The 71,424-nt window shown below is 47.3% G+C and overlaps 1 protein-coding gene across 1 annotated transcript; it reads left to right on the plus strand.

Moving 5' to 3' along the window:
* Positions 1 to 14,449: 14,449 nt before the first annotated feature.
* Positions 14,450 to 49,637, plus strand: LOC106575936 (TSC22 domain family protein 1-like). The gene is made up of 5 exons (XM_045713512.1): positions 14,450 to 14,491; positions 17,708 to 19,063; positions 19,096 to 19,460; positions 41,855 to 41,906; positions 48,807 to 49,637. Exons 1-5 carry the CDS (start codon positions 14,450 to 14,452, stop codon positions 49,056 to 49,058), a joined length of 2,067 nt encoding a protein of 688 aa, XP_045569468.1. The 3' UTR covers positions 49,059 to 49,637.
* Positions 49,638 to 71,424: the final 21,787 nt, after the last annotated feature.

Below are 71,424 nucleotides of genomic sequence, written 5' to 3' on the forward strand. Positions count from 1 at the left end.
TTAAATTGCCTCGTCTGAGAGGGTAGACTACCTGTTCAGGTGTGTTAAATTGCCCGTCTGAGAGGGTAGACTACCTGTTCAGGTGTGTTCAGGTGTGTTAAATTGCCTCGGCTGAGAGGGTAGACTACCTGTTCAGGTGTGTTAAATTGCCCGTCTGAGAGGGTAGACTACCTGTTCAGGTGTGTTCAGGTGTGTTAAATTGCCTCGGCTGAGAGGGTAGGCTACCTGTTCAGGTGTGTTAAATTGCCCCGTCTGAGAGGGTAGACTGTGTGTTCAGGTGTGTTAAATTGCCTCGGCTGAGAGGGTAGACTACCTGTTCAGGTGTGTTAAATTGCCTCGGCTGAGAGGGTAGGCTACCTGTTCAGGTGTGTTAAATTGCCCCGTCTGAGAGGGTAGACTACCTGTTCAGGTGTGTTCAGGTGTGTTAAATTGCCTCGGCTGAGAGGGTAGGCTACCTGTTCAGGTGTGTTAAATTGCCCCGTCTGAGAGGGTAGACTACCTGTTCAGGTGTGTTCAGGTGTGTTAAATTGCCTCGGCTGAGAGGGTAGACTACCTGTTCAGGTGTGTTAAATTGCCTCGGCTGAGAGGGTAGGCTACCTGTTCAGGTGTGTTAAATTGCCCCGTCTGAGAGGGTAGGCTACCAGGTGTGTTCAGGTGTGTTAAATTGCCCCGTCTGAGAGGGTAGACTACCTGTTCAGGTGTGTTAAATTGCCTCGGCTGAGAGGGTAGACTACCTGTTCAGGTGTGTTAAATTGCCTCGGCTGAGAGGGTAGGCTACCTGTTCAGGTGTGTTAAATTGCCCCGGCTGAGAGGGTAGGCTACCTGTTCTGTGTGTGTTAAATTGCCCCGGCTGAGAGGGTAGGCTACCTGTTCAGGTGTGTTAAATTGCCCCGTCTGAGAGGGTAGACTACCTGTTCAGGTGTGTTCAGGTGTGTTAAATTGCCTCGGCTGAGAGGGTAGGCTACCTGTTCAGGTGTGTTAAATTGCCCCGTCTGAGAGGGTAGACTACCTGTTCAGGTGTGTTCAGGTGTGTTAAATTGCCTCGGCTGAGAGGGTAGGCTACCTGTTCAGGTGTGTTAAATTGCCCCGGCTGAGAGGGTAGGCTACCTGTTCTGTGTGTGTTAAATTGCCCCGGCTGAGAGGGTAGGCTACCTGTTCTGTGTGTGTTAAATTGCCCGGCTGAGAGGGTAGGCTACCTGTTCAGTGTGTGTTAAATTGCCCGGCTGAGAGGGTAGGCTACCTGTTCTGTGTGTGTTAAATTGCCCCGGCTGAGAGGGTAGGCTAACCTGTTCTGTGTGTGTTAAATTGCCCCGGCTGAGAGGGTAGGCTAACCTGTTCAGGTGTGTTAAATTGCCCCGGCTGAGAGGGTAGGCTACCTGTTCAGGTGTGTTAAATTGCCCCGTCTGAGAGGGTTGGCTACCTGTTCAGGTGTGTTAAATTGCCCCGTCTGAGAGGGTAGACTACCTGTTCAGGTGTGTTAAATTGCCCCGGCTGAGAGGGTAGACTACCTGTTCAGGTGTGTTAAATTGGCTGAGAGGGTAGGCTACCGGCAGTGGTGTAGTCCTAGTGGGGGGCAAACGCCGTTTACTCACCTTTTTTCAGAAAAAATGCTTTTAAAGTAAAGTATTGGGAGCATCGCTTTTTGACCGGCAGTCAGTTTACCCACCAATGTTTATTACCGCTGCATCAGTGGCTACTAGTAGGCTTATTTACAGGTCATGGTAATGCACATTATAGCCCAGTCTAATAAACTGGTAATGCACATTATAGCCCAGTCTAATGAACTGGTAATGCACATTATAGCCCAGTCTAATAAACTGGTAATGCACATTATAGCCCAGTCTAATAAACTGGTAATGCACATTATAGCCCAGTCTAATAAACTGGTAATGCACATTATAGCCCAGTCTAATGAACTGGTAATGCACATTATAGCCCAGTCTAATAAACTGGTAATGCACATTATAGCCCAGTCTAATAAACTGGTAATGCACATTATAGCCCAGTCTAATAAACTGGTAATGCACATTGTAGCCCAGTCTAATGAACTGGTAATGCACATTGTAGCCCAGTCTAATGAACTGGTAATGCACATTGTAGCCCAGTCTAATGAACTGGTAATGCACATTGTAGCCCAGTCTAATGAACTGGTAATGCACATTGTAGCCCAGTCTAATGAACTGGTAATGCACATTGTAGCCCAGTCTAATGAACTGGTAATGCACATTGTAGCCCAGTCTAATAAACTGGTAATGCACATTATAGCCCAGTCTAATAAACTGGTAATGCACATTATAGCCCAGTCTAATAAACTGGTAATGCACATTATAGCCCAGTCTAATGAACTGGTAATGCACATTGTAGCCCAGTCTAATGAACTGGTAATGCACATTGTAGCCCAGTCTAATGAACTGGTAATGCACATTGTAGCCCAGTCTAATGAACTGGTAATGCACATTGTAGCCCAGTCTAATGAACTGGTAATGCACATTGTAGCCCAGTCTAATGAACTGGTAATGCACATTGTAGCCCAGTCTAATGAACTGGTAATGCACATTGTAGCCCAGTCTAATGAACTGGTAATGCACATTGTAGCCCAGTCTAATGAACTGGTAATGCACATTGTAGCCCAGTCTAATGAACTGGTAATGCACATTGTAGCCCAGTCTAATGAACTGGTAATGCACATTGTAGCCCAGTCTAATGAACTGGTAATGCACATTGTAGCCCAGTCTAATGAACTGGTAATGCACATTGTAGCCCAGTCTAATGAACTGGTAATGCACATTGTAGCCCAGTCTAATGAACTGGTAATGCACATTGTAGCCCAGTCTAATGAACTGGTAATGCACATTGTAGCCCAGTCTAATGAACTGGTAATGCACATTGTAGCCCAGTCTAATGAACTGGTAATGCACATTGTAGCCCAGTCTAATGAACTGGTAATGCACATTGTAGCCCAGTCTAATGAACTGGTAATGCACATTGTAGCCCAGTCTAATGAACTGGTAATGCACATTGTAGCCCAGTCTAATAAATTGACCTTGTGTTAGGGTGACCATCCTGTTTTTCCCAGGACACTTTCAGCGACCTGTACGCTCTCGTTGGTTGGCCCTCGCTTCATACTCGTCACCAAACCCACTGGCTCCAGGTCATCTACAAGTCTCTGCTAGGTAAAGCCCCGCCTTATCTCAGCTCACTGGTCACCATAGCAGCACCCACCTGTAGCACGCGCTCCAGCAGGTATATCTCACTGGTCACCACCAAAGCCAATTCCTCCTTTGGCCGCCTTGCCTTCCAGTTCAGTTCTCTGCTGCTGATGACTGGAACGAACTGCAAAAATCACTGAAGCTGGAGACTCATATCTCCCTCACTAGCTTTAAGCACCAGCTGTCAGAGCAGATCACTGCACCTGAACATAGATGGGCTGTTTACAGATGGGCTATCTACCTACCGCATCCCCATACTGTATTTATTTATCTTGCTCCTTTGCACCCCAGTATCTCTACTTGCACATTAATCTTCTGCACATCTACCATTCCAGTGTTTAATTGCTATATTGTAATTACTTCGCCACCATGGCCTATTTATTGCCTTACCTCCCTTATCTTACCTCATTTGCACATGCTGTATATAGACTTTTTTATACTGTATTATTGACTGTATGTTTTGTTTATTCCAAGTGTAACTCTGTTGTTGTATGTTGTCGAACTGCTTTGCTTTATCTTGGCCAGGTTGCAGTTGTAAATGAGAACTTGTTCTCAACTAGCCTACCTGGTTAAATAAAGGACTTGTTCTCAACTAGTCTACCTGGTTAAATAAAGGACTTGTTCTCAACTGGCCTACCTGGTTAAATAAAGGACTTGTTCTCAACTAGCCTACCTGGTTAAATAAAGGACTTGTTCTCAACTGGCCTACCTGGTTAAATAAAGGACTTGTTCTCAACTAGCCTAACCTGGTTAAATAAAGGACTTGTTCTCAACTGGCCACCCGGTTAAATAAAGGACTTGTTCTCAACTAGCCTAACCTGGTTAAATAAAGGACTTGTTCTCAACTGGCCACCTGGTTAAATAAAGGACTTGTTCTCAACTAGCCTAACCTGGTTAAATAAAGGACTTGTTCTCAACTGGCCACCTGGTTAAATAAAGGACTTGTTCTCCACTAGCCACCTGGTTAAATAAAGGACTTGTTCTCAACTGGCCACCCGGTTAAATAAAGGTGGAATGAAAAGGTAGGCTAAATTTGTCATCAGGATGCATCAATGATTGTAGGCCTAACCAATGGCAATCGCTGAACGTAATTAGGCACACTGGTGATTTGTAACAGGTCTTTTTCCATTCATCAAATGGCACGAGTATTCATGCAGTTTGGATGAACACGGGAGCCGTGGCCGACTTTTTCAAGTGATTGGTTTGAAATCAGATGAAAGTATCATGCCAGATTAAAAGCAAATATATTTTTACAGTTTAGATGATGCCTTTATTAGTTCCATTTAATAATGCTTACGTAAGCACTCAATAGAGACCCTGAATGTCATGGTGGAATTGGCACTGTGAGGGCTACAGGGCAGTAGTCAATAGACCCTGAATGTCATGGTGGAATTGGCACTGTGAGGGCTACAGGGCAGTAGTCAATAGACCCTGAATGTCATGGTGGAATTGGTACTGTGAGGGCTACAGGGCAGTAGTCAATAGACCCTGAATGTCATGGTGGAATTGGTACTGTGAGGGATACAGGGCAGTAGTCAATAGACCCTGAATGTCATGGTGGAATTGGTACTGTGAGGGATACAGGGCAGTAGTCAATAGACCCTGAATGTCATGGGGGAATTGGTACTGTGAGGGCTACAGGGCAGTAGTCAATAGACCCTGAATGTCATGGTGGAATTGGTACTGTGAGGGCTACAGGGCAGTAGTCAATAGACCCTGAATGTCATGGTGGAATTGGTACTGTGAGGGATACAGGGCAGTAGTCAATAGACCCTGAATGTCATGGTGGAATTGGTACTGTGAGGGCTACAGGGCAGTAGTCAATAGACCCTGAATGTCATGGTGGAATTGGCACTGTGAGGGATACAGGGCAGTAGTCAATAGACCCTGAATGTCATGGTGGAATTGGCACTGTGAGGGCTACAGGGCAGTAGTCAATAGACCCTGAATGTCATGGTGGAATTGGTACTGTGAGGGCTACAGGGCAGTAGTCAATAGACCCTGAATGTCATGGTGGAATTGGCACTGTGAGGGATACAGGGCAGTAGTCAATAGACCCTGAATGTCATGGTGGAATTGGCACTGTGAGGGCTACAGGGCAGTAGTCAATAGACCCTGAAAGTCATGGTGGAATTGGTACTGTGAGGGCTACAGGGCAGTAGTCAATAGACCCTGAATGTCATGGTGGAATTGGTACTGTGAGGGCTACAGGGCAGTAGTCAATAGACCCTGAATGTCATGGTGGAATTGGTACTGTGAGGGCTACAGGGCAGTAGTCAATAGACCCTGAATGTCATGGTGGAATTGGTACTGTGAGGGATACAGGGCAGTAGTCAATAGACCCTGAATGTCATGGTGGAATTGGTACTGTGAGGGCTACAGGGCAGTAGTCAATAGACCCTGAATGTCATGGTGGAATTGGTACTGTGAGGGCTACAGGGCAGTAGTCAATAGACCCTGAATGTCATGGTGGAATTGGTACTGTGAGGGCTACAGGGCAGTAGTCAATAGACCCTGAATGTCATGGTGGAATTGGTACTGTGAGGGCTACAGGGCAGTAGTCAATAGACCCTGAATGTCATGGTGGAATTGGTACTGTGAGGGCTACAGGGCAGTAGTCAATAGACCCTGAATGTCATGGTGGAATTGGTACTGTGAGGGCTACAGGGCAGTAGTCAATAGACCCTGAATGTCATGGTGGAATTGGTACTGTGAGGGCTACAGGGCAGTAGTCAATAGACCCTGAATGTCATGGTGGAATTGGTACTGTGAGGGCTACAGGGCAGTAGTCAATAGACCCTGAATGTCATGGTGGAATTGGTACTGTGAGGGCTACAGGGCAGTAGTCAATAGACCCTGAATGTCATGGTGGAATTGGTACTGTGAGGGCTACAGGGCAGTAGTCAATAGACCCTGAATGTCATGGTGGAATTGGTACTGTGAGGGCTACAGGGCAGTAGTCAATAGACCCTGAATGTCATGGTGGAATTGGTACTGTGAGGGCTACAGGGCAGTAGTCAATAGACCCTGAATGTCATGGTGGAATTGGTACTGTGAGGGCTACAGGGCAGTAGTCAATAGACCCTGAATGTCATGGTGGAATTGGTACTGTGAGGGCTACAGGGCAGTAGTCAATAGACCCTGAATGTCATGGTGGAATTGGTACTGTGAGGGATACAGGGCAGTAGTCAATAGACCCTGAATGTCATGGTGGAATTGGTACTGTGAGGGCTACAGGGCAGTAGTCAATAGACCCTGAATGTCATGGTGGAATTGGTACTGTGAGGGCTACAGGGCCGTAGTCAATGTGGCTTGAACCCTTAAGAGTTTTTGGGAACAGGAATGATGGTGGTCTTCTTAAAACATTTCAAACAGGAACAAGGAGAGTTTGACCTCATTAAAGACTGGTGTTATTCAACCTCCATTGGCTTCTTATTCAATACAGATCAAATGTAAGATTCTGCTGCTCACCTTTAATGCCCTCAAGGGTGTTACACCTAAATACATATGCCAACTTCTTGCCAACGATTCCCCAGCACGCACACTACGGCCATCAGACTCAAATAGCCTGGCCACAAACCTGTGCTGCATGGCTGAAGGGGGTTGGAACCGGTTCAGGGAACAAAACTGGAAAATTTGACATTTTTAGAGAAACGGAATCAGAACCGGGAACAAAATTGATCTATACTGTTCTGGAACAGAACCGCTCTTTTAAAGCATGGGGACTAGTTAATAACTTTATTTTACATTCCGGGCATTTTTTTCCCAGTCCCACAAAAATGCAACAAAGCGCCTATGTAAAGCCCCCTCGGTCACAAAACGTATTCCAGTGTTGCCTGGCAGCTGAACGTCTTGGCCAGTGTTTGTGGGCGTGTAGACTACCCGCCCCTCCCCCTTTCCAGTGTTGCCTGGCAGCTGAACGTCTTGGCCAGTGTTTGTGGGCGTGTAGACTACCCGCCCTCCCCTTCTCTGCCTGGCAGCTGAACATCTTGGCTAGTGTTTGTGGGCGCAGACTGCCCGCCCCTCCAGTGTCTGCCTGGCAGTTGAACATTCCTATTAGTTTGTGGGCGGTAGACTACCCGCTCCCCCCCTTTCTCTGCCTGGTAGCTGAACATCTTGGCTGAGGGTTTGTATGTAGAATATCCGCCTCCCCTCTTTAGCCTGAGAGACACCTCACAGAGCGGGCGTGTAGACTACTCCGCCTCCCCTCTCCGCCTGGCAGCTGAACACATTGGCCAGCGTGTTTGCCAGCGGGTACACCACCCTCCTTTCCAGTGTTGCCTGGCAGCTGAACGTCTTGGCCAGTGTTTGTGGGCGTGTAGACTACCCGCCCCTCCCCCTTTCCAGTGTTGCCTGGCAGCTGAACGTCTTGGCCAGTGTTTGTGGGCGTGTAGACTACCCGCCCCTCCCCCTTTCCAGTGTTGCCTGGCAGCTGAACATCTTGGCCAGTGTTTGTGGGCGTGTAGACTACCCGCCCCTCCCCCTTTCCGCCTGGCAGCTGAACACCTTGGCCAGTGTTTGTGGGCGTGTACACTACCCGCCCCTCCCCTTTCCAGTGTTGCCTGGCAGCTGAACATCTTGGCCAGTGTTTGTGGGCGTGTAGACTACCCGCCCCTCCCCCTTTCCGCCTGGCAGCTGAACACCTTGGCCAGTGTTTGTGGGCGTGTACACTACCCGCCCCTCCCCCTTTCCAGTGTTGCCTGGCAGCTGAATGTCTTGGCCAGTGTTTGTGGGCGTGTAGACTACCCGCCCCTCCCCCTTTCCAGTGTTGCCTGGCAGCTGAACGTCTTGGCCAGTGTTTGTGGGCGTGTAGACTACCAGCCCCTCCCCCTTTCCAGTGTTGCCTGGCAGCTGAACGTCTTGGCCAGTGTTTGTGGGCGTGTAGACTACCCGCCCCTCCCCCTTTCCGAAGGCTACTGTAGCCTACTGACATTACAAGCCTGATTCAGAAATTATGGAGTTTTTAAAATGTTATTACAGAAGAATGGATTCACTTTCAATACTAATTTAACGATACTCTAGTTATGTTTCATATTGGATTTATGAACTGCAAAAAGGTAAAACGCGCTTTATTTTAATTCTGGTGCCGGCTTTGCACACACGAGCTTGTTAGCTAGCCAACTCTGGTCGGAAGTTCAAAGATATTGAAAGTTCCTGGATAGAAGCAGCTTGTATAATTGGGCCTAATTCAGATATGACATTTCATAAGATTCCCAGTGCGCCAAGCATCCTCCTCCACGCTCTCTCCCCACCTGCAAAATGTAAGCTCTTTCTGGAGACCTTTCCAATGCTCCACAGCCAGCTGCTTAATCTGCATTGCCTGGCTACTCAAACTCCATGCTCTGGCCAAACGCTACGCCACGCCCACGACGTTAGTTTCTTCACCACAATGAGTCTGGATCTGAGTACCTCCCCAACTTGTCTTGTTTTTCCTCACACCTGGTTCTCATTTCCCTCATTATGTTGTGTATTTAACCCTCTGTTTCCCCGTGTCTTGGTGTGGGATTGTTTATTGTTAGGTCGGTATGTTTCCGGGTGCTGTTTAACCCGTGTTTTGTGAATACCGTTATTTGTTTGCACATTGGGATTGTTACTTTGTGCTTATTGCCTTAAGTAAAGTGTGTTGTTCACTCATCTCTGCTCTACTGCGCCTGACTTTATGCACCAGCTACACCCACCACCTGACAGAAGGAGAGTGATGGAAGACTGCATCAGATGACCTGGCCTCCACAATCCCCCGACCTCAACCAAATTGAGATGGTTTGGGATGAATCGGACTGCAGAGGGAAGGAAAAGCAGCCTACAAGTGCTCAGCATAGGTGGGAACTCCTTCAAGACTGTTGGAAAAGCATTCCAGGTGAAGCTGGTTGAGAGAATGCCAAGAGTGTGCAAAGCTGTCATCAAGGCAAAGGGCGCTATTTGAAGAATCTCAAATTCAAATTTTGATTTGTTTAACACTTTTTTGGTTACTACATGATTCCATATGTGTTATTTATTCGTTTTGATGTCTTCACTATTATTCTACAATGTAGAAAATAGTAAAAATAAAGAAAAACCCTTGAATGAGTCGGTGTTATAAAACTTTTGACCGGTACTGTAAAAGTTTTTAAAAAAGATATTCATTTGAAAAAATGATTTTGGAGGTTTAGAAAGGAACGATATCAACCTAAACTTTTTGGGGGTTTGAACCAGTTCAGAACTTTATTTTGCTGGTTGGCACAGTGAAACTGAACAGACAAAATAATGCTTCTGTTCAGAACAAAACGATTGCAAAGTAATTTGGGTTCCAACCCCTGTTTCTCTCATGGCCCCTCATGGTTAGGGTTAGGGGTTAGGGGTTAGGGTTAGGATTTGGGGTTAGGGTTAAGGGTTAGGGGTTAGGGTTAGCCTAACCCTAACCCTCAGCTCTGGAAAACTCTACCTGCACATGTCAAGGAGGCAGCTTACATTTCATTGTTTAAAACACAACTAAAGACCTACCTTTTCAAGCTAGCGTTTAATGTTTGATCGCTTAATCTGCTTCAAGCCTATATGTTTTATTAGAAGGTTAGGGTTAGCTAGGTTATATCAGGTTAGGGTTAGCTAGGTTATATCAGGTTAGGGTTAGCTAGTTAATGAGGTTAGGGTTAGCTAGTTTATATAAGGTTAGGGTTAGCTAGTTAATGAGGTTAGGGTTAGCTAGTTTATATAAGGTTAGGGTTAGCTAGGTTATATAAGGTTAGGGTTAGCTAGGTTATATAAGGTTAGGGTTAGCTAGTTAATGAGGTTAGGGTTAGCTAGTTTATATCAGGTTAGGGTTAGCTAGTTTATATCAGGTTAGGGTTAGCTAGTTTATATAAGGTTAGGGTTAGCTAGTTAATGAGGTTAGGGTTAGCTAGGTTATATCAGGTTAGGGTTAGCTAGTTAATGAGGTTAGGGTTAGCTAGTTTATATAAGGTTAGGGTTAGCTAGTTAATGAGGTTAGGGTTAGCTAGTTTATATAAGGTTAGGGTTAGCTAGGTTATATAAGGTTAGGGTTAGCTAGTTAATGAGGTTAGGGTTAGCTAGGTTATTTAAGGTTAGGGTTAGCTAGTTTATATAAGCTTAGGGTTAGCTAGTTTATATAAGGTTAGGGTTAGCTAGTTAATGAGGTTAGGGTTAGCTAGTTTATAAGGTTAGGGTTAGCTAGTTTATATAAGGTTAGGGTTAGCTAGTTAATGAGGTTAGGGTTAGCTAGGTTATATGAGGTTAGGGTTAGCTAGTTAATGAGGTTAGGGTTAGCTAGTTTATATAAGGTTAGGGTTAGCTAGGTTATATAAGGTTAGGGTTAGCTAGGTTATATAAGGTTAGGGTTAGCTAGTTTATATAAGGTTAGGGTTAGCTAGTTAATGAGGTTAGGGTTAGCTAGTTAATGAGGTTAGGGTTAGCTAGTTTATATCAGGTTAGGGTTAGCTAGTTAATGAGGTTAGGGTTAGCTAGTTTATATAAGGTTAGGGTTAGCTAGTTAATGAGGTTAGGGTTAGCTAGTTTATATCAGGTTAGGGTTAGCTAGTTAATGAGGTTAGGGTTAGCTAGTTAATGAGGTTAGGGTTAGCTAGGTTATATAAGGTTAGGGTTAGCTAGTTAATGAGGTTAGGGTTAGCTAGGTTATATAAGGTTAGGGTTAGCTAGTTTATATAAGGTTAGGGTTAGCTAGTTAATGAGGTTAGGGTTAGCTAGGTTATATAAGGTTAGGGTTAGCTAGGTTATATAAGGTTAGGGTTAGCTAGTTTATATAAGGTTAGGGTTAGCTAGTTTATATAAGGTTAGGGTTAGCTAGTTTATATAAGGTTAGGGTTAGCTAGTTTATATAAGGTTAGGGTTAGCTAGTTTATATAAGGTTAGGGTTAGCTAGTTAATGAGGTTAGGGTTAGCTAGGTTATATAAGGTTAGGGTTAGCTAGGTTATATAAGGTTAGGGTTAGCTAGTTTATATAAGGTTAGGGTTAGCTAGTTTATATAAGGTTAGGGTTAGCTAGTTTATATAAGGTTAGGGTTAGCTAGTTTATATAAGGTTAGGGTTAGCTAGTTTATATAAGGTTAGGGTTAGCTAGTTTATATAAGGTTAGGGTTAGCTAGTTTATATAAGGTTAGGGTTAGCTAGTTTATATAAGGTTAGGGTTAGCTAGTTTATATAAGGTTAGGGTTAGCTAGTTTATATAAGGTTAGGGTTAGCTAGTTTATATGAGGTTAGGGTTAGCTAGTTAATGAGGTTAGGTTAGCTAGTTTATATGAGGTTAGGGTTAGCTAGTTTATATAAGGTTAGGGTTAGCTAGTTAATGAGGTTAGGGTTAGCTAGTTTATATGAGGTTAGGGTTAGCTAGTTTATATAAGGTTAGGGTTAGCTAGTTAATGAGGTTAGGGTTAGCTAGTTTATATAAGGTTAGGGTTAGCTAGTTTATATAAGGTTAGGGTTAGCTAGTTTATATAAGGTTAGGGTTAGCTAGTTTATATAAGGTTAGGGTTAGCTAGTTTATATAAGGTTAGGGTTAGCTAGTTATATAAGGTTAGGGTTAGCTAGTTTATATAAGGTTAGGGTTAGCTAGTTATATAAGGTTAGGGTTAGCTAGTTTATATGAGGTTAGGGTTAGCTAGTTAATGAGGTTAGGGTTAGCTAGTTAATGAGGTTAGGGTTAGCTAGTTTATATGAGGTTAGGGTTAGCTAGTTTAATGAGGTTAGGGTTAGCTAGGTTATATAAGGTTAGGGTTAGCTAGTTTATATAAGGTTAGGGTTAGCTAGCTTATATGAGGTTAGGGTTAGCTAGGTTATATAAGGTTTAATGAGGTTAGGGTTAGCTAGTTTATATAAGGTTAGGCAGGTTAGGGTTAGCTAGTTTATATAAGGTTAGGGTTAGCTAGTTTATATTTGACTGGGTACTCTGTTTTCCTGTTGGATACCCTTTGGCGTCATGCTTCAGTGTATGTTTTCCATAGCTCAGCTTTTCGTACCCAAACATCCCCCCTTCACCCTAGATAATACTGCACTGTTGGAGCTGGGAACACAAGCAAGCCTTAGTTAGATATTACTGTTGGAGCTGGAACACAAGCATTTAGTTAGATATTACTGTTGGAGCTAGGAACACAAGCATTTCATTACACGCACAATAATATCTGATAAATATGTTTGTGACCAATAACTTATTTTATTTGACCCTCTACCCTAACCACCCTCCCCTCTACCCTCTACCCTAACCACCCTCCCCTCTACCCTCTACCATAAGCCTTCCCTAACCACCCTCCCCTCTACCCTCTACCATAAGCCTTCCCTAACCACCCTCCCCTTCCTCTACCATAAGCCTTCCCTAACCACCCTACCCTCTACCCTAACCCTTCCCTAACCACCCTCCCCTCTACCCTCTACCCTAACCCTTCCAACCACCCTCCCCTCTACCCTAACCCTTACCCCACCTCCCCCTCTACCATAAGCCTCCTAACCACCCTCCCTCTACCCTCTACCCTAACCCTTCCCTAACCACCCTCCCCCTCCTCTACCCTAACCCTTCCCTAACCACCCTCCCCTCTACCCTAACCCTTCCCTAACCACCCTCCCTCTCCTCTACCATAAGCCTTCCCTAACCACCCTCCCTCCACCCTAACTTTCACCTTCCATTCCCTCCCCTCCACCCTAACCCTCCTCCACCCTAAACCTCCCCTTCCATTCCCTCCACCCTAACTCTCCTCCACCCTAACGCTCCTCCACCCTAACTCTCCTCCACCCTAACCCTTCCATTCCCTCCACCCTAACTCTCCTCCACCCTAAGCCTCACCTCCCATTCCCTCCAGCTGTATACGACATGTTTACGATATGTGGTGATGTTGATCTGCTGGGAGAGCTTTGACAGCTCCTAGCCCTCTTCTTTCCCTACCCTAGAAACCTACCCTAGAACCCTGCCCTAGAACCCTGCCCTAGAACCCTGCCCTAGAACCCTGCCCTAGAACCCTACCCTAGAAACCTACCCTAGAACCCTGCCCTAGAACCCTGCCCTAGAACCCTACCCTAGAACCCTACCCTAGAACCCTACCCTCTAGTCTAACTCTAGTCCAGTCTAGTGTACTGCATAGAACCCTGCCCTAGAACCCTGCCCTAGAACCCTGCCCTAGAACCCTACCCTAGAACCCTACCCTAGTGTACTGCATAGGGCTCTACCCTAGAACCCTACCCTAGAACCCTGCCCTAGAACCCTGCCCTAGAACCCTGCCCTAGAACCCTACCCTAGAACCCTGCCCTAGAACCCTACCCTAGAACCCTACCCTCTAGTCTAACTCTAGTCCAGTCTAGTGTACTGCATAGAACTCTACCCTAGTGTACTGCATAGAACCCTGCCCTATAACCCTGCCCTAGAACCCTGCCCTAGAACCCTACCCTAGAACCCTACCCTCTAGTCTAACTCTAGTCCAGTCTAGTGTACTGCATAGAACTCTACCCTAGTGTACTGCATAGAACCCTGCCCTAGAACCCTGCCATAGAACCCTGCCCTAGAACCCTACCCTAGTGTACTGCATAGGGCTCTACCCTAGAACCCTACCCTAGAACCCTACCCTAGAACCCTACCCTAGTGTACTGCATAGGGCTCTACTACCCTAGAACCCTACCCTAGTGCTCTAGCTCTAGTCCAGTCTAGTGTACTGCATAGGGCTCTAGTCCAGTCTAGTGTACTGCATAGGGCTCTAGTCCAGTCTAGTGTACTGCATAGGGCTCTAGCCCAGTCTAGTGTACTGCATAGGGCTCTAGTCCAGTCTAGTGTACTGCATAGGGCTCTAGTCCAGTCTAGTGTACTGCATAGGGCTCTAGTCCAGTCTAGTGTACTGCATAGGGCTCTAGTCCAGTCTAGTGTACTGCATAGAGCTCTAGTCCAGTCTAGTGTACTGCATAGGGCTCTAGTCCAGTCTAGTGTACTGCATAGGGCTCTAGTCCAGTCTAGTGTACTGCATAGGGCTCTAGTCCAGTCTAGTGTACTGCATAGGGCTCTAGTCCAGTCTAGTGTACTGCATAGGGCTCTAGTCCAGTCTAGTGTACTGCATAGGGCTCTAGTCCAGTCTAGTGTACTGCATAGGGCTCTAGTCCAGTTCTCAGCCCCGCCTCTTCTTTCCCTACCCTGATGGTTTGACTGTCCAACACCATACCTCCTGTCGTTGCTCATTTATCATTCAGCTATATTGCTATAGCTTGTTGCCTGAGGCTGGGGAGGGACAGAGATCAGGCTGGGGAGCGGCAGAGGGAACATGCCTCTAAGGTGGATCAGCGTCATGTGGGTGATCATCCAGGTATGATGCATAAGGCAAACATTTAGTTCTGTGCACGTGGGGCTGTCTTTTAGCACGCATCATACTGGTGTAGATGGCTTCGTCTCCCCGCTATCCTTTGAACCAAATGACTATACTGAACAAACATTAAAACGCAACAGGTAAAGTGTTGGTCCCATGTTTCAGGAGCTGAAATAAAAAATCCCAGAAATGTTCCATATGCACAAAAAGCTTATTTCTCTCATTTTGTGAACAAATGTATTTACATCCCTTTGCCAAGATAATCCATCCGCCTGACAGGTGTGGTATATCAAGAAGCTGATTAAACAGCCCGATCATTACACAGGTGCACCTTGTGCCGGGGACAATAAAAGGCCACTCTAAAATGTGCAGTTTTGTCACACAACATAATGCCACAGATGTCTCAAGTTCTGAGGGAGCGTGCGCATCTGCAGGAATGTCCACCAGAGCTGAATGTTCATTTCTCTACCACAAGCCACCACCAACGTTGTTTTAGAATAATTTGGCAGTAGGTCCAACCGGCCTCGCAACCGCAGGCTACATGTAACCACGCCAGCCCAGGACCTCCACATCCGGCTTCTTCGCCAGCGGGATCGTCTGAGACCAGCCACCCGGACAGCTGATGAAACTGGGTGCATCTGAGACCAGCCACCCAGACAGCTGATGAAACTGGGTTCATCTGAGACCAGCCACCCGGACAGCTGATGAAACTGGGTTCATCTGAGACCAGCCACCCGGACAGCTGATGAAACTGGGTTCATCTGAGACCAGCCACCCAGACAGCTGATGAAACTGTGGGATCGTCTGAGACCAGCCACCCGGACAGCTGATGAAACTAGGTTCATCTGAGACCAGCCACCCAGACAGCTGATGAAACTGGGTTTGCACAACCAAAGAAATTCTGCACAAACTGTCTCGGGAAGCTCAACTGCGTGCTCGTCGTCTGCACCAGGGCCTTGACCTGACTGCAGTTTGGCGTTATAACTGACTTAAGTGGGCAAATGCTCACCTTCGATGGCCACTGGCATGCTGGTGAAGTAGATCTCCAAGGATGAATCCCGGTTTCAACTGTACTGGGCAAATTGCAGACAGCGTGTGTGGCGTCGTGTGGGTGAGCGGTTTGCTGATGTCAACGCTGTGAACATGGTGGGGTTATGGTATGGGCCCCATGGTGGTGGTGGGGTTATGGTATGGGCCCCATGGTGGAGGTGGGGTTATGGTATGGGCCCCATGGTGGCGGTGGGGTTATGGTATGGGCCCCATGGTGGAGGTGGGGTTATGGTATGGGCCCCATGGTGGAGGTGGGGTTATGGTATGGGCCCCATGGTGGAGGTGGGGTTATGGTATGGGCAGGTATGCTAGGACAAAGAACACAACTGCATTTTATCTATGGCAATTCGACTGGACAGAGATACCGTGACGAGATCCTGAGGCCCATTGTCGTGCCATTCATCCACCGCCATCACCTCATTTTTCAGCATGATAATGCACGGCCCCGTGTCGCAAGGATCTGTACACAATTCCTGGAAGCTGAAAATGTCCAGTTCTTGCATGGCTTGCATACTCACCAGAAATGTCACCCATTGAGCATGTTTGGGATGCTCTGGATTGACAGAATGTTCGAGTTTTTGCCAATATCCAGCAACTTCGCACAGCCATTGAAGAGGAGTGGGACAACATTCCACAGGCCACAATCAACAGCCTGATCAACTCTATGTGAAGGAGATGTCGCGCTGCATAAGGCCACCCCAGATACTGACTGGTTTTCTATTCCATGCCCCTACCTTTTTATTTAAGGTGACCAACAGATGCATGTCTGTATTCCCAGTCATGTGAAATCCATAGATTAGGGCTTAATGAATTTATTTCAATTGACTGATTTCCTTATGAACTGTTGCAGAGTAAAATATTTGAAATTGTTGCATTTATATTTTTGTAAAGTGTATATAACGTTAACTGCTGCTGCTTACCTGCAGTCTAACACTAACCAACAAGTATTGGATTCCTTTGTAGCGCAGTTGGTAGAGCATGGTGCTTGTAAACGCCAGGGTAATGGGTTTGATTCCCAGGTCCACGTACATAAGATTTCTGCACGCATGTCAAACCTCATTTGGATAAAAGCGTCTGCTAAATGTCTTTATTATATGAACATTTGTTGTCATTTTATGTGAGTGGGAAGCACAGAGTTACATCTCGTAAAACTATTTATGTAGAGGTCATTACAGGGACCGACTGGTACCGGAACCGAGCGCCACTTCGGGCATGCGCAGTAGCTATGTTTACCTCCTCTCATCTCGTCGTCAGGGAGGGAGGGAGAGAGCTAGGGAGCGAGCTAGGGAGCGAGCTAGGAGCTAGCGTTGTCCTGCGCCTGGGTTAAAGGGGCCAAGCGAGAGAATGAGGAGGATACAACAACTCTGACTAGAAACCATCGAGATGGATTAAAACAAGTTTATGTGCTAAGAGGATGTTTATCCAGTGATGGTTGTCTGACTGAATTTCCCAACAACAAACCAGAGTCTAGGAGACGAGACGTCTGGTGTTGCCATCGATGGAGGTGATCTCTTACGACCGCTTTTGACGCTGAATTTGGCACTAACGTTATAATATTTCCGTAAAATAATTTCTTCCAGTGAGATATTCATATTATATTTAAGATATGTTTGGCGTTGTTTAAACGTTTGTATAAGCGCCTCTTCGTAGTTGACATTTCAGCTAGCTATAAAACAGTTAGCTTGGTTGTTCTGGCCATGTCTGAACTAACATTAGTAATTATCGTTCACTTCATTATCGACAGTTTATCAGACGCAGAGTGAAGTGCTCAACTACTGAAAACAGAAATGAACATCGTCCCAGCTTTGTTGTGATTTATTGTGGGACTGTCACCTTGCTTACGTTAGCCACCGTTGGCTAACTATTAGGTAACTATTAGCTCGCTAACCTCTGAGTACATGAACGTTACTAGATAACTTTATTTATGCCTGGCTATAACAACCATCTAACATTAGTAGCTACACAGCTAGCCACTTCTTTGCCCTGTTACTGGCTTCGTGTTGGTCACAAAATGCATCAACAGGACTTTTCAGGAGATTCCTCTGGGTCTAGGAAGATGTCTTTCCACAATAGAAGAGGCAGTAACGCAACCGGTAGTGGCGGGGCATCTGGGTCTGCTGCAGGTAGTAGTAATGTAATGCCCACTGATGATTATCAGTCAACTAGCCAGGCTGGGTCCTCCTCCCCTGGGCCGCACCACCACCCCTGAGCCTTAACCTCCCCCAGTCCGGGTTTCAGGTGAAGAAGAAGAGTGGCTTCCAGATAACTAGCGTGACCCCAGCCCAGGTCTCTGTTAGCACCAACAACAGCACAGCAGACGACACAGAGAGTTATGATGACATGGATGAATCCCACACAGAGGACCTGTCCTCCTCTGAAATGCAGGAAGCGTCCGTATCTCGGGACACCGGCGTCCCTGAGAGGAGCTCCTCGGACGAGACCCTGAACAGCCCCCATGGGGTGGAGACCCCAGGCGCAGCGTCCCCTAATGAACCCCTGAACCCTCACTCCCTACCCCAGGACCCTCCGTGCGAACCCCTGCAGCCTCAGGACCCTCCACAGCCTGGTAACATGGAGAATGGGACTGTGCATCATCTGCAAGAGAATGTGGTGCCAGCAGCCTTTACTGTCTCAGTGGCAGGGGGGAGTTCCTCTGAAATGGCTGGGCCCAACCAGACCCAGATGGGGCAGGGTATGGTGGAGAATACCACCGCCCAGGTCTCTGTTACCATCACTGCTGGGCCAGGCATGGATGTGTCATCTATAGTCAGTGGTAGTGGTGTCCCTCCCTCTGCGGGCCCTGTAATCTTTGACAGTAGTGGAGGCCGGCAAGGGACATCCAGTGGAGTAGGGGCTCTCCCTGGAGGCACAGGGCCCACCAATAGCACTCAGATTGGGGTGTCAGTAGCAGTGGCACAGCCTGTGACCTCCAGCACCCAGACACAACAGACCCAAGCCACACCGGGGTCTCGCTTCAGAGTGGTGAAGCTGGACTCTAACTCAGAGCCGTTCCGCAAGGGAAGATGGGTATGTACAGAGTACTATGAGAAGGAGCTTCCCCCTGCCGGGCCCACTTCTGACCCTGCACCCAGCGCTGCCGGCCCAGAGAGCCAAGCAGGGAATGGAAGTGTGGTGGCCGGTGTTGTCCAATACAGAGGCACAGAGATGGGAGCAGTGGCACCCCAGACCTTTCAGCCATACCAGCACCAGGACTACACCAGCCCTGAGACTGTCCAGAACTCTCTGCAGGCCCACATGGTCCCTCAGGACCCTAACCCTCTCCTGTTGCAGCAGACCAGCATGGTCCCCCTTGGTACTCTACCAGCAGCCCCCCAGGTGAATGCCCAGGGCGCTCGGAGTCAGGCCATGCCCCAGCAGATGCCCTATGATATGGAGCATGCCCAGACAGGCTACCCCACGCCCCAGCTCCCAGCGGGGCTCGTGAGCCAGACAGGCAGCCGGCCTCCAGACTTCATTCAGCCTACGGCTCCTCTCCAGTCCCAGGTCCTCCCCCACACCCTGGCTCCCTTGGGGTGTCCATGCCTGGCCCGGCCGCTGTCCCTCAACCCCTTCTGAGTCAGCTCCAGAACCTCCCAGCTCAGCAGCTGCACCCTCATCCCCAGCACCCCTCCGCCCCTTTCGTGACCACACTCCGAGCTGACCTCCAGCCCCTCCTGACTCACGGGGTGCCCCTCAGCCACACCAGCCTGGCCCAAAGCGGGGCTCTGTACGGGGGAAGCATCCCCACCCTAACGGCATCCCAGCTGGAGGATGCCCAGAGGCTGCTGTTCAAACGCCAGTCCCTGCTGACGCTGCCCCGGCTGGGGGCTGCAGGAGGAGGCATGGCTGGAGATGCCAGTGCCTTAGTGGCCGCTGCTGCAAGCCTGAGGACACAGTCTGCAGATGGAGAGGAGGACAGGTAAGGATGGATGGATGGATGGATGGATGGATGGATGGATGGATGGATGGATGGATGGATGGATGGATGGCCTCCGTGTTGGAATTAGAACTGTTGAACATAGCTGAGTCTATATGACATCAGACTGCTTTAAAGGTCCAATGCAGCTGTTTTTCAGTATGACATCCAGACTGCTTTAAAGGTCCAATGCAGCCGTTTTTCAGTATGACGTCATAGACTGATTTAAAGGTCCATTGCAGCCGTTTCTGGGTAACACTTAAGTAGGCCTACCTTACTGTGATAGTTTTACATTTAAAATGCTAAAAAAGAAACAAATAGCTTCTTTGCAAAAGTTTCTGCAATTTCTCAAGCAAGAACTTTGCCAGGACTGACTGGTCTGAGTGGGGAGGGGAAAAGAACTGAGAACTAGCTGTTATTGGCAGAGAGGTTTGGAACTCTCTTTCTTATTGGTCTATTAACTAATATACCGCCTGGTGATGTCACCAGCCAAGCCAAAACTCCATCCCACCAAAACAGGCTGAAATTTCAGGCGATCTTTTCAAACAGCTCTTACACTAAAAGGGCATTATCATCATTTTCACAATTTCATAGTATTATTCCAACCTCATACATTTACATTTAAGTCATTTAGCAGACATACACACATATATATATATATATATATATATATATATATATATATATATATATATATATATATATATATATATATTAATATATATATACTATACACACAGTACCAGCCAAAAGTTTGGACACCTACTCATTCCAGAGTTTTTCTTTATTTTTATTATTTTCAACATTGCAGAATAATAGTGAAAACATCAAAACTATGAAATAACACATGGATTCATGTAGTAACCAAAAAAGTGTTAAACAAATCAAAATATATTTGAGGTTCTTCAAAGTAGCCACCCTTTGCCTTGATGTCAGCTTTGCACGTTCTTGGCTTTCTTTTAATCAGCTTCATGAGGTTTGCTTTTCAAACAGTCTTGAAGGAGTTCCCACATATGCTGAGCACTTGTTGGCTGCTTTTCTTTCACTCTGCGGTCCAACTCATCCCAAACCATCTCAATTGGGTTGAGATCGGTGATTGTGGAGGCCAGGTCATCTGATGCAGCATTCCATCACTCTCCTTCTTGGTCAAATAGCCCTTACACATCCTGGAGGTGTGTTGGGTCATTGTCCTGTTGAAAAACAAATGATAGTCCCAATAAGCCCAAACCAGATGGGATGGCGTATTGCTGCAGAATGCTGTGGTAGCCATGCTACCAGTGTCACCAGCAAAGCACCATCACACCACCTCCTCCATGCTTCACAGTGGGAACTGCACATGCAGAGATCATTCGTTCACCTACTCTGCATCTCACAAAGACCAACACAATTGAACCAAAAATCAAATTTGGACTCATCAGACCAAAGGACAGATTTCCACCGGTCTAATGTCCATTGTTCATGTTTCTTGGCCAAAGCAAGTCACTTCTTCTTGGTGTCCTTTAGTAGTGGTTTCTTTGCGGCAATTTGACCATGAAGGCCTGATTCACGCAGTCTCCTCTGAACAGTTGATGTTGAGATGTCTGTTACTTAAACTCTGAAGCATTTATTTGAGCTGCAATTTCTGAGGCTGGTAACTCTAATGAACTTATCCTCTGCAGTAGAGGTAACTCTGGGTCTTCCTTTCCTGTGGTGGTCCTCATGAGAGCCAGTTTCATCATAGCGCTTGATGTTTTTTGCGACTGCACTTGAAGAAACATTCAAAATTCTTGAAATTTATCTGAATTGATTAACCTTCATGTCTTAAAGTAATGATGGACTGTCGTTTCGCTTTGCTTATTTGAGCTGTTCTTGCCATAATATGGACTTAGCCCTATTTGGTTGAAAGACCATCTTCTCTATACCCCCCCAACCCACAACACAACTGATTGGATCAAATGCATTAAGAAGGAAAGAAATTCCGCGAATTAATTTTTAACAAGGCACACTGTTTAATTTAAATGCATTCCAGGTGACTACTTCATGAAGCTGGTTGAGAGAATGCCAAGTGTGTGCAAAGCTGTCATCAAGGCAAAGGGTGGCTGCTTTGAAGAATCTAAAATATAAAATATGTTTTGATTTGTTTAAAACTTTTTGGGGTATGCTACATGATTCCATATGTGTTATTTCATAGTTTTGATTTCTTCACTATTATTCTACAATGTAGAAAATAGTCAAAATAAAGAAAAACCCTTGAATGAGTAGGTGTTTCCAGACTTTTGACTGGTACTGTAGGTAAACCATTGGTATGGGTTACCGCGGTCCTGGCTACCTACCAGACGGAGCAGTTCAGTCTACCGCGGTCCTGGCTACCTACCAGACGGAGCAGTCCTGGCTACCTACCAGACGGAGCAGTCCTGGCTACCTACCAGACGGAGCAGTCCTGGCTACCTACCAGACGGAGCAGTCCTGGCTACCTACCAGACGGAGCAGTCCTGGCTACCTACCAGACGGAGCAGTTCAGTCTACCGCGGTCCTGGCTACCTACCAGACGGAGCAGTCCTGGCTACCTACCAGACGGAGCAGTCCTGGCTACCTACCAGACGGAGCAGTCCTGGCTACCTAACAAACCGTGCTCCCCTTACAGCTGTCCCTCACCCACTCAGCAACAATGGTAGTTAATGCCGTGGTTCTCTGGTGTGTCCTCCTCCATGTTGTCAGTCCATGGATCTTCCATGTCCCACTTCTCATCAATGTGACGGCTCGTTGCAGTGATGTATTACAGCGTGTTCATAGACGCCCAACAATTTGTTAACGTCAGCCTCGTATGGTGTTTGAGAGCTTGCGCTTTGTATTTGCAGAGCGATCATTGTATAATTTAGGCCCTTACGGTTTTCCCACATGGTATCTAGTAGTCTGGTTCTAGAGATGTCATATGGTTATTGAAGCGGACATCCTCTACCATTGACAGTGGCTGCATATCAACTGCAATCATTTCTGGAATCAGTACTGTGATTTTCTCACTCCGTCCCTTATTCCACTGCTGCCAGCAATGGGTTGGGTCTTATGGTGGTGCCTCTTTCAGATGGTTAAGCATTGCCTTTGTACTGCCACTGTAGCTTAATTCCACCTCACAAAATGAGTATTTATTTCACCACCTTCTCATCCAACTCAAAGTATTGCCATACAGGACTGGGCTGCTGTCTCTTCCCTGTCTCACTCTGACATCTCTCCAGCTGTTGATGATGATGGCGTGCAGAGTGCTTTATATCCATGCCAAATCATTTTGTTGTTGTTGAAAGATGCAGATCTCCTAACGTTACAGCGTTGTTGCGTTAGGTATTTGTAAAATGAAGAACGTTTGGGACCTGTTAGTGGTAGTGTTGTGATAACTGCACTGTGATTTTTGAAATGTTGTAAAAAAACAAATCTAAACTTTTCGGTTAGGGATTTTTTCCTAAACGTTAGTGATCCCAATGTCATTTAAATGTTTACACCACTATTTTGTCTTTCTAATGTGTCAAGTAATTATCTTTTTGTTTTCTCATGATTTGGTTGGGTCTAATTGTGTTGCTGTTTAGGGTTGTACATTTTGGGGAATATTCAGAGGTGGAAACTTTCCGTGGGAATGTATGGGAATTCATATTAATACCGTTTTAAATGTAGATGTTTTTTGCATTGGATATATTTACCATATCATATGGAGACAAACATAAACCTATTACCTTATCATAAGTAGACATAATTGCGAATTATTAAATCTTTCCAATAGGAAAAAAAACAAACTATTTAGTTATGAATGTAACTTTAATTAAATGAGTTGACTCTTCACATGGGATGATTTCACTGAACAACAAAATAAAGGGAATATTGAATGATCCCCAGTGATCCATCTCATCTCCCAAAAACGTTTTCAACTTACATCTGTAAAATGATAGTCTAGAAACTAAAGCTTTGGTTGTCTTCCTCTCAGGCTTCCATGTCTTCTCCCTGGACCTCCTCAATGTCCACCTCTTGAACATCAGACTGAGGCCTCATCTTCACTGTCACTTTCCAACCTTGTTGAGGATGGCTCGTTGTCAGGCTCGTTGTCAGGCTCGTTGTCAGGCTCGTTGTCAGGCTCTAAAAGCCTGAAATTTTCCCGGCTGGCCACCAATTTTTCAACCCTTGTATTGGTCAGCCTGTTGCGTGCTTTGGTGTGTGTGTGTGTGTGTGTGTGTGTGTGGTGTGTGTGTGTGTGTGTGTGTGTGTGTGTGTGTTCCCAAACAAGGACCAGTTGCGCTCTGAGGCGGCTGATGTTGGTGGGATTTGGAGGATGATGGAGGCAACAGGGGAAAGAGCCTCAGATCCACAAAGTCCCTTCTTCCACCTGGTGGCTGATGATCTGTTGGCACGACTGCCATATTGCATCTCCATCCCAAAGCCTTTGCTTGGAAGTGTACTTCGCCAGACTGCCATATTGCATCTCCATCCCAAAGCCCTTGCTTGGAAGTGTACTTCACCAGACTGCCAAGAACCTTGCCCTCATCCAGGCCAAGGTGGCGAGACACGGTAGTGATGACACCATAGGCCTTGTTGATCTCTGCACCAGACAGGATGCTCTCGCCAGCATACTTGGGGCCCAACATGTACGCTGCGGCGTGTGGAGTGTATGGACAGGACAGGATGCTCTTGCCAGCATACTTGGGGTCCAACATGTACGCTGTGGTGTGTATGGGCTTCAGGCAGAAGTCTTCACGCTTTTTGATGTATTTCAGAACTGCAGTTTCCTCTGCTTGGCGCAACAGTGAAGTGGGCAGGGCTGTATGGATTTCTTCTCTTACATCTGCAAGTCTGAACATCAGACAGGATGGCATTGTCTCCCTCAATCCGTGCAATGGCTACTGATATAGGTTTCAGGCTGCTTACCACTCTCTCCCAAAATACAAAACACACCCCAACATACCTAACCATTTATTTCGCTCTCTTACAGAGTGTTTCCATTGTTTTTAGTGTCATGATGTCCTTGAGGAGCAGATTCAATGCATGAGCAGCACAGCCAATGGGTGTGATGTGAGGATAGGACTCCTCCACTTTAGACCAAGCAGCCTTCATGTTCACAGCATTGTCTGTCACCAGTGCAAATACCTTCTGTGGTTCAAGGTTATTAATGACTGCCTTCAGCTCATCTGCAATGTAGAGACCGGTGTGGCTGTTGTCCCTTGTGTCTGTGCTCTGGTAGAATACTGGTTGAGGGGTGGAGATGATGTAGTTAATTATTCCTGGCCCACAAACATTCAACCACCCATCAGAGATGATTGCAATGCAGTCTGCTTTCTCTATGATTTGCTTGACCTTCACTTGAACTCTGTTGAACTCTGCATCCAGCAAATGAGTAGATGAAGCATGTCTGGTTGGAGGGGTGTAATGCTGGGCGAAGAACATTCAGAAATCTCTTCTAATACACATTGCCTGTGAACATCAGAGGTGAACCAGTTGCATACACAGCTCGAGCAAGACATTCATCAGCATTTCTCTGACTACATTCCTCCATTGAGTCAAAAACACTTCTGATTCCAGGAGGACCGTGAGCTGTTGCTATCGATAAGGTGTCTGATTCATCATTTTCACCTCCAATAGAAGTAGAGGGACTTTAGTCAGAGGTTGCTTGTTGTGAGCGCTGAGGGAACTTTATGCACTTGGCCAGACGATTCTGCATCTTTGTTGCATTCTTCACATATGATTTGGCACAGTATTTGCAAATGTACACAGCTTTTCCTTCTACATTAGCTGCAGTGAAATGACAAATCAGATAGTGCCCGTGGCATTTTCCTGTAAAGATTAGACGAAAAAAATGTGCAATTCCATGTACAGATGCATAGCTAAGCAGTTAGATTAAACGATACTTAAAAAAAAAATGAAACGTGTATGGAAACAGGTGAATTAACACTCCTCAGTTAGCAGGCTCAAGCAAGCGAAAACCCACATGGTAGCAAAAACTAGCTTGCAGAAATTGTTAACAATACCAACGGAGGCGGTGTTGCGGTCTATATTCAGAACCACATTCCTGTAAAGCTTAGAGACGATCTAATGTTAAATACTGTTGAAGTAATATGGCTACAGGTTCATCTGCCTCACCTAAAGCCCATTCTGCTGGGAAGCTGCTATAGACCACCAAGTCCTAACAGTCAGTATCTGGATAATATGTGTGAAATGCTTGATAATGTATGTGATATCAACAGAGATGTATATTTTCTGGGTGACTTAAATATTGACTGGCTTTCATCAAGCTGCCCACTCAGGAAAAAGCTTCTAACTGTAACCAATGCCTGTAACCTGGATATCAGTCAACCTACCAGGGTAGTTACAAACAGAACAGGAATTAAATCAACATGTATTGATCACATCTTTACTAATACTGCAGATATTTGCTTTAAAGCAGTATTTTATTTATTTTTTATTTCACCTTTATTTAACCAGGTAGGCCAGTTGAGAACAAGTTCTCATTTACACCTGCGACCTGGCCAAGATGAAGCAAAGCAGTGCGACAAAAACGACAGAGTTACACATGGAATAAACAAACGTACAGTCAATAACACAATAGGGAAATCTGTATGCAGTGTGTGCAAATGAAGTAAGGGGGTAAGGCAATAAATAGGCCAAAAGCGGCGAAGTAATTACAATTTAACAATTTACACTGGAGTGATAGATGTGCAAATGAGGATGTGCAAGTAGAAATACTGGGGTGCAACAGAGCAGAAAAACAAAACAAATATGGGGATGAGGTAGTTGGATGGGCTATTTACAGATGGGCTACGTACAGCTGCAGCAATCGGTTAGCTGCTCTGACAGCTGATGCTTAAAGCTAGTGAGGGAGAAATAAGTCTCCAGCTTCAGAGATTTTTGCAATTTGTTCCAGTCATTGGCAGCAGAGAACTGGAAGGAAAGGCGGCCAAAGAGGTTTGCTGTGTTGGCTATGGGGATGATCAGTGAAATAGGGGAAATGGGGTTAGGTATGGGGGGTTGGGTATGGGGGTTGGGTATGGGGGGTTAGGTATGGGGTTAGGTATGGGGAGATGGGGTTAGGTATGGGGGAGATGGGGTTAGGTATGGGGGGTTAGGTATGGGGGAGATGGGTTTAGGTATGGGGGGTTAGGTATGGGGGTTAGGTATGGGGGAGATGGGGTTAGGTATGGGGGGTTAGGTATGGGGGAGATGGGGTTAGGTATGGGGGAGATGGGGTTAGGTATGGGGGGTTAGGTATGGGGAGATGGGGTTAGGTATGGGGGGTTAGTTATGGGGGTTAGGTATGGGGGGTTAGGTATGGGGGAGATGGGGTTAGGTATGGGGGAGATGGGGTTAGGTATGGGGGGGAGATGGGGTTAGGTATGGGGGGTAGGTATGGGGGAGATGGGTTTAGGTATGGGGGAGATGGGTTTAGGTATGGGGGAGATGGGGTTAGGTATGGGGGGTAGGTATGGGGGAGATGGGTTTAGGTATGGGGGTTAGGTATGGGGGGGTTAGGTATGGGGAGATGGGTTTAGGTATGGGGGGTTAGGTATGGGGGTTTAGGTATGGGGGGTTAGATATGGGAGGTTTAGGTATGGGGGTTAGATATGGGAGGTTTAGGTATGGGGGTTAGGTATGGGGGAGATGGGTTTAGGTATGGGGGGGTTAGTTATGGGGAGATGGGTTTAGGTATGGGGAGATGGGTTTAGGTATGGGGGGTTAGGTATGGGGGTTAGGTATGGGGGAGATGGGTTTAGGTATGGGGGGTTAGGTATGGGGGGTTTAGGTATGGGGGGGTTAGGTATGGGGGGGTTAGGTATGGGGAGGTGGGTTTAGGTATGGGGGGTTAGATATGGGAGGTTTAGGTATGGGGGTTAGATATGGGAGGTTTAGGTATGGGGGGTTAGATATGGGAGGTTTAGGTATGGGGGTTAGGTATGGGGGGTTAGGTATGGGGAGATGGGTTTAGGTATGGGGGGTTAGTTATGGGGAGATGGGTTTAGGTATGGGGGAGATGGGTTTAGGTATGGGGGGGTTAGGTATGGGGTTTGGTATGGGGAAATGGGGTTAGGCATGGGGGGTTAGGTATGGGGGGGTTAGGTATGGGGGTATGGTATGGGGGGTTAGGTATGGGGGAGATGGGTTTAGGTATGGGGGGGTTAGGTATGGGGAGGTGGGGTAGGTATGGGGGTTTAGGTATGGGGGTTCGGTATGGGGGTAGGTATGGGGGGTTAGGTATGGGGAGATGGGTTTAGGTATGGGGGTTAGGTGTGGGGAGATGGGGTTAGGTATCGGGGAGATGGGGTTAGGTATGGGGGGAGATGGGGTTAGGTATGGGGGGGAGATGGGGTTAGGTATGGGGGTTAGGTGTGGGGGAGATGGGGTTAGGTATGGGGGGTAGGTATGGGGGTGTTAGGTATGGGGGGAGATGGGGTTAGGTATGGGGGGTTAGGTATGGGGTTTAGGTATGGGGGTTAGGTATGGGGGAGATGGGGTTAGGTATGGGGGTTAGTTATGGGGGTTAGGTATGGGGGGTTAGGTATGGGGGTTAGGTATGGGGAGATGGGGTTAGGTATGGGGGAGATGGGGTTAGGTATGGGGGTTAGGTATGGGGGAGATGGGGTTAGGTATGGGGGGTTAGGTATGGGGAGATGGGTTTAGCTATGGGGGGGTTAGTTATGGGGAGATGGGGTTAGGTATGGGGAGATGGGTTTAGGTATGGGGGAGATGGGGTTAGGTATGGGGGTAGGTATGGGGGAGATGGGTTTAGGTATGGGGGGTTAGGTATGGGGGGTTAGGTATGGGGGAGATGGGTTTAGGTATGGGGGGTTAGGTATGGGGGTTTAGGTATGGGGGTTAGATATGGGAGGTTTAGGTATGGGGGTTAGATATGGGAGGTTTAGGTATGGGGGTTAGGTATGGGGGGTTAGGTATGGGGGAGATGGGTTTAGGTATGGCGGGGTTAGTTATGGGGAGATGGGTTTAGGTATGGGGAGATGGGTTTAGGTATGGGGGTTAGGTGTGGGGAGATGGGGTTAGGTATGGGGGGAGATGGGGTTAGGTATGGGGGAGATGGGGTTAGGTATGGGGGAGATGGGGTTAGGTATGGGGGGTTAGGTGTGGGGAGATGGGGTTAGGTATGGGGGTAGGTATGGGGGTGTTAGGTATGGGGGAGATGGGGTTAGGTATGGGGGGGTTAGGTATGGGGTTTAGGTATGGGGGTTAGGTATGGGGAGATGGGGTTAGGTATGGGGGCTTAGGTATGGGGGGAGATGGGGTTAGGTATGGGGGTATGGGGGAGATGGGGTTAGGTATGGGGGTAGGTGTGGGGGTTAGGTGTGGGGAGATGGGGTTAGGTATGGGGGGGTAGGTATGGGGGAGATGGGGTTAGGTATGGGGGAGATGGGGTTAGGTATGGGGGAGATGGGGTTAGGTGGGGGGTTAGGTATGGGGGAGATGGGGTTAGGTATGGGGAGATGGGGTTAGGTATGGGGTTTAGGTATGGGGGGTTAGGTATGGGGGGATTAGGTATGGGGGGTTAGGTATGGGGGCGATGGGGTTAGGTATGGGGGTAGGTGTGGGGGGGTTAGGTGTGGGGAGATGGGGTTAGGTATGGGGGGAGATGGGGTTAGGTATGGGGAGATGGGGTTAGGTATGGGGGGTTAGGTAGGGGGTTAGGTATGGGGGGAGATGGGGTTAGGTAGGGGGTTAGGTAGGGGGGTTAGGTATGGGGGAGATGGGGTTAGGTAGGGGGGGTTAGGTATGGGGGAGATGGGGTTAGGTATGGGGAGATGGGGTTAGGTATGGGGGAGATGGGGTTAGGTATGGGGTTTAGGTATGGGGGGTTAGGTATGGGGGTTTAGGTATGGGGGGTTAGGTATGGGGAGATGGGGGTTAGGTATGGGTGGTTAGGTATGGGGGGTTAGGTATGGGGGGTAGGTATGGGGGAGATGGGGTTAGGTATGGGGAGATGGGGTTAGGTATGGGGGGATTAGGTATGGGGGTTAGGTATGGGGGAGATGGGTTTAGGTATGGGGGTTTAGGTAAGGGGGGTAGGTATGGGGAGATGGGGTTAGGTATGGGGGAGATGGGGTTAGGTATGGGGGTTAGGTATGGGGGTTAGGTATGGGGTTAGGTATGGGGGTTAGGTATGGGGGAGATGGGGTTAGGTATGGGGAGATGGGGTTAGGTATGGGGGTTAGGTAGGGGGGTTAGGTATGGGGGAGATGGGGTTAGGTAGGGGGAGATGGGGTTAGGTATGGGGGAGATGGGGTTAGGTATGGGGGAGATGGGGTTAGGTATGGGGGTTTAGGTATGGGGGTTAGGTATGGGGGTTTAGGTATGGGGGTTAGGTATGGGGGTTTAGGTATGGGGGGTTAGGTATGGGGGGGAGATGGGGGTTAGGTATGGGTGGTTAGGTATGGGGTTAGGTATGGGGGTAGGTATGGGGGGAGATGGGGTTAGGTATGGGGGAGATGGGGTTAGGTATGGGGGATTAGGTATGGGGGGATTAGGTATGGGGGTTAGGTATGGGGGAGATGGGTTTTGGTATGGGGGTTTAGGTAAGGGGGGTAGGTATGGGGAGATGGGGTTAGGTATGGGGAGATGGGGTTAGGTATGGGGGTTAGGTATGGGGGTTAGGTATGGGGTTAGGTATGGGGGGTTAGGTATGGGGTTAGGTATGGGGGGTTAGGTATGGGGGCATTAGGTATGGGGGGTTAGGTATGGGGGAGATGGGTTTAGGTATGGGGGTTTAGGTATGGGGGTTAGGTATGGGGGTTTAGGTATGGGGGTAGGTATGGGGGGTTAGGTATGGGGGTAGGTATGGGGGTTAAGGTATGGGGGTTAAGGTATGGGGAGATGGGTTTAGGTATGGGGGTTTAGGTATGGGGGTTAGGTATGGGGGTTAGGTATGGGGGAGATGGGTTTAGGTATGGGGGTTTAGGTATGGGGGTAGGTATGGGGGTTAGGTATGGGGGGTTAGGTATGGGGTTAGGTATGGGGTTAGGTGGGGGGTTAGGTATGTGGGGCGATGGGGTTAGGTATGGGGGTTTAGGTATGGGGGGTTAGGTATGGGGAGATGGATTTAGGTATGGGGGTTTAGGTATGGGGTTTTAGGTATGGGGGGTAGGTATGGGGGTTAGGTATGGGGGGTTAGGTATGGGGGAGGTGGGGTAGGTATGGGGGTTTAGGTATGGGGGTTAGGTTAGGTATGGGGGTAGGTATGGGGGTTAAGGTATGGGGGTTAAGGTTATGGGGGTTAGGTATGGAGGGGTTAGGTATGGGGGTTTAGGTATGGAGGGGTTAGGTATGGAGGGGTTAGGTATGGGGGCAGGTATGGAGGGGTTAGGTATGGGGGTAGGTATGGGGCATTGTGTGGGAGCAGTAGCATAACAGTACATTGGGGGGTAGGTATGGGGCATTGTGTGGGAGCAGTAGCATAACAGTACATTGGGGGTGGGTTTGGGTATGGGGGTAGGTATGGGGTAGGTATGGGGGTTTGGGTATGGGGGTTTGGGTATGGGGGTTAAGGTATGGGGGTTAAGGTATGGGGGTTAAGGTATGGGGGTTTAGGTATGGGGTAGGTTGGGGAGGTGGGTTAGGTATGGGGGGGTTAGGTATGGAGGGGTTAGGTATGGGGGTTTAGGTATGGGGGTAGGTATGGGGGGTTAGGTATGCCAACTCGCTGTTGGCTGGGCTCCCCTGCCTGTGCCATTAAACCCCTACAACTCATCCAGAACGCCGCAGCCCGTCTGGTGTTCAACCTTCCCAAGTTCTCTCACGTCACCCCGCTCCTCCGCTCTCTCCACTGGCTTCCAGTTGAAGCTCGCATCTGCTACAAGACCATAGTGCTTGCCTACGGAGCTGTGAGGGGAACGGCACCTCCGTACCTTCAGGCTCTGATCAGGCCCTACACCCAAACAAGGGCACTGCGTTCATCCACCTCTGGCCTGCTCGCCCCCCTACCTCTGAGGAAGCACAGTTCCCGCTCAGCCCAGTCAAAACTGTTCGCTGCTCTGGCACCCCAATGGTGGAACAAGCTCCCTCACGACGCCAGGACAGCGGAGTCAATCACCACCTTCCGGAGACACCTGAAACCCCACCTCTTTAAGGAATACCTGGGATAGGATAAAGTAATCCTTCTAACCCCCCTTAAAAGATTTAGATGCACTATTGTAAAGTGGTTGTTCCACTGGATATCATAGGGTGAATGCACTAATTTGTAAGTCGCTCTGGATAAGAGCATCTGCTAAATGACTTAAATGTAAATGTATGGAGGGGTTAAGGTATGGGGTTAAGGTATGGGGGTTAAGGTATGGGGGTTAAGGTATGGGGGTTTAGGTATGGGGGTTAAAGTATGGGGGTTTAGGTATGGGGGTTTAGGTATGGGGGTTTAGGTATGGGGGATTAGGTATGGGGGGTTAGGTATGGGGGCGATGGGGTTAGGTATGGGGGGTAGGTGTGGGGGGTTAGGTGTGGGGAGATGGGGTTAGGTATGGGGGTTAGGTATGGGGGAGATGGGGTTAGGTATGGGGAGATGGGGTTAGGTATGGGGGTTAGGTAGGGGGGTTAGGTATGGGGGAGATGGGGTTAGGTAGGGGGTTAGGTAGGGGGGTTAGGTATGGGGGAGATGGGGTTAGGTAGGGGGGTTAGGTATGGGGAGATGGGGTTAGGTATGGGGAGATGGGGTTAGGTATGGGGAGATGGGGTTAGGTATGGGGGTTTAGGTATGGGGGTTAGGTATGGGGGTTTAGGTATGGGGGGTTAGGTATGGGGGGGAGATGGGGGTTAGGTATGGGTGGTTAGGTATGGGGTTAGGTATGGGGGGTAGGTATGGGGGGAGATGGGGTTAGGTATGGGGGAGATGGGGTTAGGTATGGGGGATTAGGTATGGGGGATTAGGTATGGGGGAGATGGGTTTAGGTATGGGGGTTTAGGTAAGGGGGGTAGGTATGGGGGAGATGGGGTTAGGTATGGGGAGATGGGGTTAGGTATGGGGGTTAGGTATGGGGGTTAGGTATGGGGTTAGGTATGGGGGTTAGGTATGGGGGGAGATGGGGTTAGGTATGGGGGAGATGGGGTTAGGTATGGGGGTTAGGTAGGGGGTTAGGTATGGGGGGAGATGGGGTTAGGTAGGGGGGGTTAGGTATGGGGGAGATGGGGTTAGGTATGGGGGAGATGGGGTTAGGTATGGGGGAGATGGGGTTAGGTATGGGGGTTTAGGTATGGGGGTTAGGTATGGGGGTTTAGGTATGGGGGGTTAGGTATGGGGGAGATGGGGGTTAGGTATGGGTGGTTAGGTATGGGGTTAGGTATGGGGGGTAGGTATGGGGGAGATGGGGTTAGGTATGGGGAGATGGGGTTAGGTATGGGGGATTAGGTATGGGGGTTAGGTATGGGGGAGATGGGTTTAGGTATGGGGGTTTAGGTAAGGGGGGTAGGTATGGGGGAGATGGGGTTAGGTATGGGGAGATGGGGTTAGGTATGGGGGTTAGGTATGGGGGTTAGGTATGGGGTTAGGTATGGGGGTTAGGTATGGGGGGTTAGGTATGGGGTTAGGTATGGGGGTTAGGTATGGGGGCATTAGGTATGGGGGGTTAGGTATGGGGGAGAGATGGGTTTAGGTATGGGGGTTAGGTATGGGGGGTTTAGGTATGGGGGTAGGTATGGGGGGTTAGGTATGGGGGTAGGTATGGGGGTTAAGGTATGGGGGTTAAGGTATGGGGGAGATGGGTTTAGGTATGGGGGTTTAGGTATGGGGGTTAGGTATGGGGGTTAGGTATGGGGAGATGGGTTTAGGTATGGGGGTTTAGGTATGGGGGGTTAGGTATGGGGGGTTAGGTATGGGGGTTAGGTATGGGGTTAGGTGGGGGGGTTAGGTATGTGGGGCGATGGGGTTAGGTATGGGGGTTTAGGTATGGGGGTTAGGTATGGGGAGATGGATTTAGGTATGGGGTTTAGGTATGGGGTTTTAGGTATGGGGGGTAGGTATGGGGGTTAGGTATGGGGGGTTAGGTATGGGGGAGGTGGGGTAGGTATGGGGGTTTAGGTATGGGGGGTTAGGTTAGGTATGGGGGTAGGTATGGGGGTTAAGGTATGGGGGTTAAGTTATGGGGGGGTTAGGTATGGAGGGGTTAGGTATGGGGTTTAGGTATGGAGGGGTTAGGTATGGAGGGGTTAGGTATGGGGGCAGGTATGGAGGGGTTAGGTATGGGGGTAGGTATGGGGCATTGTGTGGGAGCAGTAGCATAACAGTACATTGGGGGTAGGTATGGGGCATTGTGTGGGAGCAGTAGCATAACAGTACATTGGGGGTGGGTTTGGGTATGGGGGTAGGTATGGGGTAGGTATGGGGGTTTGGGTATGGGGGTTAAGGTATGGGGGTTAAGGTATGGGGGTTAAGGTATGGGGGTTAAGGTATGGGGGTTTAGGTATGGGGTAGGTTGGGGAGGTGGGTTAGGTATGGGGGGTTAGGTATGGAGGGGTTAGGTATGGGGGTTTAGGTATGGGGGTAGGTATGGGGGGGTTAGGTATGCCAACTCGCTGTTGGCTGGGCTCCCTGCCTGTGCCATTAAACCCCTACAACTCATCCAGAACGCCGCAGCCCGTCTGGTGTTCAACCTTCCCAAGTTCTCTCACGTCACCCCGCTCCTCCGCTCTCTCCACTGGCTTCCAGTTGAAGCTCGCATCTGCTACAAGACCATAGTGCTTGCCTCACGGAGCTGTGAGGGGAACGGCACCTCCGTACCTTCAGGCTCTGATCAGGCCCTACACCCAAACAAGGGCACTGCGTTCATCCACCTCTGGCCTGCTCGCCCCCCTACCTCTGAGGAAGCACAGTTCCCGCTCAGCCCAGTCAAAACTGTTCGCTGCTCTGGCACCCCAATGGTGGAACAAGCTCCCTCACGACGCCAGGACAGCGGAGTCAATCACCACCTTCCGGAGACACCTGAAACCCCACCTCTTTAAGGAATACCTGGGATAGGATAAAGTAATCCTTCTAACCCCCCCCTTAAAAGATTTAGATGCACTATTGTAAAGTGGTTGTTCCACTGGATATCATAAGGTGAATGCACTAATTTGTAAGTCGCTCTGGATAAGAGCATCTGCTAAATGACTTAAATGTAAATGTATGGAGGGGTTAAGGTATGGGGGTTAAGGTATGGGGGTTAAGGTATGGGGGTTAAGGTATGGGGGTTAAGGTATGGGGGTTTAGGTATGGGGTTAAAGTATGGGGGTTTAGGTATGGGGGTTAAAGTATGGGGGTTTAGGTATGGGGGTTTAGGTATGGGGGTTTAGGTATGGGGGTTAAGGTATGGGGGTTAAGGTATGGGGGTTAAGGTATGGGGGTTTAGGTATGGGGGTTAAGGTATGGGGCATTGTGTGGGAGCAGTAGCATAACAGTACATTGGGGCTAGGTATGGGGGTTAAGGTATGGGGGTTAAGGTATGGGGGTAGGTATGGGGAGGTGGGGTAGGTATGGGGGTTTAGGTATGGGGGTAGGTATGGGGGTAGGTATGGGGCATTGTGTGGGAGCAGTAGCATAACAGTACATTGGGGCTAGGTATGGGGGTTAAGGTATGGGGGTTAAGGTATGGGGAGGTGGGGTAGGTATGGGGGGTTAGGTATGGGGGTTAAGGTATGGGGGTTTAGGTATGGGGGTTAAGGTATGGGGGTTTAGGTATGGGGGTTAAGGTATGGGGGTAGGTATGGGGCATTGTGTGGGAGCAGTAGCATAACAGTACATCAGGGTCAGTACATTGTATACGTGAGTTGAGACCGTGCTCTGTGCTGGGATTTTCTGGTGTGTGTGTCTTACTCAGGTGTGTCGTGCTCTCAGGTAGGTGTGTGTGTGTGTGTGTGTGTGTGTGTGTGTGTGTGTGTGTGTGTGTGTGTGTGTGTGTGTGTGTGTGTGTGTGTGTGTGTGTGTGTGTGTGTGTGTGTGTGTGTCGTGCTCTCAGGTAGGTGTGTGTGTGCACGCATTCGAGAGAGCTGATGAGAAGAGACAGGGTGGCTACAGGCGCAGGCGGGGATTGGTCTGACGTACCTCCACACACAGACAGAGAGAGACAGACAGAGAGACAGACCTGGTAGAACAGAGACAGACAGAGAGAATCATCACACAGTTCATCTGGATCTGATTTATCGAGTTCACAGAAGAAGAAAAAACGAAGAAATGCAATTAAAATAATTGAGCCGACGTCGGCCGATAATGACTGAAATGTTGGTTCATCGCTCAGCACGGTGTTCATATTCGCATAAGATCAAACCATGGAGGGATCCTCTTCTGATTGTACAGCTGAGTACAAAATGTTCCCATGTATTCACTCAACCAATCAGATCACCAGCTGAACCAACAGCACAGAAGCTGAACTTGAGTTACAAAGGAGCTGCCAGAGCACAGAGCTGCTAGCTCTGTAGAGCCCTGTCTATAGGATAGATCAGTCGCTGCTAGCTCTGTAGAGCCCTGTCTATAGGATAGATCAGTCGCTGCTAGCTCTGTAGAGCCCTGTCTATAGGATAGATCAGTCGCTGCTAGCTCTGTAGAGCCCTGTCTATAGGATAGATCAGTCGCTGCTAGCTCTGTAGAGCCCTGTCTATAGGATAGATCAGTCGCTGCTAGCTCTGTAGAGCCCTGTCTATAGGATAGATCAGTCGCTGCTAGCTCTGTAGAGCCCTGTCTATAGGATAGATCAGTCGCTGCTAGCTCTGTAGAGCCCTGTCTATAGGATAGATCAGTCGCTGCTAGCTCTGTAGAGCCCTGTCTATAGGATAGATCAGTCGCTGCTAGCTCTGTAGAGCCCTGTCTATAGGATAGATCAGTCGCTGCTAGCTCTGTAGAGCCCTGTCTATAGGATAGATCAGTCGCTGCTAGCTCTGTAGAGCCCTGTCTATAGGATAGATCAGTCGCTGCTAGCTCTGTAGAGCCCTGTCTATAGGATAGATCAGTCGCTGCTAGCTCTGTAGAGCCCTGTCTATAGGATAGATCAGTCGCTGCTAGCTCTGTAGAGCCCTGTCTATAGGATAGATCAGTCGCTGCTAGCTCTGTAGAGCCCTGTCTATAGGATAGATCAGTCGCTGCTAGCTCTGTAGAGCCCTGTCTATAGGATAGATCAGTCGCTGCTAGCTCTGTAGAGCCCTGTCTATAGGATAGATCAGTCGCTGCTAGCTCTGTAGAGCCCTGTCTATAGGATAGATCAGTCGCTGCTAGCTCTGTAGAGCCCTGTCTATAGGATAGATCAGTCGCTGCTAGCTCTGTAGAGCCCTGTCTATAGGATAGATCAGTCGCTGCTAGCTCTGTAGAGCCCTGTCTATAGGATAGATCAGTCGCTGCTAGCTCTGTAGAGCCCTGTCTATAGGATAGATCAGTCGCTGCTAGCTCTGTAGAGCCCTGTCTATAGGATAGATCAGTCGCTGCTAGCTCTGTAGAGCCCTGTCTATAGGATAGATCAGTCGCTGCTAGCTCTGTAGAGCCCTGTCTATAGGATAGATCAGTCGCTGCTAGCTCTGTAGAGCCCTGTCTATAGGATAGATCAGTCGCTGCTAGCTCTGTAGAGCCCTGTCTATAGGATAGATCAGTCGCTGCTAGCTCTGTAGAGCCCTGTCTATAGGATAGATCAGTCGCTGCTAGCTCTGTAGAGCCCTGTCTATAGGATAGATCAGTCGCTGCTAGCTCTGTAGAGCCCTGTCTATAGGATAGATCAGTCGCTGCTAGCTCTGTAGAGCCCTGTCTATAGGATAGATCAGTCGCTGCTAGCTCTGTAGAGCCCTGTCTATAGGATAGATCAGTCGCTGCTAGCTCTGTAGAGCCCTGTCTATAGGATAGATCAGTCGCTGCTAGCTCTGTAGAGCCCTGTCTATAGGATAGATCAGTCGCTGCTAGCTCTGTAGAGCCCTGTCTATAGGATAGATCAGTCGCTGCTAGCTCTGTAGAGCCCTGTCTATAGGATAGATCAGTCGCTGCTAGCTCTGTAGAGCCCTGTCTATAGGATAGATCAGTCGCTGCTAGCTCTGTAGAGCCCTGTCTATAGGATAGATCAGTCGCTGCTAGCTCTGTAGAGCCCTGTCTATAGGATAGATCAGTCGCTGCTAGCTCTGTAGAGCCCTGTCTATAGGATAGATCAGTCGCTGCTAGCTCTGTAGAGCCCTGTCTATAGGATAGATCAGTCGCTGCTAGCTCTGTAGAGCCCTGTCTATAGGATAGATCAGTCGCTGCTAGCTCTGTAGAGCCCTGTCTATAGGATAGATCAGTCGCTGCTAGCTCTGTAGAGCCCTGTCTATAGGATAGATCAGTCGCTGCTAGCTCTGTAGAGCCCTGTCTATAGGATAGATCAGTCGCTGCTAGCTCTGTAGAGCCCTGTCTATAGGATAGATCAGTCGCTGCTAGCTCTGTAGAGCCCTGTCTATAGGATAGATCAGTCGCTGCTAGCTCTGTAGAGCCCTGTCTATAGGATAGATCAGTCGCTGCTAGCTCTGTAGAGCCCTGTCTATAGGATAGATCAGTCGCTGCTAGCTCTGTAGAGCCCTGTCTATAGGATAGATCAGTCGCTGCTAGCTGTGTAGAGCCCTGTCTATAGGATAGATCAGTCGCTGCTAGCTGTGTAGAGCCCTGTCTATAGGATAGATCAGTCGCTGCTAGCTCTGTAGAGCCCTGTCTATAGGATAGATCAGTCGCTGCTAGCTCTGTAGAGCCCTGTCTATAGGATAGATCAGTCGCTGCTAGCTCTGTAGAGCCCTGTCTATAGGATAGATCAGTCGCTGCTAGCTCTGTAGAGCCCTGTCTATAGGATAGATCAGTCGCTGCTAGCTCTGTAGAGCCCTGTCTATAGGATAGATCAGTCGCTGCTAGCTCTGTAGAGCCCTGTCTATAGGATAGATCAGTCGCTGCTAGCTCTGTAGAGCCCTGTCTATAGGATAGATCAGTCGCTGCTAGCTCTGTAGAGCCCTGTCTATAGGATAGATCAGTCGCTGCTAGCTCTGTAGAGCCCTGTCTATAGGATAGATCAGTCGCTGCTAGCTCTGTAGAGCCCTGTCTATAGGATAGATCAGTCGCTGCTAGCTCTGTAGAGCCCTGTCTATAGGATAGATCAGTCGCTGCTAGCTCTGTAGAGCCCTGTCTATAGGATAGATCAGTCGCTGCTAGCTCTGTAGAGCCCTGTCTATAGGATAGATCAGTCGCTGCTAGCTCTGTAGAGCCCTGTCTATAGGATAGATCAGTCGCTGCTAGCTCTGTAGAGCCCTGTCTATAGGATAGATCAGTCGCTGCTAGCTCTGTAGAGCCCTGTCTATAGGATAGATCAGTCGCTGCTAGCTCTGTAGAGCCCTGTCTATAGGATAGATCAGTCGCTGCTAGCTCTGTAGAGCCCTGTCTATAGGATAGATCAGTCGCTGCTAGCTCTGTAGAGCCCTGTCTATAGGATAGATCAGTCGCTGCTAGCTCTGTAGAGCCCTGTCTATAGGATAGATCAGTCGCTGCTAGCTCTGTAGAGCCCTGTCTATAGGATAGATCAGTCGCTGCTAGCTCTGTAGAGCCCTGTCTATAGGATAGATCAGTCGCTGCTAGCTCTGTAGAGCCCTGTCTATAGGATAGATCAGTCGCTGCTAGCTGTGTAGAGCCCTGTCTATAGGATAGATCAGTCGCTGCTAGCTGTGTAGAGCCCTGTCTATAGGATAGATCAGTCGCTGCTAGCTGTGTAGAGCCCTGTCTATAGGATAGATCAGTCGCTGCTAGCTGTGTAGAGCCCTGTCTATAGGATAGATCAGTCGCTGCTAGCTGTGTAGAGCCCTGTCTATAGGATAGATCAGTCGCTGCTAGCTGTGTAGAGCCCTGTCTATAGGATAGATCAGTCGCTGCTAGCTGTGTAGAGCCCTGTCTATAGGATAGATCAGTCGCTGCTAGCTGTGTAGAGACCTGTCTATAGGATAGATCAGTCGCTGCTAGCTGTGTAGAGACCTGTCTATAGGATAGATCAGTCGCTGCTAGCTGTGTAGAGACCTGTCTATAGGATAGATCAGTCGCTGCTAGCTGTGTAGAGACCTGTCTATAGGATAGATCAGTCGCTGCTAGCTGTGTAGAGCCCTGTCTATAGGATAGATCAGTCGCTGCTAGCTGTGTAGAGCCCTGTCTATAGGATAGATCAGTCGCTGCTAGCTGTGTAGAGCCCTGTCTATAGGATAGATCAGTCGCTGCTAGCTGTGTAGAGCCCTGTCTATAGGATAGATCAGTCGCTGCTAGCTCTGTAGAGCCCTGTCTATAGGATAGATCAGTCGCTGCTAGCTCTGTAGAGCCCTGTCTATAGGATAGATCAGTCGCTGCTAGCTCTGTAGAGCCCTGTCTATAGGATAGATCAGTCGCTGCTAGCTCTGTAGAGCCCTGTCTATAGGATAGATCAGTCGCTGCTAGCTCTGTAGAGCCCTGTCTATAGGATAGATCAGTCGCTGCTAGCTCTGTAGAGCCCTGTCTATAGGATAGATCAGTCGCTGCTAGCTCTGTAGAGCCCTGTCTATAGGATAGATCAGTCGCTGCTAGCTCTGTAGAGCCCTGTCTATAGGATAGATCAGTCGCTGCTAGCTCTGTAGAGCCCTGTCTATAGGATAGATCAGTCGCTGCTAGCTCTGTAGAGCCCTGTCTATAGGATAGATCAGTCGCTGAACATTGACTGTTGTTTTAATAGAGGTAAGGATGAACATTGATTGTGTCTGTTAAAGGTGAGGTGAACATTGATTGTGTCTGTTAAAGGTGAGGATGAACATTGATTGTGTCTGTTAAAGGTGAGGATGAACATTGATTGTGTCTGTTAAAGGTGAGGATGAACATTGATTGTGTCTGTTAAAGGTGAGGATGAACATTGATTGTGTCTGTTAAAGGTGAGGACCTGCCCTTTATATTTGGATCTAGGTTGTTGCTGTCTCATTTGATAAGGCTACATGTAGGTTACTAACTCCTAACCTGGTTTCACCTATAGAGTACAGTCCCAAGTCCCACCTGCCGCTGCAGCGGATCCCCTATAACCCTAACACAATTATTATTTAAAACATCTATTTTCACATTCTGGTCTACTGTACCTGAACAGGCCTGAGTTTCCCTTGTATTAGTCATTCATTCTGCTCATACATGGTCTACAGTTGTTTTAGCAGTTACAATGAAGATGACAAATGTTGAAGCTCACAACCTTTTTAATGAAGAAAGAAGAGGTATCTGAGATAGGTTTCCCAGTGAGAACTCGTCGTCCCGGGCTGCTTCCTATGTTCTCTGTGTGTTTTGAATGGCAGTGTTCGGGACAGGTACATACGAAGCTGGGCCACAGGTGGGGGCGTTGCTGCTTAAATTATTAAAATGAGCTCTCTCTCCGCCAATGGCATCATTTCTGCAGTTGGGACAGGAGCTGCAGATTCCCAGCTTAGCAGAGCTAGGAGGTCTCATTGTGCTTATTGTTTGTTCTGCGTCGGGACACGAGCAGGTTGCCACCTTGTATCGCCCAGAGAACAGAATTTCTGCCAATTCTGTTTGGATATTTTTTACTTTTATTAAACTGGACATTTTCTACATTTGAAGTATTACTTTTTGGTGTTAATGGACAAAAAAGAATGAATTCCTAGTTTTATACAGTGGAGATGGACGTTGGTGTTTGTCAACTGAGGAATTTCTCTCTCTTTTCTGTCATCTGTGTTTGCAAAAGAGACAACTCCAGTCAGGCTTGACAATAGGTAAAATGTTTTGCTAGCTTATTTATCAAACTATTCATTCATTCATTCATTCATTTGCAAAGACAGTAGAATATGGCTATGCATTGAATGAATGGGACCGTGGCGGTTTGAATTGGATTTCCATGTATGGAGATGAGGATGTTATATGCTTTTCTGTGGTGCGTTCTTGAGGCTGCCCTGCAGTATTGAGGAGTTCATAACTTGATGAGCTCTGCAGTGTTAAACCTTTCTGCATCGTGTTGACTATAAATCATTTACAACCATAACCTTGTAGCTAAAGCCTCACAACAATAACCTGATAGTTAAACCCCAACCTTGTAGCTAAAGCCCCACAACAATAACCTGATAGTAAAGCCCCACAACAATAACCTGATAGTAAAGCCCCACAACAATAACCTGATAGTAAAGCCCCACAACAATAACCTGATGGTTAAACCCCACAACAATAACCTGATGGTAAACCCCGACCTTGAAGCTAAAGCCCCACAACAATAATAATGTTCTGGCTATATATGAAAGTGTAATAGTGGTCCATTCCTTCATTCAGTCCGTTAATGTGATGGAAAAGCGTTCGCGGCAGAAATCAGTTTGAGAGTTCAGAATGCTCCTTCATTAATGTCAACATCTGTCAATCCCAGTGATATCTTTACAGGCGATGAGCATCATAATGTTTCAATTCATCTATGTTTTATTGTTAAAGCTGGAAATTAATGTTTGTGTTTCAGCTCTTCTGGTGCCAGTTTGGTGGCCATCGACAATAAAATCGAACAAGCAATGGTAAGTTAATATCCTCATTGTTAATATGTATATAATCAAATCTAAATGACTCAAAGGTGAAATGTAAATGCCAACTTTATTTAAACGGCGTCGGACCGGTGTTCAGAGGACTGGGGTCTGATTAAAGTTTTGGAACATCTGACTGTTCTGGGAGAGAGAACATGTTGTTAATAAAACGGTACAATAAAAACACTTTTATTCAATGACTGCAACCGTCTGTATTTTCTGTGATCCGGTTGGTATTCGGTTCTGTCTGCTCCCTGTCAGGTGTTGCTAGGCATGCTGGGGGTCTGTTCCCTGTCTGTTCCCTGTCAGGTGTTGCTAGGCAGGCTGGGGGTCTGCTCCCTGTTAGATGTTGCTAGGCCTGCAAGGGGGTCTGTTCCCTGTCAGGTGTTGCTAGGCAGGGCTGGGGGTCTGTTCCCTGTCAGGTGTTGCTAGGCCTGCTGGGGGTCTGTTCCCTGTCTGTTCCCTGTCAGGTGTTGCTAGGCCTGCTGGGGGTCTGTTCCCTGTCAGGTGTTGCTAGGCAGGGCTGGGGGTCTGTTCCCTGTCAGGTGTTGCTAGGCCTGCTGGGGGTCTGTTCCCTGTCAGGTGTTGCTAGGCATGCTGGGGGTCTGTTCCCTGTCAGGCGTTGCTAGGCCTGCTGGGGGTCTGTTCCCTGTCAGGCGTTGCTAGGCATGCTGGGGGTCTGTTCCCTGTCAGGTGTTGGTAGGCCAGCTGGGGGTCGGCTCCCTGTCAGGTGTTGCTAGGCCTGCTGGGGGTCTGCTCCCTGTCAGGTGTTGCTAGGCCTGCTGGGGGTCTGTTCCCTGTCAGGTGTTGCTAGGCATGCTGGGGGTCTGTTCCTGTCAGGTGTTGCTAGGCATGCTGGGGGTCTGTTCCCTGTCAGGTGTTGCTAGGCCTGCTGGGGGTCTGCTCCCTGTCAGGTGTTGCTAGGCCTGCTGGGGGTCTGTTCCCTGTCAGGTGTTGCTAGGCCTGCTGGGGGTCTGTTCCCTGTCAGGTGTTGCTAGGCCTGCTGGGGGTCTGTTCCCTGTCTGTTCCCTGTCAGGTGTTGCTAGGCCTGCTGGGGGTCTGTTCCCTGTCAGGTGTTGCTAGGCCTGCTGGGGGTCTGTTCCCTGTCAGGTGTTGCTAGGCTTGCTGGGGGTCTGTTCCCTGTCTGTTCCCTGTCAGGTGTTGCTAGGTCTGCTGGGGGTCTGCTCCCTGTCAAGTGTTGCTAGGCATGCTGGGGGTCTGTTCCCTGTCAGGTGTTGCTAGGCCTGCTGGGGTCTGCTCCCTGTCAGGTGTTGCTAGGCCTGCTGGGGGTCTGCTCCCTGTCAGGTGTTGCTAGGCATGCTGGGGGTCTGCTCTCTGTCTGCTCCCTGTCAGGTGTTGCTAGGCCTGCTGGGGGTCTGTTCCCTGTCAGGTGTTGCTAGGCAGGGCTGGGGGTCTGTTCCCTGTCAGGTGTTGCTAGGCAGGGCTGGGGGTCTGTTCCCTGTCAGGTGTTGCTAGGCCTGCTGGGGGTCTGTTCCCTGTCTGTTCCCTGTCAGGTGTTGCTAGGCCTGCTGGGGGGTCTGTTCCCTGTCAGGTGTTGCTAGGCAGGGCTGGGGGTCTGTTCCCTGTCAGGTGTTGCTAGGCCTGCTGGGGGTCTGTTCCCTGTCAGGTGTTGCTAGGCATGCTGGGGGTCTGTTCCCTGTCAGGCGTTGCTAGGCCTGCTGGGGGTCTGTTCCCTGTCAGGCGTTGCTAGGCATGCTGGGGGTCTGTTCCCTGTCAGGTGTTGCTAGGCCAGCTGGGGGTCTGCTCCCTGTCAGGTGTTGCTAGGCCTGCTGGGGGTCTGCTCCCTGTCAGGTGTTGCTAGGCCTGCTGGGGGTCTGTTCCCTGTCAGGTGTTGCTAGGCATGCTGGGGGTCTGTTCCCTGTCAGGTGTTGCTAGGCATGCTGGGGGTCTGTTCCCTGTCAGGTGTTGCTAGGCCTGCTGGGGGTCTGCTCCCTGTCAGGTGTTGCTAGGCCTGCTGGGGGTCTGTTCCCTGTCAGGTGTTGCTAGGCCTGCTGGGGGTCTGTTCCCTGTCAGGTGTTGCTAGGCCTGCTGGGGGTCTGTTCCCTGTCTGTTCCCTGTCAGGTGTTGCTAGGCCTGCTGGGGGTCTGTTCCCTGTCAGGTGTTGCTAGGCCTGCTGGGGGTCTGTTCCCTGTCAGGTGTTGCTAGGCTTGCTGGGGGTCTGTTCCCTGTCTGTTCCCTGTCAGGTGTTGCTAGGTCTGCTGGGGGTCTGCTCCCTGTCAAGTGTTGCTAGGCATGCTGGGGGTCTGTTCCCTGTCAGGTGTTGCTAGGCCTGCTGGGGGTCTGCTCCCTGTCAGGTGTTGCTAGGCCTGCTGGGGGTCTGCTCCCTGTCAGGTGTTGCTAGGCATGCTGGGGGTCTGCTCTCTGTCTGCTCCCTGTCAGGTGTTGCTAGGCCTGCTGGGGGTCTGTTCCCTGTCAGGTGTTGCTAGGTCTGCTGGGGGTCTGTTCCCTGTCAGGTGTTGCTAGGCCTGCTGGGGGACTGTTCCCTGTCTGTTCCCTGTCAGGTGTTGCTAGGCCTGCTGGGGGTCTGCTCCCTGTCAGGTGTTGCTAGGCCTGCTGGGGGTCTGCTCCCTGTCAGGTGTTGCTAGGCCTGCTGGGGGTCTGTTCCCTGTCTGTTCCCTGTCAGGTGTTGCTAGGCATGCTGGGGGTCTGTTCCCTGTCAGGTGTTGCTAGGCATGCTGGGGGTCTGCTCTCTGTCTGCTCCCTGTCAGGTGTTGCTAGGCCTGCTGGGGGTCTGCTCTCTGTCTGCTCCCTGTCAGGTGTTGCTAGGCCTGCTGGGGGTCTGTTCCCTGTCAGGTGTTGCTAGGCGTGCTGGGGGTCTGCTCTCTGATGCCCCGGTATAAATAACTTGTCTGTTAGCTCCTCCCTCCAGATGCAGAACATTTTGTTCTCTAGCTTGTCAGTTAGAAGGCAGGAACTGGATAGACCACTAACGAACTGCTATGGGACTGCCTGTACACAATAGACCACTAACGAACTGCTATGGGACTGCCTGTACACAATAGACCACTAACGAACTGCTATGGGACTGCCTGTACACAATAGACCACTAACGAACTGCTATGGGACTGCCTGTACACAATAGACCACTAACGAACTGCTATGGGACTGCCTGTACACAATAGACCACTAACGAACTGCTATGGGACTGCCTGTACACAATAGACCACTAACTAACTGCTATGGGACTGCCTGTACACAATAGACCACTAACGAACTGCTATGGGACTGCCTGTACACAATAGACCACTAACGAACTGCTATGGGACTGCCTGTACACAATAGACCACTAACGAACTGCTATGGGACTGCCTGTACACAATAGACCACTAACGAACTGCTATGGGACTGCCTGTACACAATAGACCACTAACGAACTGCTATGGGACTGCCTGTACACAATAGACCACTAACGAACTGCTATGGGACTGCCTGTACACAATAGACCACTAACGAACTGCTATGGGACTGCCTGTACACAATAGACCACTAACGAACTGCTATGGGACTGCCTGTACACAATAGACCACTAACGAACTGCTATGGGACTGCCTGTACACAATAGACCACTAACTAACTGCTATGGGACTGCCTGTACACAATAGACCACTAACGAACTGCTATGGGACTGCCTGTACACAATAGACCACTAACTGCTATGGGACTGCCTGTACACAGTGAGCTCCTAAAGGACAGGTAACACAGTGAACTCCTAAAGGACAGGTAACACAGTGAACTCCTAAAGGACAGGTAACACAGTGAGCTCCTAAAGGACAGGTAACACAGTGAACTCCTAAAGGACAGGTAGCACAGTGAACTCCTAAAGGACAGGTAGCACAGTGAGCTCCTAAAGGACAGGTAACACAGTGAGCTCCTAAAGGACAGGTAGCACAGTGAGCTCCTAAAGGACAGGTAACACAGTGAGCTCCTAAAGGACAGGTAGCACAGTGAACTCCTAAAGGACAGGTAGCACAGTGAGCTCCTAAAGGACAGGTAGCACAGTGAGCTCCTAAAGGACAGGTAGCACAGTGAGCTCCTAAAGGACAGGTAGCACAGTGAGCTCCTAAAGGACAGGTAGCACAGTGAGCTCCTAAAGGACAGGTAACACAGTGAGCTCCTAAAGGACAGGTAGCACAGTGAGCTCCTAAAGGACAGGTAGCACAGTGAGCTCCTAAAGGACAGGTAGCACAGTGAGCTCCTAAAGGACAGGTAACACAGTGAGCTCCTAAAGGACAGGTAGCACAGTGAGCTCCTAAAGGACAGGTAGCACAGTGAGCTCCTAAAGGACAGGTAACACAGTGAGCTCCTAAAGGACAGGTAGCACAGTGAGCTCCTAAAGGACAGGTAGCACAGTGAGCTCCTAAAGGACAGGTAGCACAGTGAGCTCCTAAAGGACAGGTAACACAGTGAGCTCCTAAAGGACAGGTAGCACAGTGAGCTCCTAAAGGACAGGTAACACAGTGAGCTCCTAAAGGACAGGTAACACAGTGAGCTCCTAAAGGACAGGTAACACGTACAGTTGAAGTCAGAAGTTTACATACACTAAGTTGACTGTGCCTTTAAACAGCTTAGAAAATTCCAGAAAATGATGTCATGGCTTCAGAAGCTTCTGATAGGCTAATTGACATCATTTGAGTCAATTGGAGGTGTACCTGTGGATGTATTTCACAGCATACCTTCAAACTCAGGGCCTCTTTGCTTGACATCATGGGAAAATCAAAAGATATCAGTTGTGGCAAATGGCTTAAGGACAACAAAGTCAAGGTATTGGAGTGGCCATCACAAAGCCCTGACCTCAACCCAATAGAAAATTTGTGGGCAGAACTGAAAAAGCGTGTGCGAGCAAGGAGGCCTACAAACCTGACTCAGTTACACCAGCTCTGTCAGGAGGAATGGGCCAAAATTCACCCAACTTATTGTGGGAAGCTTGTTGAAGGCTACCCGAAACGTTTGACCCAAGTTAAACAATTTAAAGGCAATGGTACCAAATACTAATTGAGTGTATGTAAACTTCTGACCCACTGGGAATGTGATGAAAGAAATAAAAGCTGAAATAAATCATTCTCTCTACTATTATTCTGACATTTCACATTCTTAAAATAAAGTGGTGATCCTAACTGACCTAAGACAGGGAATTTTTACTAGGATTAAATGTCAGGAATTGTGAAAAACTGAGTTGAAATGTATTTGAGTAAGGTGTATGTAAACTTCTGACTTCAACTGTACATTTCTCTCCCTTCGTCCCTTCCTCTCTCTCCATCTTCCCCCTTCCATCTCTCCCCCCACCCATCTCTCTCTCTCTCCCCACCCGTCTCTCTCTCTCTCTCCCCATCCATCTCTCTCTCTCTCTCTCTCCACCCATCTCTCTCTCTCTCCCCACCCATCTCTCTCTCTCCCCACCCATCTCTCTCTCTCCCCACCCATCTCTCTCTCTCCCCACCCATCTCTCTCTCTCCCCACCCATCTCTCTCTCTCCCCACCCATCTCTCTCTCTCCCCACCCGTCTCTCTCTCTCTCTCCCCATCCATCTCTCTCTCTCTCTCTCTCCCCACCCATCTCTCTCTCTCCCCACCCATCTCTCTCTCTCCCCACCCATCTCTCTCTCTCCCCACCCATCTCTCTCTCTCCCCACCCATCTCTCTCTCTCCCCACCCATCTCTCTCTCTCCCCACCCATCTCTCTCTCTCCCCACCCATCTCTCTCTCTCCCCACCCATCTCTCTCTCTCCCCACCCATCTCTCTCTCTCTCCCCATCCATCCATCTCTCTCTCTCTCCATCCATCCATCTCTCTCTCTCCCCCCACCCGTCTCTCTCTCTCCCCCCCACCCGTCTCTCTCTCTCCCCCCACCCGTCTCTCTCTCTCCCCCCACCCATTTCTCTCTCTCTCTCCCCCACCCATCTCTCTCTGTCTCCCCCCACCCATCTCTCTCTCTGTCTCCCCCCACCCATCTCTCTCTCTGTCTCCCCCACCCACTCTCTCTCTGTCTCCCCCCACCCGTCTCTCTCTCTCCCCCCACCCATCTCCCCCCCCACCCGTCTCTCTCTCTCTCTCCCCCACCCGTCTCTCTCTCTCTCTCCCCCACCATTCCCCCCCGTCTCTCTCTCTCTCTCCCCCACCCATCCCCCCCACCCGTCTCTCTCTCTCCCCCCACCCGTCTCTCTCTCTCTCTCCCCACCCGTCTCTCTCTCTCTCTCCCCACCCGTCTCTCTCTCTCTCTCCCCCACCCGTCTCTCTCTCTCTCTCTCTCTCCCCACCCGTCTCTCTCTCTCTCTCTCTCTCCCCCACCCGTCTCTCTCTCTCTCTCTCTCTCTCTCTCTCTCCCCACCCGTCTCTCTCTCCACCCATCTCTCTCTCTCTCCCCACCCGTCTCTCTCTCTCTCCCCCACCCATCTCTCCCCCCACCCGTCTCTCTCTCTCTCTCCCCCCACCCATCTCTCTCTCTCTCTCTCTCTCCCCACCTGTCTCTCTCTCTCTCCCCCCACCCGTCTCTCTCTCTCTCTCTCTCTCTCCCCCACCCGTCTCTCTCTCTCTCTCTCCCCTACCCATCTCTCTCTCTCTCTCTCTCCCCCACCCGTCTCTCTCTCTCCCCCACCCGTCTCTCTCCCCCCACCCGTCTCGCTCTCTCTCCCCCACCCCGTCTCTCTCTCTCTCCCCCCACCGTCTCTCTCTCTCTCTCCCCCACCCGTCTCTCTCCCCCCCACCCGTCTCTCTCTCTCTCCCCCACCCGTCTCTCTCTCTCTCTCTCTCCCCCCCACCCGTCTCTCTCTCTCTCTCTCCCCCCCACCCGTCTCTCTCTCTCTCTCCCCCCACCCGTCTCTCTCTCTCTCTCTCCCCCCCACCCGTCTCTCTCTCTCCCCACCCGTCTCTCTCTCAGGACCTGGTGAAGAGCCACCTGATGTATGCTGTGAGAGAGGAGGTAGATGTGTTGAAGGAACAGATTAAGGAGCTGGTCGAGAGGAACTCCCAGTTGGAGCAGGAGAACAGCCTGCTGAAAACCCTGGCCAGCCCAGAGCAGATGGCTCAGTTCCAGGCTCAGGTCCAGCCCAGCTCTGGCTCCCCGACAGGGACCGGCTCCTCTAACCCTCAGCCCCTGCCGTCCTCACAGAGCTCTGGGACCTCTACATAGCCCCCCCTCCTCGGAGAGACGTACGCAGGGAGGAGGAGGAGGGAGGAGAATAATCCTCACTGTGATCTGACCTCATGCAAAGCAACAAGAACCACTATGGCTGAAACAAGGAGAGACCGCTACAAAAATAAAATCATGTTTTGCACATTTTATTTAACTGACCAAAGACGATGATGGACACTTGTGTGTCAGGTGATCTCTTAGCTTGGGATGCTTCAGACGATCGCCATGGAGACCAGGGAGGTGAATGGAACAGAGGGACAGTTGTCATGGAGATGAAACAGACAACACCCGCTACACTGTCTTCAGATCTCTGCAGTGACTGTTGAATTGTGCCGTTGCTGCCATTTCTTTACATTTTTTCATTTTGTTGTCAGTGTTGGATTATTACCTAGCTGTGAATTGAATCAAAGAAACAGAAATGAGGTGCATTATCTGTAGGGACCATTAAAGAGGAAACCAGACCCATCTGGTATGGGGTGCAGAGTGGAACATACAGGGCATTCAGAAATAAAGTCAGACCACTTTAGTTTTTCCACATTTTGTTGCAAAACAGTTTTTTTTTGTAATTTTGTAATATAAAAAAACAGATATCACATTTACATAAGTATTCAGACCCTTTACTCAGTACTTTGTTGAAGCACCGTTGGCAGCGATTACAGCCTCTAGTCTTCTTGGGTATGACGCTACAAGCTTGGTACACCCGTATTTGGGGAGTTTCTCCCATTCTTCTCTGCAGATCCTCTCAAGCTCTGTCAGGTTGGATGGGGAGCGTCGCTGCACAGCTATTTTCAGGTCTCTCCTGTGATGTTCGATCGGGTTCAAGTCCAGGCCACACAAGGGCAGAACGACAGATTTTTACTTTGTCAGCTCGGGGATTTGATTTTGCAACCTTTTGGTTACTAGTCCAACACACTAACCACTAGGCTACCTGCCGCCCCATGTGCCTTTTACTGAGGAGTGGATTTCGTCTCCCACTCTACCATAAAGGCCTGATTGGTGGAGTGCTACAGAGATGCTTGTCCTTCTGGAATGTTCTCTCATCTCCACAGAGGAACTCTGGAGTTCTGTTAGAGTGACCATCGGGTTCTTGGTCACCTCCCTGATCAAGACCCTTCTCCCCTGATTGGTCAGTTTGTCCGGGCAGCCATCTCTAGGAAGAGTGTTGGTGGTTCCAAACTTCTTCCATTTAAGAATGATGGAGGCCACTGTGTTCTTGGGGACCTTGAATGCTGCAGAAATGTTTTGGTCCCTTCCCCAGATCTGTGCCTCGACACAATCCTGTCTCGGAGCTCTACGGACAATTCCTTTGACCTCATGGCTTGGTTTTTGCTCTGACATGCACTGTCAACTGTGGGACCTTATATAGACAGGTGTGTGCCTTTCCAAATCATGTCCAATCAATTGAATTTACCACAGGTGGACTCCAATCAAGTTGTAGAAACATCTCAAGGTTGATCAATGGAAACAGGATGCACCTGAGCGCAATTTAGAGTCTCATAGCAAAGGGTCTGAATAATTTATGTAAATAAGCTGTCTTTGTTTTGTAATACATTTGCTAAAATTTCAAAAACCTGTTTTCGCTTTGTCATTTATGGGGTATTGTGTGTAGCTTGAGGATTTTTTTATTTTATTTTATCCATTTTAGGATAAGGCTGTAACGTAACAAAATGTGAAAAAAGTTGAGGGGTCTGAATACTTTTAGAATGCACTGCAATAGAAGAATCACTATTCTCACAGCTGTCTATTCCATATGAGGGGTGATGTGGTGTAACAGAACTTTAGAAGAAGCAGCATTCGCTTTTTGGAACTCGTTGATGGAGATGTTGCTCCTCTCTCCTCCTCCCTCAGACGTAATGATGGAGATGTTGCTCCTCTCTCCTCCTCCCTCAGACGTAATGATGGAGATGTTGCTCCTCTCTCCTCCTCCCTCAGACGTAATGATGGAGATGTTGCTCCTCTTCTTCTCCCTCAGACGTAATGATGGAGATGTTGCTCCTCTTCTTCTCCCTCAGACGTAATGATGGAGATGTTGCTCCTCTCTCCTCCTCCCTCAGACGTAATGATGGAGATGTTGCTCCTCTCTCCTTCTCCCTCAGACGTAATGATGGAGATGTTGCTCCTCTCTCCTCCTCCCTCAGACGTAATGATGGAGATGTTGCTCCTCTCTCCTCCTCCCTCAGACGTAATGATGGAGATGTTGCTCCTCTCTCCTCCTCCCTCAGACGTAATGATGGAGATGTTGCTCCTCTCTCCTCCTCCCTCAGACGTAATGATGGAGATGTTGCTCCTCTTCTTCTCCCTCAGACGTAATGATGGAGATGTTGCTCCTCTCTCCTCCTCCCTCAGACGTAATGATGGAGATGTTGCTCCTCTCTCCTCCTCCCTCAGACGTAATGATGGAGATGTTGCTCCTCTCTCCTTCTCCCTCAGACGTAATGATGGAGATGTTGCTCCTCTCTCCTCCTCCCTCAGACGTAATGATGGAGATGTTGCTCCTCTCTCCTCCTCCCTCAGACGTAATGATGGAGATGTTGCTCCTCTCTCCTCCTCCCTCAGACGTAATGATGGAGATGTTGCTCCTCTCTCCTCCTCCCTCAGACGTAATGATGGAGATGTTGCTCCTCTCTCCTCCTCCCTCAGACGTAATGATGGAGATGTTGCTCCTCTCTCCTTCTCCCTCAGACGTAATGATGGAGATGTTGCTCCTCTCTCCTCCTCCCTCAGACGTAATGATGGAGATGTTGCTCCTCTCTCCTCCTCCCTCAGACGTAATGATGGAGATGTTGCTCCTCTCTCCTTCTCCCTCAGACGTAATGATGGAGATGTTGCTTCTCTCTCCTCCGCCCTCAGACGTAATGATGGAGATGTTGCTCCTCTCTCCTCCTCCCTCAGACGTAATGATGGAGATGTTGCTCCTCTCTCCTCCTCCCTCAGACGTAATGATGGAGATGTTGCTCCTCTTCTTCTCCCTCAGACGTAATGATGGAGATGTTGCTCCTCTCTCCTCCTCCCTCAGACGTAATGATGGAGATGTTGCTCCTCTCTCCTCCTCCCTCAGACGTAATGATGGAGATGTTGCTCCTCTTCTTCTCCCTCAGACGTAATGATGGAGATGTTGCTCCTCTCTCCTCCTCCCTCAGACGTAATGATGGAGATGTTGCTCCTCTCTCCTCCTCCCTCAGACGTAATGATGGAGATGTTGCTCCTCTTCTTCTCCCTCAGACGTAATGATGGAGGGAATGGACTGTTTGGGGAAAGGGGGCTGATGAGAGTTTCAGTGTTTTTGGGAATGGAATGTTTCTAGGTTTGTTCCAGATACCAATTCAACCCATGTTCAGCAAACAGCCTGTTTTCCTCAGGCTGGACTGTGATGTTACTGCTCAGAGCAGGAAGAGAATAGCCACCCCAAACTCTATACAGACTGTTTCTAACCCTCACGCTGACAGCCCCGTGGACTGCACTGTATATGATTTACCTGTGCAGAAGATGTTCACTTGCTCAAATCATTTAAACTATTGGACAGTTAGAAATATATATATATATATGTGTGTGTGTGTGTATTATAAGGAAATAAAAGCTAGTTTAATAAAGAAATGCTCTGGACATTGAGCGGGATATAAGGAAATAAAAGCTAGTTTTTTAAGGGTAATGTGTAGAAGTACACTACCAGTCAAGTTTGGACCAGGTGAAGCCGGTTGAGAGAATGCCAACAGTGTGCAAAGCTTTGAAGAATCTCAAATATATTTTGATCTGTTTAACATTTTGTTGGTTACTACATGATTCCATATGACTTATTTCATAGTTCTGATGTCTTCACTATTATTCTACAATGTAGAAAATAGTAAAAATAAAGAAAAATCCTTGAATGAGTAGGTGTCCAAACTTTGGACTGGTACTGTATGTCAGGACAATGTTTCTCAGCCCACAACAAATGTGATGTTACAATTGCACTAAACAGTTGCACTTCGACTTAAATAAAATGGGAAAACTAAATCTAAATGTTCGTCGCTTGTGATTTTATTGAACTGTTAAGTGGCAGAGTGGAGCAGGTGGTTAAAGACGTCATACAGATTTCTAACCCAGATCGCTCTTTGACAACATACAGTGGGAATGGCTGAGACTACAGCATTACATATTTATATTATTATATGTCAGTTCAGTGGTGAGAAACTTGTAAATGTTGTGGTCTGGTTGGTCATACCTGGCGCGCTTTGTCTTGTTTCATGCCTGTTGTTATAACCATTAGACCACGAAGTTCCTGAAGGTGGAACGTGTTCCAGTCACTTGTACAGGAAAGAAAGAAATCCAGTTAAATCTCAATCTCACCAGCAAACACACACGCTCACAGAACCAGATGGTGAAAGACAAGATTCCAGCCTACAAGACAACATGCAGTGGTCAAGCTGTAAGTCTGGGCGAACTGTTGAATGCAGAGGAGGCAATCATTCGCTTCACCCAAAGACAAAGGTTTCCAGAGGAGATCTTGACTTTGTCAAGGACGCCATCTACAGTCAAGAACGGTAGTAGCACTTTTAAGTTGGATCCAGTGTTGGTGGATGGAGTTCTCAGTGGGAGGACGGCTGTGTAAGGCAGCTATGCACCCTGTCATTCTCTCCAAAGACCTTCACATATCTACACTCATCCTCCACCACATACATCAACAAACAGGACATGGTGGAAGGAATCACACGCTCTCACTTCTCCGTCAAAGGTATTGGATCATCAATGTAAACTCTGCAGCAAGGAACATCATCTCAGTGTTGTGAGCAGAAGGCAAAGAGGCCAGATTGGTGAGCAGAAGGCAAAGAGGCCAGATTGGTGAGCAGAAGGCAAAGAGGCCAGATTGGTGAGCAGAAGGCAAAGAGGCCAGATTGGTGAGCAGAAGGCAAAGAGGCCAGATTGGTGAGCAGAAGATGGCCGATATGCTACTTGAAAGGATCTTCCCTGACATCCCAACATTCATCTTTGTAGGTGTGGATTACTTTGGTCCTACAGATATCAGAAGATGAAGAGGAAAGGTGAAAGATATGGAGTGATATTTACTGTCCACTAGAACAATACACATTGGAATTGCTTACTCTCTTAACACGGACTCGCGTGTCACCGCCATAAGAAGATTTCCGTGCAGAAGAGGACTGATCATGGGACTAACTTCGTTGGTTCTGAGAGAGAACTCAGAGAAGCTCTATTTGCTTTGATGGAGCCATTTTGGCCTGTTTATGTGTTGTGTGTATGTTTTCTGTCAAGAGTTATTTTTTACTTGTTTTGTACATGTTGGGGTCATGGGTCACTAGTAATGTGTGTGTGTATATAGGTAGTACAGGTGACCAGGAAGGGTTAGTACAGGTGACCAGGACGGGTTAGTACAGGTGACCAGGATGGGTTCGTACAGGTGACCAGGACGGGTTCGTACAGGTGACCAGGACGGGTTCGTACAGGTGACCAGGGCGGGTTAGTACAGGTGACCAGGATGGGTTAGTACAGGTGTGTTTCTGGTTGTTGTCATGCTGGAAGACCCAGCTACGACCCATCTTCAATGCTCTTACTGAGGGAAGGAGGTTGTTGGCCAAGATCTCGCGATACATGGCCCCATCCATCCTCCCCTCAATACGGTGCAGTCGTCCTGTCCCCTTTGCAGAAAAGCATCCCCAAAGAATGATGTTTCCACCTCCATGCTTCACAGTTGGGATGGTGTTCTTGGGGTTGTACTCATCCTTCTTCTTCCTCCAAACACGGCGAGTGGAGTTTAGACAAAAAAGCTCTATTTTTGTCTCATCAGACCACATGAACTCCTCCCATTCCTCCTCTGGATCATCCAGATGGTCATTGGCAAACTTCAGACGGGCCTGGACATGCGCTGGCTTGAGCAGGGGGACCTTGCGTGCGCTGCAGGATTTTAATCCATGATGGCGTAATGTGTTCCTAATCATCAAGGCGGTGACCCGATCCTGTAGGTTCATGCTCTACAACATTCGCAGAGTACGACCCTGCCTCACACAGGAAGCGGCGCAGGTCCTAATCCAGGCTCTTGTCATCTCCCGTCTGGATTACTGCAACTCGTTGTTGGCTGGGCTCCCTGCCTGTGCCATTAAACCCCTACAACTCATCCAGAACGCCGCAGCCCGTCTGGTGTTCAACCTTCCCAAGTTCTCTCACGTCACCCCGCTCCTCCGCTCTCTCCACTGGCTTCCAGTCGAAGCTCGCATCCGCTACAAGACCATGGTGCTTGCCTACGGAGCTGTGAGGGGAACGGCACCTCCGTACCTTCAGGCTCTGATCAGGCCCTACACCCAAACAAGGGCACTGCGTTCATCCACCTCTGGCCTGCTCGCCTCCCCTACCTCTGAGGAAGCACAGTTCCCGCTCAGCCCAGTCAAAACTGTTCGCTGCTCTGGCACCCCAATGGTGGAACAAGCTCCCTCACGACGCCAGGACAGCGGAGTCAATCACCACCTTCCGGAGACACCTGAAACCCCACCTCTTTAAGGAATACCTGGGATAGGATAAAGTAATCCTTCTAACCCCCCTTAAAAGATTTAGATGCACTATTGTAAAGTGGTTGTTCCACTGGATATTATAAGGTGAATGCACCAATTTGTAAGTCGCTCTGGATAAGAGCGTCTGCTAAATGACTTAAATGTAAATGTAAATGTTTTCTTTGAGAATGTGGTCCCAGCTCTCTTCAGGTCATTGACCAGGTCCTGCCGTGTAGTTCTGGGCTGATCCCTCACCTTCCTCATGATCATTGATGCCCCACGAGGTGAGATCTTGCATGGAGCCCCAGACCGAGGGTGATTGACCGTCATCTTGAACTTCTTCCATTTTCTAATAATTGCACCAACAGTTGTGCCTTCTCACCAAGCTGCTTGCCTATTGTCCTGTAGCCCATCCCAGCCTTGTGCAGGTCTACAATTTTATCCCTGATGTCCTTACACAGCTCTCTGGTCTTGGCCATTGTGGAGAGGTTGGAGTCTGTTTGATTGAGTGTGTGGACAGGTGTCTTTTATACAGGTAACGAGTTCAAACAGGTGCAGTTAACCTGTTAGGGCTAGGGGGCAGTATTGACACGGCCAGATAAAAAACGTACCCGATTTAATCTGGTTACTAATCCTGCCCAGTAACTAGAATATGCATATAATTATTGGCTTTGGATAGAAAACACCCTAAAGTTTCTAAAACTGTTTGAATGGTGTCTGTGAGTATAACAGAACTCATATGGCTGGCCAAAACCTGAGAAGATTCCATGCAGGAAGTGGCCTGTCTGACAAGTTGTGTTTCATCTTGGCTCTTTTTATTGAAGACTGAGGATCTTTGCTCTAACGTGACACTTCCTACGGCTCCCATAGGCTCTCAGAGCCCGGGAAAAAGCTGAACGATATCGAGGCAGCCTCTGGCTGAAACACTTTATCGCGTTTGGCAAGTGGCCGATCAGAGTACTATGGGCTTAGGCGCGTGCCCGAGTCGACCCCATGCTTTATTTTCTTTCGTCTGTTTACCTAAACGCAGATTCCCGGTCGGAATATTATCGCTTTTTTTATGAGAAAAATGGCATAAAAAAAAAAAACGCACTCACTTACACATATCCGTATGTATGCATGCACCCACACATACACACCCACACACACCATTTTCCTCTCCCCGCTCAGCGCTTCTCTCACCCCATCCCCCCCATTGCGTCTCTCAATACATACATTTAATCAAACATGAACAGAAAAAAAATAATAATAATAATAAATAAATAAAATACAAAAAAAATAAAATAAATGAAAATAAAAAGCTCAGTTTAAACCAAGAAGTTGAGTTCCCCGACCGTCCAGTGTCATTCTGAAATGCATAGATCACCATTCTAAGAGAATCCTTGCAGCATAATAGCTGATACTTCAGGTTCTAGGTAATTTAGGTAAGGTTCCCATACTTTGTAGAACTGATCTGTCTTAGAATGCAATGTACATGTCAGATATTCCAGCGGTACCCATTCAAATAGTATCTTATGCCAATCTTTAATAGAAGGAACCTTATCACTAATCCACTGTAAAAGTATGTTTTTCCTTGCTGCGAAGGTGAGGATGTTGTAAAGCCTCCTCTTACCCACAGAAGTTACATGCCTACTAGGGAGACCTAACAGTAGAGAGACTGGGTCCAATTCTAGATCGACCCCTAGGATCTTTTCAATTTCTTTGCAGAACACCAGACCAATATCTTTGTATTTTGGTACATGACCATAAACAATGTGTTAGGGTGCCTGTATCAGTTTTACATTTAAGACACTGAGGAGAGGAGGAAGAGGGGCTAAAAGCATGTCTGCGATTTGGGGATATATGCAATCTGTGTATTATTCTTAATTGAATTGCTCTAGTACGATTACATATAGATATTGTTTTTGCATATTTCCAAATGTCCTCCCACATCTCTTCATCAATAGTAACAGACAGTTCTTTCTCCCACACTTGTTTCACCCTCTGTGTATCGACAGCGGAAAAGGACCTTAAAGCATCATAAAGCAGACTTACAGACATTTTCCTTTGTGGGAAAAAAAGCATTCTTTCAATGACAGACAGATCAGGGTTGCCATGTAAACGTGGTGCTCTTCAGAATATAATGCCTTACTTGTAGGAAACGGAAAAAGTCCTGCTTTGGGAGTTGATATTTCTCGACCATCTGCTCAAATGACAATAAAATCTTATCTGCAAATAAGTCATTTAGTCTGCGTATGCCCTTATTAAGCCAAACGTTAAAGCCAGCATCCAGCAATCCTGGGGCAAAATCTGGGTTGTTAAGAATTGGGGTAAGAGCAGAGGTTAGTTTGGACCTTCCCAGGAAACGTTGAACTGACTTCCATACAAGTGCGAATAGGAGGGGGGGACAAAGGACAGCCCTGTCTGGTACCTCTGTGTATAGGGAAGCTATTTGACCGTAGTCCATTAGTAAGGACAGCAGCCTGAGGGTCATCATATAAAACTTTCACCCATTTTATAAAGTTGTCCCCCAGTCCGAATTTATTTAGAGCAAAGAATAGGTAAGACCACTCCACACGATCAAATGCTTTCTCAGCATCTAGGGAGAGCACAAGACCATCCATAGCACTTCGTTGGTAGACTTCAATTACATTAAGAAGCCGTCTGACATTGTTACATGACCTACGTCCCTTAATGAAGCCAGTTTGGTCTCCTTTCACAATTAGCGGCAGTGAGTCCTCTAATCTTGTGGCTAGAATTTTAGAAAGCAATTTTCTATCCACATTCAGAAGGGAAATTGGTCTGTACGAGGAACAAGACTCCGGGCATTTTCCCTTTTTGAGAATAAGTGATATGTTGGCTTCTCGCAGCGTTTGGGGGAGCTGGTCATTTGAAAATGAGTGGTTAAACATATCACGCAATGGCTCAAGGATCAGGCCATGGAATTCTTTATAGAACTCACTACAAAACCCGTCCGGTCCTGGGGCCTTACCATTTTGCGGACATTATCTCTTCCTCAGTAATAGGAGCATTAAGGAGAGACCTCTGTTCTTCGGAGATAGTAGGGAGCTCAATCTTAGAAAATAAGTTCTCCATTAACTTGGGTGCGTCATTTGGCAGTTCTGAGGCATAAAGATTTGCATAGAATTTCTTAAAGGAGTCATTTATCAATTTATTTTCATATAAATGATTGCCATCAGAATCAGTAATAGCTGCAATTGACTGTGAGTCAGCTCTCTTTTTAGCTAGGTACGCCAAGTACTTTCCTGGCTTATCGCCATGTTCATATAGCTTTTGCTTGACAAATCTCATTTTCTTTTCAGCCTCCTGTGTTAGGAGGGAGTCCAACGTTGATCTAATGACTGATGTTTCCTTTAATAGGGCAGGAGTTTTAATGTAGTCCTTCTCTTTAGTTCCTAATTCACCCTCTAGTGGTTTGTTTTGCTTTTCACGCTTTTTCCCGCCCTCTTACATCATCAGACCCCTGGCGTACGCCTTACAGGTTTCCCAAAGGAGCGAGGGGGTTTATCTGTTGATTGAGAGTTAATAGAGAAAAATGCCTTAAACTCTGTAATAAAATATGATGTGAATGTATGGTCTTTAAGAATGGTTGTATTCAACCTCCAGTGTCTTAACTGATTGAATGCCCCGTTGAGTTTTATGTCCAGGATCACCTCCGCATGATCAGATATGACTATGCTTCCTATCCTAGCGGATAAAACCGACTGCAGTGACGTCCTGGGCATAAAAAAGTAATCTATTCTAGTCTGACATCCATGAGGTGCAGAGAAAAAAGTGAACTCTCTGTTGGAGGGATGAAAAGCTCTCCAAACATCAGCATACCCCAGATCGTCACAAATAGCTGTAAGTGACTTAGCTTGAGGAGAGAGTGAGGCTATACCACTGGGAAGCTTATCAATAAGGGGGTTCAACAAACAGTTAAAATCTCCTCCAACCACTGCAGTGTCTGAGTTTAATTCTGAAAAGTCTAGAAATACCTTAGTGAGGAAGTCAGGGGGGTGGGCAGAGTAAATATTCACTATGGAAATGTTCTGCCCTTGTAAAGTACCATTAAATTATAACAAAGCGATTTATCTTTCACGACCTGAAGTGGTAGGTTCTTTTTTGCACAAGAATTGCTACACCTCTACTTCTGGATGTAAATGATGAGAAAAACCCTTGACCAAACATCCCCCCCCCTTGTTATAATTTCAGATGCTCCTTATCATCCAATTTAGTTTCTTGTAACAGGGCAATATCAATATTTTCTTTTTTCAAAAAGGACAGTACCTTCTTCCCTTTAATGGGGTTATGGCTCCCTCTAATGTTCCATGTACATATACGTAATCTGTTACCTGCCATTGCGCTTTGACCATTCAATATCCAGACTGAATCCTACTGTAAAAATGGGGTGGTACCTTTTTCCATGTGTTGAACTCTCCTCTATCTCACTGAGCATAAACAAACGATATGAACCCTGAACCCTGAACTATACTAAACCCAAAAATTAAACATAAAAAGATCAAAAGGGGGTTTTCCCACTAGCTAACATGCAGGGGATTTCAACTCTCCAATGTAGACTCTTAAGTCCGCATTGCCACTCAATAGCCTCATCCTTTATATATGTGGAAATTAAAATCAATAGAAGATTGAGGCTATTCCACCTAAAACCAAGCCTGGGCACCAATATAGGTTCACACATATCTCAGTCTGAGCTAAGGCAGCAGTTACTTTAGCAAGAAAAATAATAACGATACGAATGTCACTGAACAGGAGCACGTGAGAACTTACACCCCTGTTTCATGATCAGATTAAAAATAAAATAAGACGTTATCCAATGCTGCGGAGGTGCAGCTTAAGGTTATTTACCCGAGAGAGTCAATAAACGCAGCAGCCTCTTCAGATGTGTAGAGTTTTTTAGGCGATCCGTTGACCATAATCTTCAATGTGGCCGGGTACAGCAGTGCGTAGTCGATCTTCATTCTCTTGAGTCGGGCCTTCACCTCATCAAACGCTTTGCGCCTTCGTACAACTGCTGTGGAATAATCATTGAAGAATGAGACCTTTGGACCTTTACGTTGACTACCATCAGAACCGATGTTTCTAGCCGCATCCATGACGCGCTGCTTGTCGGTAAAGTTGTGGAACTTTATAACCACTGGTCGTGGGCGCTGATTGGGACCAGGTATCGGTGCTTGAGAGCGATGTGCTCTGTCTAGCTTCACCCGACCAGCCTTAGTGTCCATTTGTAGGTAGCCAGGGATCCATTCCTCAATTTTTTACTGAACGTGTCCCTTCAGAATTTTCCGGGAGTCCCACAACACGTATATTGCATCTGCGTCCTCGATTATTCAAGTCGTCAATGTGCTCCGCCATTTCGCGCACCAGGAAAATAGCCTTTCGTGCAGGCAGCTCTGGCGACTCCTGACTGGCAGGCAGCTCAAGTGCTTTTGTCTTAGTGTCCATGGATGTAGTTGAAGTTTCCACAGTAGAATATTCTTCCTTCCGCCTCATCAACACGTTTGACAACCCTCTGCAGTTCAGCTGAATGGCCTGCTATTGCTTCCAGGACCGTTCTTATCTTAACATCGATCGCTTTAGTAATGTTATCCGTCATCCTTTGAATCACCAGGTCCATTGTTCCTGGATCCGCAATGTTGTTAGATTCGCTAACGTTAGCTAGCTCCTCCTGCACATCTACATGGATGGCGGTTTTGGTCGACTTCTTAGTAGCTCTGTTGGGCATGTTGTCGGAGATTTTTGAGAAATAGTCGCCAAGACTCATTGTAGGGTAACTTATTTAGCCAATTCTACCACTTTTTCAAGCTAGGAGATTAATGAAAGAATATAAATTTACGAATACCGCGTGAGCTGAAACACCGTGTTCTCTCTACGGCGCCATTTTGTTCCCCCCTGTATCTATAATTCTTAAAATAATTGTTATGCTTTTTGTGAACGTTTATCATGAGTAATTTAGTAAATTCACCGGCAGTGTTCGGTGGGAATGCTAGTCACATGCTAGTCACATGCTAATGTAAAAAGCTGGTTTTTGATATAAATATGAACTTGATTGAACAAAACATGCATGTATTGTATAACATAATGTCCTAGGGTTGTAATCTGATGAAGATCATCAAAGGTTAGTGCTACATTTAGCTGTGGTTTGGGTTTATGTGACATTATATGCTAGCTTGAAAAATGGGTGTCTGATTATTTCTGGCTGGGTACTCTGCTGTTATTCAAATTACTCAAAAATGCAAAAACTTCAATTTTTCAAACATATGACTATTTTACACCATTTTAAAGACAAGACTCTCGTTAATCTAACCACACTAGTAACTCAGATCGTTGGGAGTGGAGGTCTGGTAGATCTAGCTGGTGAAGGTGAGGGTCTAGTAGCTCAGATCGTTGGGAGTGGAGGTCTGGTAGATCTAGCTGGTGAAGGCGAGGGTCTAGTAGCTCAGATCGTTGGGAGTGGAGGTCTGGTAGATCTAGCTGGTGAAGGCGAGGGTCTAGTAGCTCAGATCGTTGGGAGTGGAGGTCTGGTAGATCTAGTCGTAGTGCGGTTAGTCTTCTTACAGTAGGTCTCTTGCTCTTTGCTGGTATTTGGATGAAGTTGTCTCCTTGAAGTGCTTCGACCAAATGGTGCTGAGTCTGAGATGATGCCCTTCTTTTATAGAGATTGTTAGGAGTATGGCCGTTTTGTCCAATCAGATCGCAGTACCTGTAGTGGCCTGCATGGGATGTCCATGTCATCAAGAGGTCAAGTGCTCTGGGGTAGAGAGTTAGCTCCATTGATTACAATGGAGAATTGCATTGGGCCCGGTGACCTTTCTCTTTTGGGGTGCTGTTTCCGCTGTGGGTGGGTGAGCGGTCCAGGATGTATTGGAGGTAAGAGTCGAAGTCTGTGGGATTAGAAAGAGTCATTGATGAGGTTCCTAGGTGGTGTAGAAGTCCCTCACCTGGTCCTCCAAAGATGGTAGCCTTCCCCGTTGCTCTGCCATAGACCTGTGTGTTAGCGTTAAGGAGCGGTAGGCTCATCCTCTCTGGTTTTAAGTGCCATATTAATTTTCTGAAGGTGGCAGGTCCAGGAGGTGTCAGAAGCAAGGGTGTACACTTGGGGGTTGGAGCCAGCCCCTGTAGAGATCTTTCTGAGGTGTTTTGTGGTCATGGCAAGTGAATGAAGATGAGTAGTTAGCTGTCTTTTCTCTCTCCCATTGACTTGTATGGGGTGTTGGGAGCGGTTAGCTCTGGTTGTAGTAGGTTCATTTCGATATTGAGTGTGGGCCTTCCCAGGGTCCAAAGGGTGTTTAGGGCAGATGTCCACCTTCCTAGGTAGGTGCTCCTGTAAGGGGGTCCTGTTTGGAGGTGTTAAAGGGGTCCATACTTACCTTTGAAGTTGGGTGTCTGTGTTATGGATTCTCCATAGGCTTCCATTGTAGTGAAGAGAGCGGTGGGCTATACTGTTGGTCTGGTGGTCTTTGCTCCTTGTCTGTGTGGGCCAACATTCTGAGGCTATAATAGGATGAAGTTTACCCTTGTGGGGTTGTAGTCCACCCATTGCTTCCTTCCTGGGAGGTGTTTTCTATTTTTCCACTGTGGTTGAAGTTCAGGTAGTGGTGCTGTGTTATTGGTTTCCCATAGGTATTCATTGTGAAGTTCAGGTAGTGGTGCTGTGTAATTGGTTTCCCATAGGTATTCATTGTACCGGTAGAGAGCAGTGGGCTATATCAGCGTGTTGAAGGCCTAAGCTTCTCAGGGGTGTGGGTCCGAATCCTGCGGCTATAGGAGGATGGAGATTACTCCCTTGAGGTTGTCAGCAGTCAGGGTTAGGGTTAGGGGTTAGGGGTTAGGGTTAGGGGTTAAGGGTTAAGGGTTAGGGTTAGGGTTAAGAAAAAATTGCCCTTCAAGAGGACCAAGTACACGGGCACATGTTCTCTATTTCTATTTCTCCTATTGATACATCATAAAGGTTCAAATTAGGCTCTCATACTTTTGTTTCAAGCCTATGAGATTCCTGTTGTCCACTTTTTGGGTCCCAGGGGGTTAGACTTTGAGGTTAAATGTGAGACATGAGTTCAAATTAGGGTTGGTATCGGGGTCATGATTCAGAGATTGAGGTGGGGTTAAGATTAGGATTGTAATTAGGGTTAGAATTAGGACTGAGGTTATTATCCGGGTTGAAATTAGGTTTAGGATTGGGGTTAAGATTGGAGCTAGGGTTGGGATTGCTCCAGTTTCAGGTGGAGTTAAAGTTAGGGTTTAAGTAAGGATCAGAGTTACAATCAAGGTTAGGGTTAAGGTTATAGTTAGAATAAACCAAGGGGTTAGGCTTAGGGTTAGAGTTAAGTTTAAGGCTGACGTTAGGGTTAAGGTTATGATCAAGGTTAAGGTTAGGTTTAAAATTGGGGTTAAGGTTAGAGCTAGGGTTGGGATTGCTCCAGTTAAAGGTGAGGTTAAGGTTAGGATTCAGGTTAAGGTCAGGGTTCAGGTTAGGATTAAGGTTACAATCCAGGTTAAGGTTAGGTTTAAAATTAAGGTTATGGTTAGGGTAAACCAAGGGGTTAGGTTTGGGGTTAGGTTTTGAGGCTGAGGTTAGGGTTAAGGTTATGATCAAGGTTAAGGTTAGGTTCAGGATTAGGGTTAAGGTTAGAGCTAGGGGCGAGATTGCTAGAATTTAAGGTGAGGTTAAGGTTAGAGTTGAGGTTAAGGTCAGGATTTGGTTTAGGATTAAGGTTACCATCAAGGTTAAGGTTATAGTTAGGGTAAACCAAGAGATTAAGCTTGTGGTTAAATTTGAGACTGGGGTTAGGGTTATGATCAAGGTTAAGGTTAGGTTTAAGATTGGGATTAAAGTTAGAGCTAGAATTGAAATTGCTCCGGTTAAGGTTGAAATTTAAGTTCAGGTCAGGGTTAAGGTTAGGATTAAGGTTATAGTCAAGGTTAGGTTAATTTTTGGATTAGGGTTGAGGTTATAGTTAGAGTAAACTGGGGTTAGGATAGTTCAGGTTAGTGTTCAGATCAGGGTTAGAAAAGTTTAGGTCTCTAATACTTTTCATTGAGGCCTGTAGGATTACAAGTACCCAATTTGTTTATCCAACACCGCTCCTTGATCTGTGTGTGTTTTAGCGACCACCCCTGGTTAGATTCCAACCCTGCTATTCTTAACTGAGCTACTGGATGAGATCTAAAGTGGATGTATAGTGTGGTTTTAACCGACTCCTTACTTATATGATAGAGATGTTGTTTGAGTCTGGCTTCCAAGGAGTTCCTGGTTTCTCCAATATACAATTTTCCACATTGTAGACATTCAATTCCATATACAATGTTGGTGGTCTTCAGTTGAAATACCTCCCATACTGGGGCCCCTAGACCCGACCATTTATTCTGAATGTATTTTACCTGTCTAAAATGTGATCCACTCCGCCCCGGCTTCTCCCTGAAACCAGAGTGTACCAGCACATCTTTCAAATTTTTATTCCGCCGATATGCTGATATTACTCTGAACTGTTGGAGACTCTCCACCTCCTCCCTCGTCTGCTCAAAATGATCCTTCACTATGGAGTTAAACCTCATAGAAGACTGTGAATATGTGGTGACAAATGGAATAATACATCCCTCATTACTAGTCCCCCCATATATAGGTTCCGTAACAAACATATTGTTCACCTCTGCTCTTATAGTGCGGAGGAAACGTTTTGAGTATCCTCTTGGTCTGAGAGCCCTAAAAAGAATTCCTGTAGCCTCATTAACATGGTTTCCCTGTGTACAAATCCTATTAAATCTAATAAGCTGCGATTTTATCAACCCCCTGTAGGTGTGTTTTGGATGAAAACTGGATTTATGTAAGAGGGAATGGGTGTCCGTAGGTTTAAAATAAACCTTTGTTGCTAATCGCTTCAGGTTATCACTCCCCTCTACAAAAAATACCTCGGTGTCCAAAAATTCTATTCGTTCCGGCTGAACATTGTGTTTAATCGTAATTGACGGATGATGTGTATTCAGAATCTTCACAAATTCCATAAAATCTGAAAGTGAGTATGTCCATAACCCAAATATATCATCTAGATACCGTAAATACAAAATTGGAAGCTTTGTACATTTGGGGAAGGCTGATTGTTCCCATTCTGCCATATAAATATTGGCATAGGACGGGGCAAACTTCTTCCCCATAGCTGTACCATGGATTTGAAGAAACCAATTAGAATTAAATTCAAAGTCATTTCTTATTAGACTCAGTTCCAATAATTGTAGTAAAGCCCCATCTGGTCTATCTAGGTCTGGATATTTATGGAAGATGTTTTTAATCGCTCTAAGACCCAAGTTGGTGTCAATGTTGGTATACAATGAATCAATATCAATTGAAAAAAACACCATTTCCTGAGGCACACTAATTTCTTTCAATTTTGTCACAAATTCATAGGTGTCTTTAATGAAGCTTTGACGTTTCCGTGACAGAGGATTTATAAAATAATCTAAATACTCCGCTATTCTATACGAGTCCGAACCACAGTCCGATACAATCGGCCTACCACATGGAACCTCAGAAGGAATGGTCCAAGTCTCAGGAGATTTGTGGATTTTAGGCAACAAATAAAATTGTCTGGGGCGTGGGGTATCTGGTCCAAATAGGTAAAACATTTGTTTGTCTGTAATGTAATTATTCTCATAAAGTTCTCCTATAATCTGCCTCATTTGTCTCTGGGTCTCCTGCTGCAATGAATGAGTCAGTGGTCTATAATGTTTAGAATTACTCAATTGCCTTTTCGCCTCGATCAGATACTGGGTTTTATCCAATATAACGATCTTTGATCCTTTATCCGCTGGTTTTATAACTATGTTGGAATTCTTACTTAAGGATTTTAAGGATTTACGTTCTTGTTTTGTAAGATTATCTTTCCCTGCCATAAAAAACCTAAATGTACTAAAAGAGGTAGAGTCCCTTTGAATTAAAGTCTGCATCGTATTTGCCACTCCCTCTAACCTAGGCTCCGTGTGATGGACCAATAAATGGTATTCTTTGGTTATCAGTATTATAATTAAAATGATCAAGTAATTTAAATTTTCTATGATAGGTATGCAGATCCCTCCTGAGCTCCATGCGGTCTATCTTAGTGGGTGTCGGGATAAACATAAGACCCTTCTCCAGGAGTTGCTGTTCTGCCGCTGTAAATCTAAAAGTAGTCGATAAGTTAAGTACATTAGAGTGCTGGGGAGTAATACCAATACACTCTTCCCCTCTTAGGGTTAGGGTTGGGGTTGGGGTTTGGGGTGGGGTTAGGGGTTAGAGGTTAGGGTTAGGGTTAGAGGTTAGGGTTGGGGTTGGGGTTGGGGTTAGGGTTAGGTTTGAAAAAAAACAGACGAATCTGATATGCACTGGCACAGGCAAAACTTTAAATAAATGGTAAAAACCTAGTATAAAATACCTTAATTAAGAACAGGGGAGGGAAAAAGGAAAAAAAAGAGGGGGGGGGGAGGAAGGAAAGAAGGAAAATAAAAAATATTTACAAACAGATTACCCGGAAGATAAACCTAGGTTTGCAACCCAAGATGCAATCCCTAAGGGATAGAAGCCAAAACCCAAGGTCAAGACCACCAGCCTGAAATTAGGATGGTCATAGACATACAGGGGTTGAAGTTCGGCACACCAGCTCCAAGAGTTAGGGCCAAACGGGGTGATATAAGGGTCAAGAGGGTATAAGGGTTAGAATTAGATGAGGGGTATGAAAGTTAGATAAGGGGGGTATAAGGGTTAGGATTAGATAAGAAGGTATACAGGTTAAGGTTAGATAAAAGGGTATAAGGGTTAAGGTTAGAACTAAGGGGATGTAAAGGTATAATAAAGAAATATAAAGGGTAAACTGAGGGTTAGATAAGGGGATGTAAAGGTTTGGGTAGGTAAGGGGGTATCAAGGTTAGGGTTAGATAAGCAGGTATAAGGGTTAGGATTAGATAAGGGGTATAAGGTTAAGGTTAGAACTAAGGGGATATAAAGGTTACATAAAGGGATACAAAAGGTTAAGGTTAGGATTATAAGGGAGTATAAGAGTTAGGGTTAAATAACGGGGTATCAAGGTTAGGATTAGGTAAGCAGGTGTAAAGGTTAGGGTTAGATAAGGGGATATAAAGGTTAAGATCAGAACTAGAGGGGTATGAGGATTAAATAAAGGAATATGAGGGTTCGGGTAGGGGTTAGGTAAGAAAGGTGCAGAGATTGAGGTGAAAATGGAAAAATAAGGGTTGGGACCTAATAACCAGGGGTTGGGGTTAAAGTTAGGATCAATCCAAGAATCAGGTTTAGATCTAGGGTCTAGGGGTTAAGGTTAGGCATGAGGATCTATAAATTAGGGTAGATAATTAGGATTTTAGAATTAGGGTTGAATATAAGGGTCTAGGATAGGGGATCAGGATTTCGAGGAGTAGGATTTCAGGAGTGGGGAACCGCCCAACAAACACACAAATAAAAAGTACCGATACAGGGCAATAATAAGTGCTACTACACAAAGGCAAGACCACAATAGACGGATCAACGTCCCACACTGAGTGTAAAAATAAGTGCTATTGAATTAAGATAAGTGCTCAAAAATATATGCCAAAGAAAGTCAAATAAAACCACACCACACTAAAAGATGCAAAAAATTCATGTACATAAAATAAATATCATCATAAATGTTAAAAAAACATATAAAAATAAACGTAAATCATAAATAAACAATTAAAAAAAGACGTACATATAAAAATAAGTGCTTTGATAAATAAATAAGATAAACAAACATACCCCACTAAATATGCAAGTGCTTTAAACTCAAAATAAGTGCTATGGGGGTATATATAGAAAGATAAAACCACACCACACTAAATAAATAATAATAACATAAATATAATCCTATGAATAAAATAAGTGCCATAATATTGATCATAAGTGCTAGAAAATATATGTAAAAATAAATAAATTATTAAATTATTTGATAAACGAACATTTATCTTGGGCGGTTCTCCCACAGCCCCCCACCATCCTATCCCTAAGCGAACCCCACTCATCCAATCCCACTGGAGATGGCACCTCTCATCAGGTAAGTAAGCCAGAATAAATTTAATATTTTCATTCAGGCCCTTGGGATCTATTGTTTGGAGGCGCCCAATCCAAATTCTTTCCATCCCCTGTCGTTGTTTCCTAGACCAGCCCCCGTTTGTCTCCAGACCAAAGATTTTCAAATTATCACTGGCATGAAGGCTAAAATGTAAATACAACCCCGTGCTCTTATTACCTTTTGCCATATTGTATAGGTGTTGTTTTAGTCTAGCCTGTAGTGCATTCTTGGTTTCTCCTATATACATTTTTTGGCACAATTTGCACTTGATTACATAAATCAAGTTTGTCGTTGACAATTCGATTCTCTGTCTTATAGGAAACCCCAAACCCGAGAAGGCATTAGTAATATATTTTGGTCTCTCCAGATATTTTTCCAATTTGTTAGGTACCTCTTTCTGCCGGAAGGCAGAGTGGACTAATTTATCCCCAAGGTTTTTATTTTTCCTATATGCTGAGATTATTCTACAATTCAACAGCCCCTCCACCGCTTGTTGCGCTTCCCGGAAGTTAGACCTCAACGTCCTGCTAAGTCCACCCAAACTCCCAGAGTATGTAGCAACAAATGGTATCAGATTATGTGTTTCTGCTGTTTTGTTGTAACCCTCTTCCCTTCCAAATAATTCTCCTACCTCTGCTTTTATCTCCCTAAGGAAACGTTTTGAATATCCCCGTGGCCCCAAAGCTCCAAAGAGAATGGTTGTTGCCTCCTCCACATGCTCACCCAATGTACAAATTCTGTTGAACCGGATCAACTGGGATTTAATTATCCCTCTAAAGGTATGTTTTGGATGATAACTTGCCTTATGTAGCAAAGCATGCCTATCTGTCTCCTTAAAGAAGACTTTAGTAGCCAATGATTTAGTCTGCCCCTCCGAAGGTACAAAGAAAACCTGAGTGTCTAAAAACTCTAGTTTTTCTCTTTGTATATTGTGGGATATTGTAATTGCAGGATGATGTGTATTTAGGGATTCCAAGAAACACTCAAACTCCCTCATAGAATTCACCCAAATCCCAAAGATGTCATCCAAATACCTAAGATACAAAGAGGGAAGGGTCTGACACTTCACAAACACTGTCTCTTCCCAAAAACACATATATAGGTTGGCAAAGGCTGGAGCAAACTTCTTCCCCATGGCCGTTCCATGGATCTGAAGGTAAAACTTATCATTAAAATTAAAATCATTCCTCAATAAACTCAACTCCAGCAACTCTAAGATTTCTTTATCCGGGCGCTGAGGGTCAGGAAACCTATCAAAGGCCCGTTTAACTGCCCGCAGTCCCAAAGGGGTATCAATATTTGTATATAGTGAGTTGATGTCTATTGAAAATAAGAACGCCCCCAATGGTAGTTCAAGACCTTTAAGTTTACCAACAAAATCATATGTGTCTTTTACATAGGAAGCATGCTTCTGTGATAGTGGATTGATGAAATAATCAATATATTCAGCAATTCGGTATGATTCCGATCCACAGTCACTAACAATTGGGCGTCCACTGGGATCTGAAATGGCACCGACCACTCTTCCAAAGGTTTATGGATTTTTGGGAGGAGATAGAATTGTCGCGGTCTTGGTACATCTGGGCCCAGAAGATAGGTATATTGCTTTGGAATAATAAACTTTTTTTCAAGCAATTCCAACAATATCATCTTAATCATGTTTTTGGTCTCAGATTGAATAGAGTGATCTAATGCGACATAATTTGGGGTTATTCAGTTGTCTATTAGCCTCCAATAAGTACTGTACTCTATCCATGATTACAATCTGTGATCCTTTATCTGCCGGCTTAATAACTATATTCCGGTTTGACCCCAACAATTTGATGGTTTCTGACTCCAATACCGTCATATTCCCCCCAGTTACCTGCCCAGGTCGGAAGCACCTAAATGCCTCAAGATCCTTCCTAATCAATGTTTGGATGGATTGAGATATTGATTGTATTCTGGGTTCCCAAACTGAGGGATCTGTAAACGGTACAAAAGGAATGTCAGTATCATAATTAAAATGATCCAACAATTTCAGCCTTCTATGATATGTGTGTAGGTCCCTACGAAGCTCCATCCGGTCTAAAATTCCGGGAGTGGGGATAAAAGACAATCCCCGTTCCAATACATTTCTTTCTATCTCAGAAAGCATATATGAGTGTGAGAGATTAGTAATATTTGAATATGGAGCTGTATCAAAGCACTGTTCTCCCCTTACATGTTTAAATTATCCAACCAAAAGTTTAAGATGGTATTTCCTGTTTCCGGTTAGGGTTAGGGTTAGGGTTAGGGTTAGGGGTTAGGGGTTAGGGTTAGGGTTAGGGTTAGGGTTAGGTTAGGTTAGGTTAGGGTTAGGGTTAGGTTAGGTTAGGGTTAGGGTTAGGGTTAGGTTAGGGTTAGGAGGTTAGGGTTAGGGTTAGGGTTAGGGTTAGGGTTAGGCCAGGCCAGGCCAGGCCAGGCCAGGCCAGGCCAGGCCAGGCCAGGCCAGGCCAGGCCAGCCAGGCCAGGCCGCCAGGCCAGGCAGGCAGGAGGCAGGCAGGCCAGGCCAGGCCAGGCCAGGCCAGGCCAGGCCAGGCCAGGGAACAGGCCAGGCCAGGCCAGGCCAGGCCAGGCCAGGGCCAGGCCAGGCCAGGCCAGGGCCAGGCCAGGCAGGCCAGGCCAGGGCCAGGCCAGGCCAGGCCAGGCCAGGCCAGGCCAGGCAGGGCAGGCCAGGCCAGGCAGGCAGGCCAGGCAGGCCAGGCCAGGCCAGGCCAGGCCAGGCCAGGCCAGGCCAGGCAGGCCAGGCCAGGCCAGGCCAGGCCAGGCCAGGCCAGGCCAGGCCAGGCCAGGCAG

Source organism: Salmo salar, unplaced genomic scaffold (genome assembly GCF_905237065.1).
Source record: "Salmo salar unplaced genomic scaffold, Ssal_v3.1, whole genome shotgun sequence".
NCBI lineage: Eukaryota > Metazoa > Chordata > Actinopteri > Salmoniformes > Salmonidae > Salmo > Salmo salar.

Coding starts and splice junctions, on each gene's coding strand:
- LOC106575936 (XM_045713512.1), top strand. CDS start 14,450: ATGCCTCTAAGGTGGATCAGCGTCATGTGGGTGATCATCCAG. Junction 14,492..17,707: donor TCATGTGGGTGATCATCCAG/GTATGATGCATA, acceptor TCAGTCAACTAG/CCAGGCTGGGTCCTCCTCCC. Junction 41,907..48,806: donor ATAAAATCGAACAAGCAATG/GTAAGTTAATAT, acceptor TCTCTCTCTCAG/GACCTGGTGAAGAGCCACCT.